The sequence below is a fragment of the Silene latifolia genome, chromosome 2 (assembly GCF_048544455.1).
Source record: "Silene latifolia isolate original U9 population chromosome 2, ASM4854445v1, whole genome shotgun sequence".
NCBI classification, from domain to species: domain Eukaryota; kingdom Viridiplantae; phylum Streptophyta; class Magnoliopsida; order Caryophyllales; family Caryophyllaceae; genus Silene; species Silene latifolia.
Genome location: NC_133527.1, coordinates 165,391,304 through 165,463,392, shown reverse-complemented (window position 1 = coordinate 165,463,392; position 72,089 = coordinate 165,391,304). Strand labels below are relative to the sequence as shown.

The window sequence follows — 72,089 nt, the reverse complement described above, 5'->3', positions numbered from 1 at the left end:
TTCTTCTTCTTCTTCTTCTTCTTCTTCTTCTTCTTCTTCTTCTTCTTCTTCTTCTTCTTCTTCTTCTTCTTCTTCTTCTTCTTCCTCTTCCTCCCCCTCTTCTTCTTCTTCTTCTTCCCCCTCTTCTATCCCATCCCTCTCCTTATCATTCTCTTCTTCTTCCTCTTCTAACTCCTCCTCCGCTTCTATCTCATTTGCATAAATAATTTCATCATGATCAACTGGGACAAAATCTGTTTTTACGATACAACCTCTTCTTGGAAAAAAGATGTATCAACTTCTGATCGTGCCTTTGTTTTAAAAACGGCCCACCATTGCTTTTGTTGTCTATCATTGCTTGTGCTCGGAAGAGATGCAAAATAAACTTGATGAGCTTGTTGTGCAAGTATAAATGGGTCATATTGAGAGTAGGTTCGAGTATGATTCACTTCCACGAGTTTGTAACGATCATGGACTCTCGTTCCAGCTACGGAATTATCCCTCCATTGAATCTTGAATAAGACGGTTTTATAACTCCTATCCCGGCCATTGTAGCACAACTCAAAGATATCCTCTAATATGCCATAATAATCATTGCCATCAAGAGAAGAAATAGTAACGCCGTAGTTGCATTTAGCCTTACTTTTGCCATAGTCAAATGTTTGAAACTTAAACCCATTAATTGAATATCGATTCCACGTCACAACCTTTCGAGAAGGACCCAAAGCCAAGCTTCTTATCACATCATCTTGAATATTTAGCTTACATACATGCTTCCAAACCAGTGGAAATTGATCCTCATGCTTATGCCAAACATCCTCTCTGTTCACATTAGGGTGGTCTTTAATGAAATCTATCACAAATTGAGCTTCATATGGCTCCAAAACCTCACAATTAGATAGCACATAAAGGTGGGCACGGTTATACTCCTTGTCATCCAGAAATCTTGTTCCCCCAACTGATGAACACCCTATTTCATCCTGTATTTGGAAACACTTGGGTATACTTGTGTCTAGTTCATCCGCTTCATCAATATTCAAGTATTTTGCTTTGGTCTCAATATGTTTTTCAAAATAAAGAGAGCAAAAATTGGCAATCTCTTCCGTTAGGTAGGCATTGCATATAGAACCTTCCACACGAGCTTTATTACCAATTTTTTTCTTCACATGATTAAGAAACCTTTCGAAAGGATACATCCACCTATATTGGACGGGTCCACCAACTTTAGCTTCATATGGCAAATGGATAGGTAGATGCTCCATCGAATTGAAAAAGAAGGCGGAAATATCATCTCAAGTTTACACAAAATTTCTGGTATTTGGTCTTCTAAACGACTCATGTCCTCAATCGATATCGTGGAGGAATATAAATCTCTAAAAAATTGACTTATTTCTCAGAATCGCATTCCAAATCTGTTGTCGGGAGTAAATTTTTAAAAGCCACGGGTAATAAGCGCTCCATGAAAACATGACAATCATGACTTTTCAACCCTTTCAACTTCAGTTCCTTCAAATCAACACAACGGCTCAAATCGGATGCATATCCATCGGGAAACTTCAAGTTTCTTATCCAATCGCACAATACCTTTCTTTGAGCTTTGTCAAAAGTAAATATGGCTTTTGGTTTAGCCCCATCCTTACGAATATGAAGTTTAGGACGATCACAAAATTTCTTCAATTCTATTCTTGAATTAATATCATCACGTGTCTTTCCTTTTACATCCATAATCGTATCAATAAGTAACTCAAAGAAGTTCTTCTCTATGTGCATCACATCCAAATTGTGTCTCGATCAACATTGTTTTCCAGTAAGAAGAAGCTCCCAAAAATACTTCTTTTAAACCAACCATTTTTTTTTCTTTTTCAACTCTTTAAACTCTTCTTCATCCCATCGACGATTGTTGGCAAATCACGTCTGACCTCCCATATCTCATCCCCTTAGAGTCGAACCGGAGCATTGTCACGCACCTCCTTACCTTTTAAGAAAGATTTCTTGTTCTCTCTATGAATATGTCCATCCGGTAAGAAACATCTATGACAATCAAACCAACTAATTTTTTTGGAATTAGGAAGATAAAATGCTTTACTCCTATCCATGCAATAAGGACATGCCTTTCGCCCGGTTTGCCCATCCCGATAGCATACCATATGCGGGAAAATCATTTATAGTCCATAACAATGAAGCTCTTAGTTGGAAATTTTGCTTCTTAGACACATCAAATCAAATGTTTCTCACAAACTTCCCACAAATACTTCGGTTCCTCCACCAACGGTTGTAAATAAACATCCGGATGGTTTTTTGGGTTATCGGGGCCAGGGAATAAGTAAAGAGAGGAAAATAAATTGTCTTTTCAGACAAAGCCAAGGAGGTAAGTTGTACGGCGTGGTCATTACGGGCCAACACGAGTAGTTTCTACCAAATCGACCAAAAGGGTCAAACCCATCCGTACACAAGCCAAGTCTCACATTGCGAGGTTCCTCGGCAAAATCGGGATATAACCTATCAAAACGCTTCCACTCCTCCCCGTCACTCGGATGACACATCTTTCCTGGTGTACGAGGATTTTCTTTGTGCCATCTCATTTGGTTGGCAAGATTTTTCGTGGCATACATTCTTTGAAGTCTAGGAGCTAATGGAAAATAAATTAATGTGTTTTTTGATATTGGTTTCTTTCTCTTTCCACTCCTTTTATTACCCTTCTTCCCCTTCAAAACAATATTTCCTTCACTTGTCTCATATCTATCCCTTTGACATTTCTTACATTTGTCAAGCAAAGCATCATCTTTCCAAAAAAGCATATATCCTTTAGGACATGCATCAATCTTTTCATGTGGAAGTTGAAGACCTTTGACCACTTTCTTGGTATTATAGAAATTTCGGGTCATAACATTATTATCGGGTATAACATCCTCAACCAACGTAGCAATACTATCAACGGCTTTAAATGGCATATTATACTCACATTTTAAAGAAACTATCCTGGATGCAACTTGTAACAATGTCATTCTACTCCCCTCATATAAGGTTTTTTCGGAAGCACTTAACATGTCAAAAAGGCTTTTGCTCTTGGGTTTGGTTGTTCTTCATCAATCATTGGTACACGGTCGTCATTAATGAAATCATTAGACTGAAAGGCATCAAGTACCATTTCTCTATATGGGTTCTCATTTTGTTGGATTTGAGGCTCTTCGGGATAATATTTTTCTCCATGGGAGATCCAATTGTAGTAGTTTGGAAAAAAACCATTTGTAACAAGATGCTCTTCTACTTCAATGTCAAATAAATATTTTAAGTTTTTACATTTAGTACAAGGACACCTAAGTTTATGTTGTTCCAAATCATATGAATCTTGACATCTAGCAAATTCAATAAATCCACGAACTCCCTTTACAAATCTAGCGATAGGACGTTTCTTCTTATCTACTCTTTCTTCGTACATCCATACGTTCGATCTCTTCATTTTAATCTATAAGCAATATATAGCAAACTAACCATTTTAAATAATAATATTTAATTTCAACAAAAAAAGCAATGGTTATCTCATCCTCCATTTTATGCTAATTTCAAGATTTCAATTGGGTCCTTATCACTCCAACCTAAACCCATCAATGTACGTTTCAAGTCACTAGCAAACACACATTTGTGAATTATTAATGAGAAAAAAATTCGGAAATTCCCTTAGTTCTCCAAATACACAATGTGGAAAAGATACATATTCCATATGTATTCGTGAGAACATTGGAGAAATTTGCAACCAAATTCTTTTCTCATTAATAAAATCACAACTATGTGTTTACTACCTAAGTGACTTGAAACGTACAAAGACAGTCCCAAAATGGGGACTATTCAAGAATTGCTCCTAATGAGTAATTCTTGAACGGGTACTAGGTCATTATATATTAAACAAGTTGTCAAAATTATAAGGCAAATTTATACAATCCCCTAATCAAATGACATTACTAATTTAGCAAATTTATACATCATGCTCATTCTATTCAAGAAAAATGCTAATTAATTAACAAAAATGCTAATTAAATTATTCTAACTTAATTAATTTGGTTAATTATACAAGTTGTCAAAAATGCTAATTTCTAACCCTAACTCAAATTAATTAACAAAAATGCTAATTAAATCATTCTAACTTAATTTGGTTAATTATAAGGCAAATTTATACAATCCTAACATTATACTACCTTCATAAAACTATACTACCTTCAACAATACTACTTCAATATTACTAAAACTAAGCATCACTAATCAAATCACATTACTAATTTAACAAAAACCCCAATTTCTACCTTCATAAAACTATACTACCTTATACAATCCCTAATCAAATCACATTACTAATTTAACAAAAACCCCAATTTCTAACCCTAACTCAAATTAATTAACAAAAATGCTAATTAAATTACAACTACATACAATAATAAGCATCACTAATGTATAAATTACAACTAGATACTAAATAAGGATCACAACTTAAACAAAATATGAAGGATTGAAGTAATTAAATCGATTTGAGTCGAAAACAAACCTTTATTATAAACAAAGGGTCGGTAGGGATGTAGTGTGCGGATGGCGGCGGCGAGTGGTGGCGTCCGGTGGTCGTTGTAGTTGGTGGTGGCGTCGGAACTCTTGGCGATTTTTTTTTTGTTTTGTTGATAGATAGAATGAATGAGGGACGGGGTGAGAAGAATCATCAAAAAAAAAAAAAAAGCTATTGGCGATCGTTTTTGGTCGCCAAAATGGCGACGGGTAATGGTCGCCAAATTTGGCGACTGATTTCGGTCGCCAAATTGGATAATATTGCGTCGCCCGTGGATTTCATACGGATTTTTGGATAAAAAGGTATAGTCGCCAAATTGGCGACGGATAGTGGTCGCCCGTATCTTTTTTCCTGTCGCCAATTTGGCGACTGTAGTATGTCTGTCGCCTTTTTCGTGTTTTCTTGTAGTGCTTTCTAGGCCGTCGTAATGACGATTTTCAAACCCGGTTTTGTATAACCATTTCAACACGCCTTTTTAGGCCGTCATAATGACGATTTTCAAATCCGGTTTTGTATAACCATTTCAACACGCCTTTCTAGGCCGTCATAATGACGATTTTCAAACCCGGTTTTGTATAACCATTTCAACACGCCTTTCTAGGCCGTCATAATGACGATTTTCAAACCCGGTTTTGTATAACCATTTCAAATCACCTTTTTACGCCGTTATAATCGCCGCGTCTAGACACGGATTTTAACCCGTTTCGCGTTGACAATGGCTCTCTTTCAAAATCCGAGAAAAGCACACACCCTTTTCTCGAGACACTTTCGGGATCCCGAGGACCATACACCGTCCCCGAGACCTTTTCAAACATTTCAAACTCGATTTTCAAATCATACAATTTTGAATTTCAAAACCGTCTTGGGAAGCAACACACTGTTTTCCGAGCCGACTCAAACTCAAACCGTCTTTTGCAAATAAACCTAAGACAACCCCTTTTTCAACTGATCGACTTGCGGAGATTTCTATCTTCGGAAGCCGCCCAATAAAGTGACAAATGAATCTTTTTGAAAATTTCTATTTTCGAAAACTTCAGTCCACCATTCCAATTCCGCCTCGTGTCTATCGAGTCAAAGCAAACGTACTTATGGGTCTTTACTTATGAGTCGTCTCACCATGACACCCGTCCAATGGCGTCACGCCGTCATGATTGGACTCGTGTCAAAGGTTCGGTCAAACACCGTCACATCATAAATCGAGTCAGCACCGAGGGACCACACACGGTCACCCCGTCTTGTTGAGTCGATCTTTGTCTCGTCCTCTGTGTTGTCTGCGTTCAGTCTTGGAACCGTGTCGGATTGAGTTGTAATGTGAGCCGTTTTTCTGCCTCAGAGCCATGGCCCCGTCTTCAACTTCGTCTGTCAACCACAACAACAATGATAACAACAGAGATGTCATAACTGATCAGCTAGCCAGCCTGCTTACCGCTCTTAAGGTCACCCTGGATCGCGTCGAGACCCGTATCGACGCCCTCGAGAACAAGGAAATTGGGGAACATAATACCCCACCTCAACCGGATCTCGCCTTTACGGTCAGACAAACAAGATTGATGAGGTTAACCTCGTCGAACCATCTGCCAAGAAAACTGAACGCCCTCAGAGAGTGTTCACCAACATAGGGTCGACTTATGCAAGCGCCTTGAAAAGGCTCATGGACCAAGGGAAGTTACAACCGATCGGGCCCACCCCGGACCCGGCCGACGCCAAGAAATCCCGATTTTGGAACCCCAACGCCTACTGCCAGTATCATCGAGGGAAAGGGCATGTGATATATGATTTATTTACACCTAATTTCCCTCTTTATTTTATGCAATCCGACTCATATCGAGTCGGTTTCGTGTGCCTTTCCTTGCATTTTGTGCCGAATCCCCGTACTTGTTATTTTGTGTATCCTTTTGCAGGAACCGAGTCGAGTATAGAGAAATTGGGGCAAGAAAGGCATTCCAATGCCTTTACATGAAGAAGAGGTGAAAAATGGTGAATGTTGTGTCCTGCCGGCAGACCGGCAGCCGGTCTGTCCACCGGCAGAACACGTCTCCCAGCCTTGCCAATGGAACTGAAGAAATGACCTGAAGGTTGTGTTCTGCCGGCAGGCCGGCAGCCGGCCCACCAGTAGAACACGACAGGAAGAATTTAATTGAAGTTTAAGACGAAAAAGAAGTTTGACCTCGCTGCCGGTGGGAGCACCGGCAGCCGGCCAACCGGCACAGCACATCACAAGGAAGAAGAAAAAGACCTGAAGACAGTGTTCTGCCGGCAGGCCGGCAGCCGGTCCACCGGCAGAACACACTTGCCAGATATTTGGTTTAATTTGACGGTTCTGCCGGTAGGAGAACCGGCAGCCGGTCCACCGGCAGAACGCAGCAACATGCGAATTGGGCTTTTTTCTTCTTTTCTTCTTAATCTTAGGCAAGCCTATAAATACCCCTCCTTAAACCCTTTGTACACACAACCCTAGATCTGAAATTATTTCCTTTTCCAAGTTTCAAACTTTGTTAATCATTTTGTTAATCATTCCTTAATTAGACAAGTTCTTCAATTAGTTAGTAATTGAAATTGGGTTGTAAGAAGATTGAAGGTTCTTTTTTCTTTATTATTCTATCCTAATTCCTTTTCTTGCTATTGAAGTTGGTATTATTTCTCTCCCTATTTTCATTAGTTTACATTTGCTTTTACTTTAAGTTGGTTGGGTTGTTTATGTTAAATTTGCATCTTTGTTGTTTGTTTGTTGTTGTTTTCACTATTGTTCATCTTTTCATTGTTCATCTTGGTTGTTTACACCCAAAGATTCAATCTTTGAGTTGATTGTGTTAAATATTGTGTCTTTTAGTCTTCTCATCCTTGTTATTAGATTAAATCATCTTTCTTCATAATTATTGTTGGATTGTTGCATATTTAGAAGTAGAATTCATCCTCCCACCATGTTTATGCTTAAAGACTCCATCTTTATTCTTTATCTTGCCTTTAGAGACATGATGAGTGAGTAGTTACCCTTCTAGGGTTTAGGGGGAGTCTAAATTGGATTATTGGGCATGATAGGTTGATAGTTTTGAGTCTTTGGTGTAGAATTTGTCTTTCTTAAGCATTGCATGCAAGGTGTTTGACAATTTGTGTGAGTGAGAACTTGTGCCTTTTGTCTTGATAGCTTAATTCCTCCATTAAATGAGAGTTTGTTGGTGGTCTTGTTGCATGTTTTAGATTGGGTAGTTGCTCAATGAGAGTTGGTAATTGCCTATAGGATTTTCAAGAGATTGAATCTCGTCCTAGGACAAACCTACACCTTAGACTAGTTTAATCGACTTGTTTGCCCATAGTTCACTTAGATGACCCCGAAAACCCTAGCTTTTAATCAATAGAACACATTTTATCTTAATTACTTGCATTAGTTGTGATTAGTAGTTTAAACCAAGCTCACCTCTTTACAATTTTTTACTAGACTTGATTCTTACTTAGGCTAAGTAGAAACCCCCGCCGTCTTCGTGTTCGACACCCGACTAAATACTACATTTAATTGGGTTCTTATAAATTGTTTTGATAAAGGTAGCGACGACAAATACCTACTATCAAATGGCGCCGTTGCCGGGGATGGCGTTAGGTTATGCTTAGTTTTTGCTTAGAGTCTTTGCTTTAGTCTTATCTCAATTGTTAGTTTGTTTTAGTAGTTGTGTGTTCTTTGTAGAGTGTGTGATTTCTTGCCTTCCCCTAGTGTGTAAAAACACTAGGAGACTAACGATTTGTCAAGTGCATGCCTAGAAGGAACCACCAAGCTCTTCTCTTCAACTCCAACCCCGAAAGACTTTTTAGAATCTTGAGGACAAGGACCCTTGAGAGAGTTAGGAATAGTTCTCCTCAAGTAAACTTTGACCAACCAAGTTCACACATCCCACAAAACATTAACACCACAACCACACTACAACCAAACCTCACAATTGAGCCTCTACTAGAAAACCCTTTTCATAACTTCCCTAATTATAATAGCCCACCTCAAACACCACCACATCAAATACCAAATCCACCACCACAAATGGCTCTTAGAGATCATAACCGGCCTAACCATAATGATTCATGTAACCCTATCAATTTTGGCACCTTGGCCCCAAACAACTTTGAAATGCATCCCGCCCAAGTCGGGTTGATTGAGAAAGATTTGTTCGGGAGGCATATGGAAGAGGATGCCCATGCTCATCTCCAGAAGTTTAAGAGGAAAGTTTCAATGATGAAAAAGAATGGGGTGTCCGAAGACACCTTGAGAATGATGTTGTTTCCGTTTTCATTGACGGGCAAAGCGGACCGATGGTTGAACATTCACCCACCGGATACTTTCACTACTTGGGATGCTTTGGCTAAAGCATTCATGGCCAAATATTACCTATCCTCAAAGACCGCGATGCTCCGTAATGAGATTCATACATTTCAACAAGAAGATGGGGAGTTTTTGGGTGAAGCTTGGGACCATTATCAAGACTTGATAGCAAGTTGCCCCCACCATGGAATACCGGAATGGTACATCACCCAAACATTCTTCCAAACTTTGCTACCAAGGACTAAGGAGATGGTAAATGCCTCCGCGGGGGGAGGATTTGATCACTTGAGTGATGAAGAGGGCATGACATTGATCAAGAAAATGGTAGATTCGGAGGCAAACTATGGCTCTAGAGGAAACATGCTAAGAAGGAATGGGAAGTTTCCTAAGAAAAACTCCTCCAACTCCGAGACAAATGCCAAGCTCGACTTACTCACAAAACAATTTGAGAAGTTTCAAAGAAATCAAGTGCACCAAGCCGTAACCTCACATGGGGCACCCATGGAGGAAGTGGCTCAAGTCTCAAGTTGTGAACTTTGTGGAGGAAGCGGTCACACATATGACTTGTGTGCCAACAATTACAATGGTGTCTACGATGAAAATGTGCAAGAGGTTAACGCTTTTCAAAGCTTTAACAACAATTCAAGACCAACAAGACCACCTTTCAACAACCCGAACGTCTACAATCCAAATACCAATTTCTACCACCCCGGTTTAAGGAACCACCCCAACTTTAGCTACAAAAGTACCAATGTTCAAAACCCACAACACCTTCAACCACAAGCCCCAAACAATCCACCCGGTTTTGCTCAACAAAGGGGAATATTCCCCAACCCAAGACCTAATCCCGGGAATCAAAACCAATGGCCAAACAACAATCAAAACCAAAATTATGGGAATCAAGCACAAGGATACCAAGATTTTGGTGGAAATCAAGGCAACCAAGGGTTTTACCAAGGGAATCAAGTGAACCAAGCAAACCAAGGATTTGGGCAAGGGTATGTTCAAGGGTTTCAAGAACAAGGGCAAGGATCAAACTTCAACAACAACGGTCCTAGGGCTAACTTCCAAGGGGGGCAAAACAACAACCAAGGTCCCAATGCTCGGTATGACTATGTGTTCCCTTTACCCATAGCCAACCAACCTTATCAAGAACCCCAAGGTGAGCTCTCTCAAGTTGAGCTTTTGAAGATGATAAAAAACATGCAACTTCAACATAGTCAAGAGATGGCAAATTTTGCTAAGGCAACTCAACAAGAACAAGCAAACTTGAGGGCTACCTTCCTTAAGTACATGAGGGAAATGGAATATAGGATGGCTTCTCATGCTATGTCTAACCCTCAACGGCCGCCCGGTGGTTTGTTGGCCCAAGGACAAAGCTCCAAGGATGCCTCAAATAGCCACCATGCTCATGCGGTAGTGCTAAGGAGTGGTGTAGAGCTTGAGGACCCCTACAAGGACCTTGTGGTAGAAATGGATGAAGATCCCAAGGGGAATGAAGTGGAAGTGAACGGTGAAGATGAAAGCTCACCCATTGAACCGTTGGAAAGAGCTAGTGAAGACAAGAAAGGAAAGAAAGCTTGTGAAGATTTGTCTAGAAGGGTAATTCAAGAGGACAAAGATGTTGATGGGTATGTGGAAGACCTCCCTTATGAGGAGGAAGCTATTGAAGAAGTACCTTTGCAACAATCTAAAAAGGTAACAAAGAATTCGACTCCTCCAAAGGTATCTTCCAATTCCCAACTTATTCCTAAAATTCCTTACCCTTCAAGAGCCATAAAGAGTAGGGAAAACTTTAAGTATGCCAAGTTTTGTGACATGCTTGAGAAACTTGAGGTTACCCTACCCTTTACGGAGGTGATAATGAACATGCCAACCTACTCAAAATTTTTAAAAGATATTTTGACAAAGAAAAGAGTCTTGGGTGACCAAGAAATAGTGGCTATGGAAGAGGCATGTAGTGCTCATATCCTTAATAAAATGCCCACTAAGCTTGGTGACCCGGGGAGCTTTTCAATCTCATGTGTAGTTGGTGGTGTGCCCATATCTAGAGCTCTTTGTGATTTGGGAGCAAGTGTAAGTGTTATCCCTTTGAAGGTTGCCAAGAAAATCGGAATTCAAAACCTTGCTCCCACTTCAATGACTCTCCAATTGGCGGATAGGTCCGTCAAACACCCTATGGGGGTGCTTAAGGACGTACCCGTCAAGGTTGGAAAGCTTTTGATTCCCACCGATTTTGTTGTCCTCGATATTCCGGAGGATAGCCACACTCCCATCATCCTTGGTAGGCCATTCTTGGCTACCGGAGGAGTTCTCATTGATGTGAAGCATGGGCGGCTAACCTTCCAAATTGAGGGAAAAAACATCGAATTTAACCTACCGAATTTGATGAAAGGACCAAAGATGGAAAGGTTGAGCACTATTGAGTTGGTAGATGAGGTGGTACATGAAGTAGCCCGTGAAGAAGCGGAGATGGAAGAGGTTTTTCAAATCTCCTTGCATGATGAGGCAATGAAGGAGGACCATGAAGTTGATAAGGAACTATTGAAGAAAGTGGAGGGCTTTCTCCCTCCAAAGGTACAACTCAAACCCTTGCCTCCCTCACTCAAGTATGCTTTCCTTGATGAGGGGGAGGCCTACCCGGTGATTGTTAATTCTAACCTAAGCGAGTCCCAAGAAAAGAAGCTTTTGGAAATCTTGAAAACTCATAGAGGGGCACTTGGGTATAGCATTGATGACATCAAGGGCCTAAGTCCGAGTTTGTGCATGCATAGAATAGTTTTGGAAGAGGGGAGTCAACCCAAGGTTGACGGTCTTAGGCGGATTAACCCAAAGATGGCCGAGGTGGTGAAAAATGAAGTGTTGAAACTTCTAGAGGCCGGTATTATATACCAAATTACCGATAGCAAATGGGTTAGTCCGGTCCACGTGGTACCAAAGAAAGGGGGGGTACAAATGGTTGAACAAGAGGATGGCACCACCCTACCTACTAGACCCGTAATCGGGTGGCGCATGTGTATTGACTACCGCAAGCTCAATGCCGCCACCCTAAAAGACCACTTACCGATTCCCTTCATTGACCAAATGCTAGAAAGACTCGCGGGCCATGCATACTATTGCTTCTTAGACGGTTATTCCGGGTTCTTCCAAATTCCCATCCACCCGGATGACCAAGAGAAGACGACCTGCACTTGTCCAATAGGAGTCTATGCCTACCGTAGGATGCCATTCGGGCTTTGCAATGCGCCCGGCACCTTTCAAAGGTGCATGATGGCAATCTTTTCTGATTTCCTAGAAAAAAGCATGGAAGTTTTCATGGACGACTTTAGTGTCCATGGAGACTCGTTTGAACATGGTCTTAAGAACTTAACTAGTGTGTTGAAGCGGTGTGAGGAGCTCAACCTCGTCCTTAATTGGGAAAAATGCCATTTCATGGTAGAGGAAGGGGTTGTACTCGGTCACGTCGTTTCATGTAGGGGTATTGAGGTTGATGGGGCTAAATTTGCCGTCATAGAGAACTTGTCACCCCCTTCCAATGTAAAGGGAGTGAGAAGTTTTCTAGGACACGCCGGGTTCTATAGGCGTTTTATCAAGGATTTTTAAAAAATAGCAAAGCTATTGACCTCCTTACTCCTCAAAGATGCCCCCTTTGTGTTTAATGAATCTTGTCTTGAGGCTTTTCATAGGTTGAAGAACGCATTGGTGACGGCTCCAATAATCCGGGCCCCGGATTGGAGCCTTCCTTTTGAGATAATGTGTGATGCTTCGGACTTCGCGGTTGGTGCGGTACTTGGGCAAGTTGTGGATAAGAAGCATCATGTGATTTATTATACAAGCAAGACTCTTGACCAAACACAATGTGGGTATGCTACAACCGAAAAGGAGATGTTGGCGATTGTTCATGCCGTTGAGAAATTTCGATAATACCTTGTTGGGTCTAAGGTGGTGGTTTACTCCGATCACACCGCCTTGAGACAATTAATGGTGAAGAAAGATGCAAAGCCCCGACTCTTGAGATGGGTCCTACTTCTCCAAGAATTTGATTTAAAGATTAAGGATAAGGCCGATTCGGAAAATGTTGTAGCCGACCACCTATCAAGATTGACCGTTGAAGATCATGGGATACAAGACAAGAGTGGACCCATCAATGAGTGGTTACGGGATGATGGACTCATGTAAGTTACCGTCAAAACCCCTTGGTTTGCGGATCTTGCAAACTACATTGTAAGTGGTTTCTTGCCGGATGAAATGGAACAAAGGGAAAGGCGGAAGTTGAGGAATAACGCCAAGAGATACTTTTGGAATGACCCACACTTGTTCCGCAAGTGTGGGGATGGAATGTTCCAGAGATGTGTTTCAAGAGAGGAGGGCTTGGAGATTGTCGACCGGGTTCACAATTCCGCCTATGGAGGACACTTGGCCACCTCTAGAACAATTGCCAAGATCCTCCAAGGTGGATTCTATTGGCCCTCCATGTTTAAAGACATCCACTACTTTGTTAAATCTTGTGATGCTTGCCAAAGGGTTGGGAACATTGGAAAGAGGAGTGAAAAGGCCCGCAATGAGTTGCCATAACCCCGTCATTCGGGTGTGGCATCGATTTATGGGATGCACTGTTCTAGCGGTGGATGAGCCGTGGGTTTTCCGGACCAATGAACTTGAAATTTTGGGGTCCTACTTGTTTACAAAACCCACCCCCTTCAGAATTAATGTGGCTCACCACCTTGCCACTCATTTGTCTAAGATTGCTAGTTCCCCGGGGTAAAAAGTCCCGGTACATGTGGGTGGCATCATCACCCGTATTGCCCGTAATTTGGACCATTCGGTAGACCTTTCTATCATGAATTGGATACCCGAGGACACTTATTTAACAAAGCATTACTTGGGGACCAAGCTTGGTTGGCTTAAGGAAAACCCCATTGACGAAAAGGAGTATTGGCAAATCAATTACAAGAATTCTATCCCACTCCCCAATGTCACGGCAATAAAAATTGAAAAAGACAAGGATTTCTACCTCCTTGATATTGAAGAAGAACCACCCACCGACCAACCTCCTCCTAATATTCCACGTGTATATACAAGAGACCGTAGAATGGACACTCCTTCCTCCCTATAATACACCGCGCCTCAAACCCACCAACCCCCACCTTGGCAATTCCAACAAGAAGAGGCGTCCTCCTCGAGCCAACCTTCCTATCCTCCCTTACCACCTTCTCTCACCGAGTGGATGGAGAGGATGGATATTGCCACGGCCAAGGCCGCTAGCGAGAGGGATATCTTGGGGCGGAAATTGAACCGCATTTACTATGATCAAGCCACCGGTACGTACCCGGTCTACGACGACTTTTGTAGACGGGATTACGTGCCCTTTGATGCCCCTCACCCTTCCTACTTTTCATGGCCCGATGGGAATTACCCGAGAGCGGATGGGACGATGGTCCACGGAGGTCTTAACCTCCAACCGGACTACTTTTCCGCCCCTATCTTTCCACCGGAGGGGCATAACGCCCATTGGGTAGGGGGCATTCGGCCCTACTTTGCTAGTGATGTTGGTACTTCGGGGTCCGGTGGGGCCTTTATGGGAGATGCTTCTACGGGAGGTGATGGCGGTGTGATGAACATGAGTGGAGACTTCGCGGGAGGTCTCATGGGCGGCGGTAGTGGAGGTGATTTCACCTTCAACCCCGAGGACTTGGTTCAAGGCTCCGAGTTTACTACCGGAGAAAATGATGATGATGATGATGAGATGGACTCCTAGTCCCGAGGGCCGAGTTGGTGGCCCAATTTCCTCCCTTTTCAATCCAAAATGACAAGTATGACCTCTCACTTAATCCAAATCCTCTCATTCATGTTTAATTTTTCGCATGCATTTAGTTAGAAAGTCACTTAGTTGCATTCATATAGGATTGCATTAGATTTTAAATTTGTAATATATTGTCACATTTAGTTATTGCATTCATATAGTATAGCTTGCATTGTATTTCAATATTGCATATAGGTTAGATCATGCATTGCATGCTTATTTGAAAAAAAATAATAATAATAAAAAAAAACCACTAAAAATTTGAAAAATCAAAAAAAAAAAATCACCAAAAACACGCATTTCATTTTCGAATTTCCTCCACACATTTATTTCCATCGGAAATATGTAAATAAATAAGTGTGGGGAGGATATTCCACCTATTTAAAAATTCAAAAACATGTTATTTCTTTTCAAATATTTAAAAACCCAAAAACAAGTTCTTTTATTTCTCCAACTTGCCCTCCCATGTAAATGAATAAGTGTGGGGAGGGCCTAAAAAAAAACTCAAAAAATATGTTATTTCTATTTTTAAAAATTTCAAAAATACAAAAATATGTTCCTTTCTTTTACCCATTCTCTCCCTAGACTTGTTCCCTTGGAGACTTACTCGGGGACGAGTAATGTTTAAGTGTGGGGAGGGAAATATCCACTTTGTGAATATTTGTTTATATTTGTATATACCTTTAAATTTGATAAAAATTCAAAAAATGCCTAAAAATTGAAAAATTTCAAAAATTACAAAAACATTGCATTGCATATATATGTTGTTTGTTGGCTAACCTTTGTCATAGACATCGACCATTCGAGGCAAAAAGGAGCTAGAAGACGCTTGGTAAACTCGTTCTAATCTCTTGCTCCTTTACCGTTCTTTCTTTTTATCTCTTGAGTATATGAAGGAGAATGGGATTTTGTGCCTTGGATGTTCCCTTGGGGAACTTGTGGATTGTTGGTGTTGATGTGTTGCTAGGATTAGTCAAAATTGTTGCATGTTTACCTTATGTTCATTTCCATTTCTCGCATGCATTTGTTTCACATGTATATATATGTTGTGTTCCCTTCTTGTTGCATTGAGTTTGTATATAAAGTTTTGAACAAAATTTGGTCTAGGAAGGGAGTATGATGCCCTTTATGATGATATTGTCTAGGTCGTGTCTTTCCCCTCTTAGTGGCTTGCACCTTGTGACCTCCTTGTTAGGGTATTTGCTTGCAAATACCCGGGAAATGAGGCTAGACCGGAGAGTTTTGACCACCATGTGAGACCAAGACCGTAGACTAGGCCTAGATTTCGACATAGCTACTCAAATGTGAGGATAAAGCCTCCTTGGGATCGGTACATTCATACCCGGTCTCCCATAGGTGTGAGTAGGCTCCTTGCGTGGCATGTCACATCACGACGCACAAGCATGGCGTCCTTTCCTTTTAGACCATGAGATGTTCATTTATATGCATATTTTGAAACAACATGTTGCATTTCAATTTTTGAGCCTCACATTGCCAAATAAGCCTAATTTTTCGACCCTTTAGACTAGGACCGATTTTGTTTACCCCTTTTGAGCCTTGACCTTTCATTTGATACCTACGATACTAACTACAACCCAAAAACAACCGACCTTGATCAAGAGAGTTGTCTATGAGTTTTGGTAGTATGAAGAAGGGGATTTGAATCTTGGTTTAGTGGATGTGCACAATCCACTTGAGTCGGAATAATGGTTTCGTTTGGTTTGATTTGAATAAAGAGGTTTTGAAAAAGAAAAGAAAAAAAAATGTAATGAAAAAGAAAAAAAAAAAAAATTTACACTTATACTTTGTTTGATGAGAAAAAGCCAAGCAACACTCCTTTCATCAATGGAGTAGAAAAAGACGTTGCAAGAATAAAGGGCCACTTGATGTTTTTCCTAAGTGAGTCGGGTTTACACAATTTTTGCTTGATTTTGGCAAGCCAAATTCTTGTTAGGGTGTAGACGTTACCCATTGGTTGCAATAAGGTGATAATTTTCGTGTTTTTCCAAAGTGAGTCGGGTTTGCACAATGTTTACATAAATTCGGGAAACCAATTTTTGTTAGGGTGTAGACGTTACTCATTTGTTGTAATAAAGTGGAAGAAATGGAATTTTGGCAACTTCTTGATGTGTACCTCCACATTTTTCCCAAAATGGTGCTTGCACCAATCCCGTTTCGTCCCGTCACCTAGCCCCGTTACAACCCTTGTTTCTTTTATGCATATTTTCCTTTTTTGCATCTCATCAATGGTCTTGTAGGAGAGGATTCCATGTTAGATTGCGGGCATGTCTCACAAGTCGAGTAGTTGAGTGATTTTGGTTACTTTTTGCACAAAAATCACCCGTTCTAAAAAGAAAATGAGAGACTAGTGAAAACCGTGAGGAAGTCGGTAGTCTTGGTCCCCTTAGTCATGGGTCAATTTGGTTGAATCTTGAGTGTGTCATGTGATTCTCGAAGGTTAGGCTTTGCTTCCCCCTTTCCCGCCTTTGAATTTGTTTCTTAGGCATTCAGTTGTCATATTGAGGTTGTTTGAGCCACCACTAGGGCATTGACACCCGCCAAGACTTTGAGACGGTATCTTCCGACCAAAACCTTTAAATGTTTAAAGTAAAACGGCCGCTTAGATGAGGAAAGCGGTTTGATATTTTTTGTGATGCATCTTATATGTTGATTCATGCTTAATTGTTGATTGCATCAAAAATTTTGTAGTAAGACCCAACTTGCCTTGCAATAGGGCACTTTTCCCTCATGAGTGTCAAATTGTGAGTTGAAGGGGCGTTGAGTGCGCTAATACTCGATCGGCTTAGGTGGTAGCTTAGTTGAGTGATGCTTGTATTGTGCACCCACTCTCCATATCTATTATAGTAAGGACCTGTACATTGATTTTAGACTTACTCGAGGGCGAGTAAGGTTTAAGTGTGGGGAGGTTTGATATATGATTTATTTACACCTAATTTCCCTCTTTCTTTTATGCAATCCGACTCATATCGAGTCAGTTTCGTGTGCCTTTTCTTGCATTTTGTGCCCAATCTCCGTACTTGTTATTTTGTGTATCCTTTTGCAGGAACCGAGTCGAGTATAGAGAAATTGGGGCAAGAAAGGCATTCCAATGCCTTTACATGAAGAAGAGGTGAAAAATGGTGAATGTTGTGTCCTGCCGGCAGACCGGCAGCCGGTCTGTCCACCGGCAGAACACGTCTCCCAGCCTTGCCAAAGGAACTGAAGAAATGACCTGAAGGTTGTGTTCTGCCGGCAGGCCGGCAGCCGGCCCACCGGTAGAACACAACAGGAAGAATTTAATTGAAGTTTAAGAGGAAAAAGAAGTTTGACCTCGCTGCCGGTGGGAGCACCGGCAGCCGGCCAACCGGCACAGCACATCACAAGGAAGAAGAAAAAGACCTGAAGACAGTGTTCTGCCGGCAGGCCGGCAGCCGGTCCACCGGCAGAACACACTTGCCAGATATTTGGTTTAATTTGACGGTTCTGCCGGTAGGAGAACCGGCAGCCGGTCCACCGGCAGAACGCAGCAACATGCGAATTGGGCTTTTCTCTTCTTTTCTTCTTAATCTTGGGCAAGCCTATAAATACCCCTCCTTAAACCCTTTGTACACACAACCCTAGATCTGAAATTATTTCCTTTTCCAAGTTTCAAACTTTGTTAATCATTTTGTTAATCATTCCTTAATTAGACAAGTTCTTCAATTAGTTAGTAATTGAAATTGGGTTGTAAGAAGATTGAAGGTTCTTTTTTCTTTATTATTCTATCCTAATTCCTTTTCTTGCTATTGAAGTTGGTATTATTTCTCTCCCTATTTTCATTAGTTTACATTTGCTTTTCCTTTAAGTTGGTTGGGTTGTTTATGTTAAATTTGCATCTTTGTTGTTTGTTTGTTGTTGTTTTCACTATTGTTCATCTTTTCATTGTTCATCTTGGTTGTTTACACCCAAAGATTCAATCTTTGAGTTGATTGTGTTAAATATTGTGTCTTTTAGTCTTCTCATCCTTGTTATTAGATTAAATCATCTTTCTTCATAATTATTGTTGGATTGTTGCATGTTTAGAAGTAGAATTCATCCTCCCACCATGTTTATGCTTAAAGACTCCATCTTTATTGTTTATCTTGCCTTTAGAGACATGATGAGTGAGTAGTTACCCTTCTAGGGTTTAGGGGGAGTCTAAATTGGATTATTGGGCATGATAGGTTGATAGTTTTGAGTCTTTGGTGTAGAATTTGTCTTTCTTAAGCATTGCATGCAAGGTGTTTGACAATTTGTGTGAGTGAGAACTTGTGCCTTTTGTCTTGATAGCTTAATTCCTCCATTAAATGAGAGTTTGTTGGTGGTCTTGTTGCATGTTTTAGATTGGGTAGTTGCTAAATGAGAGTTGGTAATTGCCTATAGGATTTTCAAGAGATTGAATCTCGTCCTAGGACAAACCTACACCTTAGACTAGTTTAATCGACTTGTTTGCCCATAGTTCACTTAAATGACCCCGAAAACCCTAGCTTTTAATCAATAGAACACATTTTATCTTAATTACTTGCATTAGTTGTGATTAGTAGTTTAAACCAAGCTCACCTCTTTATAATTTTTTACTAGACTTGATTCTTACTTAGGCTAAGTAGAAACCCCCGCCGTCTTCGTGTTCGACACCCGACTAAATACTACATTTAATTGGGTTCTTATAAATTGTTTTGATAAAGGTAGCGACGACAAATACCTACTATCAGCATGATACCGAAAATTGCTTCAAACTCAAGCACCTCATTCAAGACATGATTGAGAAGGGAGATTTGCCTATACCCCCACCAACTAAGCCGAACAACAAGACGAATCCCCTGGGAATTCACGCCATCTCTGACGATGAGCCGACCCTAGACTGCTCTCATCTCATCTCGCCAATTGACGACGAGGTGAATGTTATGGAAAAGGATCATTTAGACGGAGTGTTCGTGTTCAGTGCTGCCACCATGCTCACTATGTTTCAGCAAGTTGAAGAGGCCATAGCCAGCCTCTCTGAGAGAATCACCCGACTCGACGACGCCTACCGTCGACTCATCTTCAATCCCCCAACACCGCGTCCGAGGGAGAATTCCCCAAGCATTCAAAACTACCCGCCCCAGGATGGATTGATCCCGCAACCATTCTGGCATAGACCTCACGAAAATCACCCTCAAAATAATTACCCTCAAAATAATTACCCTTAAAATAACTACCCCCATAAAAATCGCCCTCATAAAAATATTCCCCACAGGAACTACCCACCGAGGAATACCCCTCCAAGGTATCCTCGAGACCCTGAAATTAACGGCATATGGCGGGTTAATGTTGAGGATGGCTATGTCATCCCGGGGAAGGAAAAGCGGACGAAAGAAATCGGACATCTCACCCGGTCCGGGCGTCCCTATCAGACTCCGAGCAACCCAGCGGCCGTTCCAACAACGAATGACCAAATCGTCCCGGAAGCGGACACTCAACCAAAGGCTCCCGAGAACTCAATCCTGAGACAGCTCCAGAAAGCAAAGGCCGAAATCTCAATTTGGCAATTGATCGCAACGTCTTTTGAGCACCGACAGCCTTCACCGCAGCCTTGGGAAAACTAACCGTGCCCTCCACCTCTTCCCCAGAAGAAATAGTGGCACACATGACGAGAGACGCCCCTGATCTGAGTAACCCGGTCGTCTTCTCCGACGAGGATATCCCCCTATTCGGAGCCAATCATAACCTGGCCCTGTACATCACCGTACAATGCCTCCAGAAGAATATACCAATGGTTCTCGCGGATGACGGTTCTGCTGTGAATGTCATTCCTCTCAAAACTGTCCACAGGCTAGATATCAAGGAATATGACTTAATCCCAACAAATCAAGGAGTACGCGCCTATGACGGCACTCATCGCAAGGTCGCTGGGCTAGTCACTTTAACCGTCGCAACCGGGCCAGTGGAAAGACAAACCAGTTTTCAAGTGGTCGACATCGACGCGTCCTTCAACATGCTCCTGGGACGTCCCTGGATTCACGCCGTCAAGGCGGTCACATCAACGCTCCACCAAAAGATCAGGGTCCCCTTCAACGGGAAAACGATCATGATCCCCGCTTCCCCAATCAAAGCAGTTATGAGAAGAGGGGTAGCCTTCCAAGCCATTGAGGAGGACGACAATGAAATGTGGGGTTTCCAAGCCGTGAACGCCATAACTGATGAATCGACGATCTCTGAGTGTGACCCGTTCACCAACCTCGCGATCAACCGTATCATGATGCGTCAGGGTTATTTCCCGGGTTTACCGCTCAATCCACTAAAGGACCCATTGCCTCCCTTAAAACAAGCTAAGGTCCCAACATTCCCTTTGGGCTGGGATACGAACCTACTGACAAAGATATCCAGGAGATGAACCTCCTAATCCGAAAACGCAAGAAGCACGGGGTTATCCTCCGTCCCTACCACCTGACTCTCAACGGATACTTTGTCCCCGAGGGAGAGTCCGAGCTCTACCACGGCTTTCCGGAGCCAATCTATGACTCTGTGTCCAGGGCTAGATACCCGGGAGTGGAAGTCTTCCAGGACTGCTACTTTATCTCCGACAACATCGAAGCTGCATCAACTGAGTCCAAACCGTCACCATGCCTTGACGGACAAGCTGTCACACTCCTATTCGGGGAAGATAACGTCAAACACCTCGACTATAAGGACATCATCAACATCGCCCTGAAAGACAATCAATTTGACCCAACCGCCTTGATCTCCGATACTGACCCGGAGAAAGCCACCCAGGGCTGGAGGAAAACCATCAAGTGGACCGATCGCCAAGGCCGCATTCTCAAGATAACAACTGGAGAAGGCCCTATGTTCAAGTAGGGAAGTGAGGAAGAGTCTGAGTCTGAGTCGGAGTCAGAGTCTGTCATAGCTCCTAACACTCCGGATGTCCCAGTCAAGGTCCCCTTCTCACTGTTTTATCACAAAGTCGTGGCTGATTAAGAGGCTGAGTCTACTAGGGTCACCCCTATTCCCATGAAAGGTGACAACCTGGAGCCTATTCCAGGGGCCACTTCCTCTATCGTGTCGCCTCTGACTGACCACGAGATGTCTGTCCTTTCCGAGCTTTTCGCTCGTGTCAACTTAATGAACGCTAAGTTTGCTTATGACTCGTCTCAATTTAACTGCAATGCAATTATGAATGACTATGAGGAATTTGACTTGAGTGACTACCCACCTCACTTAGCCAAAGAACTTGACAAACGGGAAACCAGAACCCCCATCATTGAGGAAACCGAGCCTATTAACGTAGGAACCGACAATACACCTCAAGAACTTAGGATAGGGACAACCCTGGACCCCTCGGAAAGACAACAATTTATTGACCTCCTCCACGAATACAAGGACGTGTTCGCCTGGTCTTACAGAGATATGCCTGGGATTGACAGAGAAATTGCAGAGCACCGGATACCCATTAAACCCGGAGCTAAACTCAGCAGAAATGAAGCTACGCCGGATGCGTCCTGAGTGGGCCCTAAAAATCAAAGAAGAAGTGGACAAACAGTTTAAGGCTGGGTTCATCAAAGTGTCTGAATACTCGGATTGGGTGGCCAACATTGTGCATGTGCCAAAGAAAGACGGAAGAATTCGGGTTTGCGTCGACTTCAGGGATCTGAACAAGGCAAGTCCAAAAGACGACTTCCCTTTGCAACATGTTGACATTCTGGTAGACAACACCGCCGAGCATGCTCTCTTATCATTCATGGACGGGTATGCTGGGTACAACCAGATTAAGATGGCTGAGGAAGACATGCACAAGACTGCTTTCACTACACAGTGGGGTACATATTGCTACACGGTCATGCCTTTCGGCCTCATCAACGCCGGAGCAACCTATCAAAGAACCGCTACCACTCTCCTACATGATATGATGCACAAGGAGGTAAAGGTATATGTCGATGACATGATCGTCAAATCAAAAGAACGGTACGGCCACATCAATGCCCTCCGGAAATTCTTCGCTCGTCTGCGGAAATATAACATAAGACTAAATCCTCAGAAGTGTGCATTCGGGATCACCTCCGGAAAACTCTTGGGACATGTCGTTAGCAAAAGAGGCATTGAGATTGATCCAACCAAAATCAAAGCCCTACAACAAATGCCTCGGCCTAGGAACGAGAAGGAGATTCGGGGATTTCTCGGACAGGTACAGTACATCAGCCGGTTCATTGCCAAGCTCACTATGATCTGTGAACCAATATTCAAGAAGCTTCGTGCCTCCGATCACACCGATTGGGACGACGACTGTCAGAAAGCGTTCGACAGGATAAAGAAGATCCTATCCAAACCTCCTGTCCTCATGCCACCTCAACCGGGGATTCCTCTATCCCTATACCTGACTGTTACCAACACAGGCCATGGGAGCAATGCTAGCACAAACAGTTGGCAGCGAAGAGCGAGCCATCTACTACATCAGCAAAAAGTTCATTGAATACGAGACGAGGTATAACCAACTGGAAAAGACATGCCTTGCCCTAGTATGGTCAACAAAGAAGCTGCGGCATTACCTGCTCAGCTACTCGGTCCACATCTACTCCAAGATGGACCCGGTTAAATACATCTTCGAAAAACCCGTACTAAACGAAAGGCTGTCTAGATGGACACTCATGCTGTCCGAATTTGACCTCAAGTTTGTACCCCTCAAGGTTATCAAGAGAGGAGCGGTTGCCGATTTCCTAGCAGAAAATCCCGTCAACAAGGATCCAACGACCGACACATGGTCACTTCCTGACGAAGACATCCTTTGTGCCGACTCCGACGCTTGGGACCTATACTCCGATGGTGTATCTAATCTGAGAGGCTTCGGGGTAGGAATCCTTCTAATATCACCAGAGGGAGAACATGTTCCAATCTCGGTCAAGCTGGACTTCGCCGTCACCAACAATGCCGCTAAATATGAAGCATGTCTCATCGGCCTACAAGCAGCCATCACACTGGGCATCAAGAGATTGAGGGTCCATGGCGATTCCTCACTCATCATCAATCAGGTATCCGGATCATGGAAAATCCGATCTGACAGCTTAGCTCCCTACCGAGCAAAGATCAATCAAGAGACCGAATTCTTCGACCAAGTCGACTACTTCCACTTGCCACGAGAGGAAAATCAATTTGTTGATTCCCTGGCAAAACTTGCCGCGCTCGTCAACATACCTGACGACATGACATCGATGCCCCTATGTGTCGAAAGATTGAGCGAGCTAGCTCACATTTGTGCCATTATCAACGACGAGGAAAGTCATGATGAACCTTGGTACCAAGCCATCCTCAATTACAAAACCAAAAACGAATTCCCTCCCAACTCTGATCAAAGAGGACAAAGAGCCATCCGTTTACTTGCATCACAATTCGTGATAAACCAAAATCAACTCTACAAAAGAACACCCCAAGGAATTCTCCTCCTTTGCATTGATCATCACAAAGCCAAGAAAGTCATGGGAGAGGTCCATGACGGAGAATGTGGCCCTCACATGAGTGCAATGATGCTTACACGGAAAATCATGCGGCTAGGTTACTACTGGACAACCATGGAAGCCGATTGTCGTAACTACGTCAAACATTGCCACAGTTGCCAAATCTTCGCCAACATACAACTAGGGGTGCTAACGAGCCGAGCCGAGCCCGAGCTTGGCCTTGCTCGGCTTGTGCTCAAGAACCAAAACTCGAGTTCGAGCCGATCTCGAGCTTACCCGAGCTTGAAAAAAATGTGCTCGTTATAAAGCTTGCGAGCTTTAACGCAAACTCGAGCCAAACTCGAGCCCAAATCGAGCCTATATAAAACTGTTTATTTTTTTTATTTTTTTTCTTTCGATATTTTCAATAATAAGACTCAAGGGTTATATGTAAAAATATTTGGCAAATCAGCGAGACATTTAATATGTGTGATACAAAAATATAATTATGATAAAATATTTTTATAAAATATCAGTAATATCTTATGTAATCACACAAATTCGAGCTGCTCGCGAGCTTTTCGAGTCGAGCCAGCCTTTGTTCGGCTTGACTCGTTTAGCTCTCGAGCCGAGTCCGAGCCCGAGCCGAGCTCGCACGAGCCGGCTTTGACCGAGCTTTGACCGAGCCGATCTCGAATAGCTCGCGAGCTGTCTCGTCTCATTAACATCCCTACATACAACACATACCACCATCTCTTTTATACACCATGACATCACCCTGGCCATTCTCAACCTGGGGCATCGACATCATCGAAAAAGTCAACCCGATAGGCACCAAGGGGCATTGTTTCGTCCTCGTCGCCATTGACTACTTCACCAAATGGGTGGAAGCACAGTCATACGCAGTTTTGACTGCCAAACAAGTGGCCAAGTTCATTCAAAACAACATCATCTGCCGATATGGGGTACCCCATGAGATCATCAGCGATCAAGGCTCTCACTTCCGGGCGGAAACTCAAGCCTTGCTGGACAAATACAAAATCAAACGACATCGTTCATCCCCCTACCGTACCCAAACCAACGGAGCGGTGGAGCCAGCGAACAAAACTCTTGTCACCATTATCAAGAAAATACAAGACAACTACCGCGATTGGCCGAGCAAACTCCCATTCGCACTCTGGGGATACCGAACCTCCATTCGAACACCGACAGGCGCCACACCCTTCTACCTAGCATACGGTATGGAGGCGGTTCAACCGGTAGAGTTAGAGGTCCCTTCTCTACGCATCCTACTGGAGAGTCAAGTCCCTGAGGAAGAATGGACCCGTCGAAGGTACGAACAACTCACTCTTCTAGACGAACGGCGACTCAACGCCTTGCACAACGTCCAGCTATACCAACGACGTATACAACGGGCATTCAACAAGAAGGTTAAACCCAGAAACATCCAGGAGGGCGACTTGGTCCTCAAGTCAGTTCGAGCACCATTACCCGTCGATCCGAGGGGAAAGTTCAAACCCAACTGGGCCGGACCATACCTGGTCAAGAAAATACTTTCGGGGGACGCAGTGAGACTGAGTGACCTAGACGGGGAGGACTTTACAAACCCGACCAACCTAGACCAACTCAAGAAATACTACCCTTGAGCCCTATCAACCAACAACCTAGCCTAGTTTTGCAACTAGCAACGACCTCAACCCTTTTCAAGTCAACTTCCTCAATATGTTCTGATTTGAAATTGCATGTTTTATCGAGTCTAAGCTGCGGCACCTTGCCCGTTTCAAATGTCCTTTGATCCGTCAAAGGCAACGTCCATTTGCACTACAAAAAAACAAACCCCCTGAACTACGAGCATGGTTTGATTTCACCTCTTCAGGTGGATACGTAGGCAGTCCCTCTTATGCCTGAGGGATACAACCACAAAACCCAATTCAAATTCACAAAACATTTCGAACTACGATCATGGTTTGATTTCACCTCTTCAGGTGGATACGTAGGCAGTCCTTTCTTACACAAGAAGGATACAACCATTCCCACAATCAAAAACAAACATCACCCACATCAACTTCCAAAAAAGAGAAAGGGAAAACCATTCCCTTTCCCAACCAAATGCAAAAATGAACCTTTCCCCCTTTCCACAAAATACCACTTTCCCAAGTGCAAACGTTTAGGACGATTAAAATCGAATTGCCTTCACAAAATGGATGGAAGAAACAAGCGTTCACAACTTTCAACACGAGCAATCCTCTTATTTAATTAATAATGGGAGGGATTACAATTTCAACAATAAATAAAGCTCCACGAGTCTACAACTTGTCAAGGCTAAGGTGTCCACTAACACACCTCACATAGTAAAACTAGCACAAAACACACAACAACTAGCTAGTACAACATAATAAAAACTCACAACAATAATACAACATAATAATAAAGTGGGTAATGGAGGTCTTCACTCTTCCATTCTACCCTTGCCTTTTCCTTCGGGGTACATCTTCCCCTTGTTCTTCTTGTTGGCCCGCCTAGCATGGACTTCTTCCTCGGAACGGATCCTAAACAGATCTAAGGCGGCGACGGCCTCCGGTCTAGCACAAGACCCCATATTCGACCCAAGGCGAGCCAATGCACGGCCCACCATATTCTTGGGACCGGAACTCCTCCTCTTCGGTGGTCTCATCACATCGGGAGTTGCTCCATCAACATACTCCTCAAAGAAGGCACGGTTGGCCTTGCCAACCTCTCGATACTTCAAATCGACAACCTCGTCCTTACGAAATTTGGATCTCTCTTCCAAGGACGGAGCACGTGACCACTTGACATAAGCGGGAGTCACCCATGTCGTGGCAACGGGGTTTGGTACCTCCCAAAGCGGCCGAGTAGCCCACCACCTTTCAAAGAATTCCACAAGCTCGGAGTTCCGGAAAACATTCTCTTGGACAAGAGTATCTTGAGCGGGCACCTTTTGTTGACGCCCCATTTGCCTCATGAGCCTTTCGGGATAAATGAAGGAAACAGCCTTCAAGCCCACCACCATCAAAGAACGAGGACTAGCACCCGAAGCGGGCAACCCCGTGAAGGACCTCAAGTGCCACCACGGCACCACCCAACGGATATGAGGACCACCCTCCTCCGTCAATCTCGCGGCCCAATAGGCCTCGGTGGAAGCAAAACTATCCGGGTACAACTTCTTCCTCATGGTAAGATGACGGAAGGAATAAGAAGAAGGATTAACCGGAGGCTCTACATACCTTAGCCTCTCCAATAGCCATACTTGGAGGATCCTTGGCGATCCGAAAGAGGGAGCTTCCCCACAAGAGCCTTCCTTGTCCAAAGCTTGGATAATCTCTCCAAGCACCAACCATGATGGATCTCTACCATGCTCCATTTGCTCAATCACATGGATAAGGGTCATGCTACCATGTCATCTTGGCCCCTCCTTCTTCAAGACATCAACAAAGAGGTACACATGGACAAGGCAAAATGCAAGAGCCCTTCTCCTAGCCACCTCCGATACATTAGCATCTAACCGATTCGAGAAGATGTTGATAAGAGCCAACATATCCACACCATGTGGAGCAAGAAGAAAGTTGACTTGACTTGTTGACAAGCCCAACATGGAACGGAATTTCTCCTTGTAGCACAACCGAGTCGGAGGAAGCACCGGAGCACAACCCGGCCACCCACCAATGGCTCCAACTTCTTCGGCAAGAGGACAAATTTCACCTTTCGGGAAAACGAAAACATGATGTTTCGAATCCCAAAACCGAGAACACGCTTCAAGAAACGAAGGTTGCACCTTGACTTGACGAAGCACCAACAATTGACCAACTCCCATGCAATCGAGTTAATACTTCTCGGGAGGCGACAAATCCCGGCACCATTGTCGCAATGCATTCTCGAAAGCATCCATGAAATATTTTGTGGAAGAAGAAGAGGTTTTGTAGAGATGCTTTTGTGTTTCGGATGATGAAACAATGAAGCGCAAACGTGCCTATTTATACAAAATGATCAGCGCATTTTTCAGAAAAAGAGGAGAGCCGGCTTCCATCGCCAAGACGCTCGCGCCTCTTTGAGGCTTCTCCAGGATTCCCGCTGTTGACTTGTATCTTTTCCTGACACCTCAAACCTCCCGCCAGGAACCTCGCGCCTCTTCGGGATGATCCGGGAAATTTTGTGTTTCTTCACACTCACATTTCCTTGTTTTCGCGTTTTACGAAATCCGACACGGTTTCCATGACGCAGCTTTAAACAAACGGATTTTTCTTTCTTTTTTAGGGGGGAAGGGCTATTCGCCCCGATCCGCGATGGATCGTTTCCATGTCAGTCGAAATTCCGAAAATTTTTCGCTTTTTCGCAAATCAAAAATCAAAATCGAAAATTGATAACACGACATCAATTTTCCTCAAAAATTCAAGCGCTCACAAATTCGAGTCTTGACCTCAAAAGCCAAATATACTCGCAAAAATCCTTTCCTAAAAATTCTTTCCTGACGGTTTGAGTTTTTATATTTTTTCGAGTCAATTTTCAAAATTTCAATGCAATTTAATTCACGACACGAGTTAATTGCTCAAACTTTCAACAATTCCTTTTGAATTCCGAACGTGGCGATTTTGTCACGGAATTTTCAAAATTCGTTTCAAAATTTCAATCTTAACTTCAAGTCATCTTGGTTAATTTTTATTTTCAAATGCTTTACGTGTTCTCAATCAATTGCTTCTACGTGTTTACGTTTTTGCGTATGTGCTATCTGTTGCCTATTTTCTATACTAACGATGCAGGAACTGGTGCAAAGCAAAAGGAGAATCAACAGCCGACAAGCGCTCCTCCGAAACACAACACAAAAAGCCAAAAATCACAAAACAAACCACAATCCAAAAACACATATATACAAACCGCCTCACGCAAAATGTAAATATGTACAAACAAGAGTCCAAGACACGGACAAACTACAAAAACTACTCGACGTCTCCCATCGAACCAGTCCTGGTCTCACTAGGAGTCGCCGCCAACGCAGACACCACCACCAGCTCAGACTCCCTCTCCGGGGAACTCTCCAGTGTCTCACGCTCCATCTCGACGTGAAGCTCCTCCGCTGCAGCCAACTGAGCCTTCAGAGAGGCAATCTCCGCGTCTCGATTCCACAGCTCGTCCTCGTGACGCCTCAAGTCCTGGTCCCGACGGATGATCCCCAGCTCCTGGCCCGCAATCGTCGACCTGGCTGCCTCCAACTCAGCACGGACCCGAGCAAGCTCCGCCGGATCCGCTGTACCCTGCAAAACACAATAACAGATCCTCAAGATCTAAAAACGTGAAACACAACACCAAATACACGAAATACAACACACAAAACGTACCTGAGAAAGCCGAGTCTCCCTCGTAGCGCTTCACCAAAGAACGCCCTCCAAATGTTAGCCATCCGCCACAAGTTACGTGACTAACGATCGTCACCTACAAAACAAAAATGTCCTTCAATACAATGTAATGCAAAGTATAATTGGAGAAAGTGTTCAAGTCGGAACTCACCCTCGTAACAGTCAACCTCCACTCCATGCCGCATCGGCCACCTCGGCCACCGCGGGCTCCGTAAGCGCAAATCGAAGCTCCTCGCCATCCGGCCCCCGAAAAGTGGTCTCCGTCGGAAAGTCAGGGAGTCCTCATCGTGGTCAACTCCCTGCCGTTTGGATCCACATCAAAAATAACAAACCCTCCTATCAAGGGAGGCAATGAAAACAAAGAAAAGAGGAAAATATACCTCGATCGGGTACCAAGCAAGCCTCGACAACCAGAAGGTGTCGTAGTCGGCGTCCCGCAACAACAGCTCCTCACCTCCCCGACCGTGAAGGTGCTCCTCAACCTCATCAGGAGTCGACTCCTGGAACAACACCCCAGGCGGGTCAACCGGCACGACGAAAGTCTCGGTAAGGCACTGGCGAACTAAACGCTCACCCAGGTACCAAACCGGCTCAATCGTCGTCTCCAAGTATAGGTGCAGGGAGCTGCGAGGTTGCAAACGCTCTGTGACGGCAGCCGGCACACCCGTGTAGTGCTCCCAAGGCCGCCCAACAAACTGCATTCGAAATCAAGCTACTCAGCTAACTGTGGGCTTCATAACCTACCTAGTCATCCTATCTCTATCTACCTCTATGAAGGAGAAGGGGAAGAGAGCAAGAACTTACATCAGCAATTCGAAGCTTGTTCACGCGACGCCTGCAGTCCTCGTAGGTCGACTTAGTCGACTTCTTCCGACCCACCGTCCAACCCCTCACAGCAGGGTAAGCCGAGGGAACACCGTCTGTAGTCCCCGGTCGCAGAGGAGTGAAGTAAGCATACAACCAAGCCTGTAATCAAACACAAATCAGCCAATTTTTCAAAATATTGCCAAAATCTAAATCAAAATCAAGCTCAAAAAAACTACCACAAAAAACACTCGTACCTCAAAGATGAGGCCGGGGCCAACCAAAGCAGGAGCACTACCCGCTCCCACTGTCTCCGGACGCACCGCCGCGTGCAAGTACCGGGTGAAACTCGCCAAAGCCGGCGTAACCCAGTCAAACTGACCCAAAGTGTCAAGGTCGGCGAGGAGAGGAAGCACCTTGGTCGACAAGCGCTCGCCCTTGTCGCCAAAGTACGTGGCACCCAAGAAGTACCACAACCACAGCCGCGCCTCCTTCGCGTCGGCCACTGCCTCCGCCTCCGGGCTCACTAACGGTGTCGGAGCAACACCCGCCACCCTCTCAGCAAAGTAGTCCTTCATGTATGAACTCGCAATCAGGTACGGAGTGACGTCGGAAGGCTCTGGCAAAGCAGTACCGATCAAACCAGTGACCGCAGAAGAGGACACTCTCTCCGGAGTCGCGGTAAACTCAATGGGCAGCTCACCACAAGGAAGGCCGGATACCATGGCAAAGTCCTCTAGGGTCACGCCGACCTCCCCAAACTCCATGTGGAACGACGACGTCGTGTCCCAATACCGATCCAACATGGCGCGGATCAAACACAGGTTCGACCTAATCGAGGACCTGTGAATGTCCAGCCAAGCGGCCACCAACGGCCCAAAAGCCGACCTCTCTATCAACGCCTTCGACCCAGCTCGGAGAACGTCGTAGAGGCCCATGCAGGTAGAAAAGCCCGAGAAAGTCCTCATGGTGCCGATCTCCTGAAATCAAAAACAGACAACGTCAGAATGCCTATTTAGTCTCGACACTTCAAAAAATAAATGACAAATTTCAACCAGAGAATGCGACTCACCATGCCCTCGTGAGCATGGTAGGAAAGATGCCGGTCCAGTCGAAACAACAACTGGCTACCGTCAAAACCCTCAGCCCACTCTGGCGCCGCCCGTAAAAGCAACCCCCGCGGGGCCGTAACTCGCCGGGCTCTCTAGGTCGCGACGTCAGCGTCGTCCTCAGCTGTCTCCGCTCTCCGCCTCTTGTGACCCCGAGACTCAACGTGGTGGATATGGCCCAACTCAACAACCCTGTTGACGTCCCGCAACGTCGGCCTAGTCGCCCAAGGACGTCGCTCCCTCGAAGAAACCCTCCTCCCGGAGGTACTCGCCTCAGCCCCAGTCTGATCTCTACCGGCACTAACAGCCCCAACAACGGGCTCCGCACGCTCCTCGACGGCCCCTGAGGCCCCAAAGGCGATCTGCTCGGGAGGTCTCTCCTCCTCGCAACGTCCTCCACAACCACGGCGGGCGTGCTAACCGGAGTACTAACCGGGCCCGACCCGAACAACTCCTCAAGAGTCGCAGCCATGAACTCGGCCTGCTCCGAACACTCTCCTACAAACAAAAAACGTCAGCCGAAATTTCGGCATTACGACGGCATGAGATGGATAAACCCAAAAACAAAACTCAACCTGCAATACAAAAAACAAAGGGCAATCCCGCCCCCAAACCACTCACAAAAAACAACACAAAAGCGACTCGCCCCTCTTTTCAAGCAAAAGACGAGTCAAAACCATAAAAACGGCATTTCAAGACTCATACAAGGTCTGCCACCAACCCAAAATACATTCCCGACACAATGGGATTTTTCTACGGTTCAAAAAGGCAATTCATACGCTAATTTGAGTCCTAAACCGGTCAAAAATCAAAAAACGACCGCAAAAAGGCAAGCGTGATTTTATCACTCCCCAAGGTGACCTAAAATACCAATAAGGTCCATTTCAAGGCAAACTGACTCAATTCAAGCCCAAACAGACGCTTATTTTGTCAGACTTAAGACCGTCGAAAAAGGCAAAAATCCACTTTTGCCCACAAACATCCAACGAAGGTCCTTAGATGGCAAATAAAGGTTTTCCCAACTACAATGCAACCTAGTGGGACCCACTACCCATGCAAATAAACTTGGCATTGTGAAATGAAACGGTATCTCGCCTCAATCACGTTTTTCGAGCACAGGGAGCGGGAACGGGGACCAAAATGCAAACTAAAAGCACCCCTATACTCCTAAATAGGTTTCTAACCTAATGCAAATATCAATTTCACTCGAAATTGGCTCAATCAAAAACGCCCAATTCGATTTTTAGGGCAAAATTTCGCCCTAATTCAATCAAGCTAAAATCGACAAATTTGAAAGGATTCAAGGGGAAATATTTACCTTGAGATGACATTTGTTGATAATGGCACAGACGAAAGCAAGCTAGAAGGTCCTTTAATGGCGATTTTGCGAGATTTTGATGTTGAAGATGAATAATCATCGCAGCTCAACCTCGCGTCTTTTTAACAGAAAATAGGGAAGCCGGCTTCTATCGCCAGATGGCTCGCGCCTAAACCAGGCCTCCCCTTTTCTTTTTCAGCAAAATTTGGGCTTTGGCCCAATTTCCCATGACAAATTCCAGAATTTTCGTTGACGATATTGAATGTCGTCATTTCCTCGAAAACAAACAAAACCAAATGGTGAAAATTCAAATTCGCTATTTTCAAAAACTTCAAGCAAACAGCGATCGAAACCGCCAACTTCAAAATAATAGCGAAAATTCAAAATCACTATTTTCCTCCAACTTCAAAATAACAGCGAAAATTCAAAAACCGCTATTTCTTTCAAATGTCAACGGCGGCACATAAACCGTCACTTCAATCAATGGTGAAGATTCCAAATTCACTATTTCCATCAAATGTCAATGGCGGCACATAAACCGTCACTTCAAACACTATAGCAAACTCAAATTTGCTATTTTCCTTCAAAATTAGAACAAACGGCGATCAAAACCGCCACTGCAAATTCAAACCGAATGGTGAAAATTCCAAATTCACTATTCCTTCAAATACCAGCAGGGGGCTTCCTCGCGGAACCCACTCATTCCAAAAATAGTGATAGTGAGAACCCATACTCACTATTTCCCCAGCGACATCATGAGTTCGCTATTCTCAAAACAAGCCCAATCGACGCGGTTACTCCCATGGTCCATTAACCGACCTTACCATGGCTGGCGAGCCTTTGTCCGCACCCTTCCAAGGACAGATCCCGAAGATGCCTCGGGTACATTTCCTTGTCCCGGCTGGCGAGCCTTACAACGCATCGCGGCTGGCGAGCCCTCCTCACATACGCACCACGGCTGGCGAGCCTTTGTCCGCACCCTTTCAAGGACAGATCCCGAAGATGCCTCGGGCACATTTCCTTGTCCCGACTGGCGAGCCTTACAACGCATCGCGGCTGGCGAGCCCTCCTCACATACGCACCATGGCTGGCGAGCCTTTGCCTGCACCCTTTCAAGGACAGATCCCGAAGATGCCTCGGGTACATTTCCTTGTCTCGGCTGGCGAGCCTTACAATGCATCGCGGCTGGCGAGCCCTCCTCACATACGCACCATAGCTGGCGAGCCTTTATCCGCAACCATGCAAGGACATACCCGAAGATGCCTCAGGTATGACTCCTTCTTATGGCTGGCGAGCCTTTGTACGTAGTCTAACGGACTTTAAACGGCCCGCACGGACAGTCGACAGACTCTAAAATGTTCCCGACGACAGGTCCTTGACTCACCCTCGAGTCGCCTTGGCGTCGCCCTTCCCGACGGCAGGTCCTTGGCCCGAATCCTTTCGAGCCGCCTTGACGTCGCTTGGGTCTTCAGGTTGTAATCTTCGATTGACCTGGGGACTCTACTTTGACTTTCGCCCTGTCCAAGCCTCAGTCAAAGTGGGGGCTCAGAGATACCCGATGATCTGCTAAGACTCCAACAAACACCCGATGATTATCGGACTACAACATGTTTTGGGATCGCAGCGTTTGATCGACAGTTTGTGTACAACTTTACGTCGGAAAACTTAAAACGATTTCGAAAACAAAACATTTCAAAACATTTCAAAAATACCTGGAGTGTTTAATGCACGCCGACGGGGTCGCGATGACACTAACTAGAGTCAAAACCGACACCGGACCAAAAACCGACTCGAAAATTCAAATCCCGACTCCAACAACGAGTCAAACCGAGTCAAACACAAAAACCAAAATATCCCAAACCTTCTATGCTAAGTTTTCCCGGATTCATGTTGGTCAAGTACCAAAAATGTGACTACAAAACCTAGGATAGAACAAATCATGATTGCGTTTGTTGTGAAAGCGACAACACAGCTCGAAGACCCGCGACGTGGCTCGCGCCTCTTTGAGCAGCCCAAGTGGCCACGTCGCTCAAAACTCACACAACCACTCATTCTCCTATAAATACCCCTCAAATGCCAACCATTTGAGACTTACGCGAGTGTCCGCCCCCTCTTTTCTCCCTTAAAATTCTCGACTCGACTTCTTAAGTCACAATCCGACGCGTATTTACGACCTACCGATCGTAAACACGAGCCTTACACATTGTTTGGTACCGTCATCGTGCATTAAACCACTTGACCGACCACTTTGACCACTACACCATCACTAAAACTAAAAACACTCTTTTTACTTACCAAAACGGTTTTAAACCGAGTTTTTTCCGATCAAACGAGTTATTACACTTACGTCGGTCACTCGCCATAACCAAACATGTAAGTATGAGGGTGTAAAAATCCTCTTTTATTATGTTTTCATTTGTTTCGTGACTTTAACATGCTAAAACATGCATAACATGAACCAAAACTTGGGATAAACGAGCCAAAACAGATTTTAGGTCTGAGGCAGAAGCCCTTTAGGTCGCCAAATGGCTCGCGCCTAAATGGGGTACTCAGACCAGAGATCAACCGTGTTTGTTCTCGTCATTTCCCTTAATCCATTTTTCATATTTGTAATCGGTTTTTACCATTTCAAGTATTTTCGAAACCTTTTTGTTTCATTTCACATGTTTTAACCATAAAGCATTTTTCACCCTTGGTTCTTCATACCATGACGGTTAAATCCATGTTTCGGTGATAATATTTGGTTAATGACATTTAAAAGGTATTTTAAAGCCTTTTATTTCATTTCTTTACATTTTCAAACAAACATATTAGTCACCAACACAAAATCATCCTTGGTTCTACATACCATGCCGGATTTTAACCCGGGTACGATGACGAGTACCGACTAATTACATTCAAAATGGACTTAAAACAATTAGTCCATAATCATTTTCAAAACTATTCATGTCAAGTTTGTCAAACCGAACCCGACACCGAATATTATCAAAATAATGATGATTATTCGAGTCTAGTTCTTCAAATCAACAAATGCGGTCTAAACGACCCTTTCAAAATCAAACCGGGTTCAAATACCCATTTTTAACACGTTTATAACGTTTTCTAAACAGTCAGAACACGGCATACAACCGTTGGCTAACTCGCGCCTCAAGCAGGCCTTTTCTTTCTCATTTTCAAAACCAGAGGGAGGCCCCTTACACCGTCGGTTGGCTCGCGCCTCTTATAGCCATCTGGTACAGGGCCTGTTCCCTTCCAGCATTAGTCTAGGACGATCCCGACTCCGGTTAACCCGGATATAGGACGGATCAGATGACTATTCGACTATTCAAAACCATATTTGCAAAATGCCTTACTAAGACAAATGGATCATGTTATGCACCCTAAACCTAATACGGTAAATGGATGTTTAATTTCCGTCTTGCATGCAAATCAACCATTAATCCAACTCGACATCTTATACTTGATATTTGGATTAAATCAACCGACTTAAAAAGCTCTCACATGTTAGGTTTAAATTATTGGATGCGCATTCATGCATTTAAACCGTTTTATCAACTTTTGCATTCAACCAACCAAGATCGATCAGTAGAGGCCGCTAAACGCGGGCGGGATTAGGTGTCTGATTAAAGGGCTTCCCAATACGTACCTTCACCTCTTACTCAGAAACTTTGGATAGTGGACGACCTTATCCAGGGCGTACGAGAGTCATTCTAGAGATAGGATGCTAAAGAGGGACGATTTCCTTATCTTTAGTACCTATGTCAAACACTGCTTTGTGCTTCGATTCGACCGAGGTATAAAGTGGAATTCGAACGGGTTCCAGGCATCCCACAAATGCTTGGTGGCGACTTCGAACATCTCTAATCGTTTCGAGACCCTTACCGAGACGAAACCGACCGATCTAAAACGATCCGGTCGAAGGCATTTTTACGCCGCCGAGCGTGGCTTTCAAGAGACCGATATACGTCCACAGATTGGCTAGGCGTGTAGGTGGCCATGTCCACAGAAAGCAATCAAACATAATCTATAAACTTAAAAGACCTACGAAATCGCCAACTATCATACATCTCTTTAGCTAAATTGTCTCTCCATTCCGTCGAAGACTCAGACGTATCAATTGCAGCTATACGATCTTCATTATCACCCATAAACTGTCTACCATATTCTGTATCTAATAAAGCTTCCATTGGATCGAAACTCATTTCTCGACGGATCAAATTATGAATAAGACAACAAGCACTTATAATGTCAGTATGAGTATCCGGGTTATAAAAACTATAGTTTCTAAGTATTGCCCAACGCATTTTCAGCAAACCAAAACACCTTTCAATGACATTTTGTGCTGATGAGTGTTTCATATTATAGAATTCCATGTGGTTAACTGGTTGCCGACCATCTTTCCATTCATTGAGATGATATCTTGTCCCTCGATAAGGAGCAAGAAAGCCTTCACCGTTTGTAAAACCAGCATCAACTAGGTAATAACTACCTATCAAGTTGAAAGTTCACAAGTTTAAATAATTTTATTTACTTCCAGCATATTTTTTAACTGAAAAACAGTGGGAGACATTCCTCACCATGAGAAACTATAAGAGGATGTCGTCTATTAACAGCATCTTGGAGGACTCTACCATCGGCCGCTGAACCTTCCCAGCCGGGCAAAACATAGGTAAATTGCATATCCTTAGTACAAGCCGCTAAAACATTTGTAGCTATTTCTCCTTTTCTTGTACGGTATTTAGGTTTGTCAGTTATAGGAACAATTAACTTTATGTGTGTGCCATCTAAAGCTCCAAGGCAGTTCTACACACCATTGAAAATTCAAAAGAAAGTGAATTAACTTTACCTTAAACCATTTCCACCTTGAATCACCGCAATCCTCTTCAATAGGTTGTGGAGTCTTTATCAAATACTTATACAAGCGTAAAATAGCTCTTAAAATTTGACGAAAGTTCCGACTCACAGTTTCTTTTGACCTTTTCAAACGATGCACAAGCATTCGTTGTTTCTGGTCATGTGCTAATATATTTAAAAATATAGCCACCCTTTCTTCTAAAAACATGTTTTTTGACTCTTTCAAAAGATCATGAGTTCGAATTAACCCACACAACACATCGAATGTAAACTTGTCCATTCTAAGTTGATGTAAGCAACTTAGATCAAAATGTAGAAACTCCTGAATATTTTTTAATCTTTGACTCATGGTTCGTTTAGCTGTATGAGAAGTTTTCTTGCGAGGTATTTTCATAGTTTCTAATATTGTTATCATGCAATAACAAAAGGATATCAAGATCATAGTTCTCATTCTAATAAACCAAATAAGACCAACTACGGTTTTTTGCTTCCGTGACAATAACCTACGCGCCATAACTGCATACAAGGTCATAAAAAAACATGTAAACTAATCAATAGAGACAAGTAGACAATCAACCCAAAAGACAACACATATGAAACCAATCATCATACTACTCAATCAAATAATGACAAACCCAACTCAGTAGCATTGAACATAAACAACATCGCAAGCTATGGCAACAAAGCTACTCATTTTGGTCGTATACTCATATCGCTTTAGTATAAAATGTAAGACAACAACTGCAAACATATTTGCAAGAACACTTCATTCAGAACCCAGTGAAACTCACAGTAGGCCAAAAAGTCTGTACATCAGTCCATATAACCAAAAAGTCTGTATCAGTCCATGTAACAAAAAATGAAAATAATTCCATAAAGATATCAAAACATAACCCAAGATTATAGAGCTACCATATGATTGCTATCAAACATAATCTATCAAAATTCACTAAAGTTTGTATCCGTTCAAGCAATTATTAAATTTACTAATGTTTGGAAACCATATTTGAAAACAGACGGTGTTCAATGAGATTGCTTACAAACCCAAATCATATTTCTGGGTATAGAGCTACCATATCCAAACTCAAATTCAAATAAAAATTATTATCAAATCCATAGTAATTTCATAAACTACCGACTACCATAACCCAAATCATATTTGAATAAATTAGCATAAACCCTAATGATAATAATCATCAATTTTAAAACGATAATTATCATATTTCATCCACAAATTGATAACAATCGTCACAAAAATGGGGTTCAGCAATAAGAATGGTGCAATAGTTCTGACTTAAATTATGATGAATTGAAAATTTAATTAACTATTACCTATGACTTAATCTGAATTGAAATTGAATCCAATCTGACAATTGAGTTTTCTTGATTAAGTCTCAACGGTAAGATTTCCAAATGATCAGAAATGTTTTCGATCATAATTGCATTTCTTTTGGAAGTTTTACGTCCTTTTGTTTTCTTCGAAACCTTTTGTTTGACCCTAAAATGCATATCCATTAATCAACTTTGGTAGTATACGTTTTTACTCGCCTTGAAACCATTTAATTTTTTTTTTAATGACAAGGGAAGTATGGAACCCATCAGCATACACTGGATAGACTCATGAACATATCTGATAACAAACTTTTTTTTTTTTGACAGTGATGTGATAACAAACTTTTGTGACTGAATGGTATACTAAAATAATACTCCGTAATGCCTGTGATGAAAACTTATGTTAACAAACTCGTGACGCACGGAGGTTCTACTTCTAATCTTTGCTATATCTATTAGTATATGTCCTACTCTCGTCGACCCAATTCCTAAGCGAACAAGATAAATTGTCGATTTGAAATCATTTCCATCTACTCATGCATACTGAAAAACACAATGAAGCTCCTCGGTCTGAACTAATTTTTAAGCATGATACTGTATTACCCAATTTATCGCTCAATAAACATGGCGTGGAAAAAGATGTATATATATAAATCAAAAATAGTATGTTTTTCTTTGTGCGCAACCTGGCTCCTCATGGGCAAGTACAAACTATCAATCTCCCGGGTGGTGATTACAACTTCACAACAGCTAACTAGTTCGGGAATGTATTTCATCTGCAAGGACATACAGATACAAATAAATAAAATGAAGTCAATTAGAATGAAATTCATCAAACCAAAATTGGCAAATGTAGTATTACCGTTAAAACAAGTTTCTCCATCTATCAGTCACTAAAGAACAGATCTTCACTCCTGATCATAAAAGAGAAAAATGAAGCAGTTAAGCTTTCTAGTTTTGTTTTGGGCAACACCTGTCATACTATGAATGTCAAACGATTACAGGTTTCCCTAAACAGTAACTGTGAACGTGGTTACTGCCTGCAATGCACAGACTCGCATATGGAGTAGCTAATGAGTTATGCAGCCTCAGAATTCATAGCCAAGACCACTCAAGCCAAAAATATTACCTAAACATAAAATTGTCAGGCTTCAAGCTTTGTATTCGTTCACGCGAATCCATTTTGTAGCTGACCACTTATTCCCCTTAATTACAGGGCAACCACCTGTGACAGGAAAAGTACTTAGTAGTTAGTTACAAGACAATCAGAATTCAGGATATTATTTTAAGCAGAGTAAGACTATCTCCTATTCTCCAACAGAGGTAAGACTATATCATTCTCTCCAACAAAGGCGTACAGAACTCAATCAATGTAAAGAATTCAAACCACTAACCATGCAAACTTGAAGGATCAAGAGAAGCATCAGGATTCATGCTCCAGAAAAGTAAGGCGTCACCCATTTTTGGTTTGACTGAAAGCCCTTCTTTAGCACATTCAGACAGCTCATTCCAATAAGGTACAGCACTTTTGTTTCCTTTTGCATCAGGAAAAACCGTCTCACCCCCAAAATCAACCTCAGAACTGTAACACAGATTAGCCATGTATGTATCAGAAGGAAATATTACATCATAGATAAAGAAACTTCAGTACAATAGTTTAATACAAATAAAGATTTCATGGTAACTTGAATATGCCATGGAGCGGAATACCACTTGAAAAATAAAGGGGGGATATGCTGAAAAGAGATAGAAACAGCACTTCGAGAGAAAGATAACTTACAGGTACATGAGAACTGTGGCTATACGTTGGCCCCCATTGACAGTATTGAATTCATCTAAGAAGTAATCAAAGTGTGGTTCATACTTTTGTCCAACTTCATAATGAAGAACTTGAAGACCTTCACCATGCTCTATAAAAAGGTGTACCACGTAAAGAAGGTTAGTAATCCAACAACCAATTGCTAATTGAACCTAGAGCTAAGATAAAAGCTAATCAAAGAAGCTGAATCATCTATGCATCGCCCAACTATTCAGAAAGACTTTCAGGGTACTACAAATTACAGCACAGCTCCTCCAAAATTGGTGCAAGATGTGTCATACATGCACCAACGTTACTTTGACACTTCACTTAGCCATTGCGACACAAGACAGGTGTCCAACACGGAAAAATTAAAACAGAGCAATGAACTGACTGACATCCTCAAATTGAGTTTTAACGGTGTCATATAAGAGCAAGAAGCGAAATATATAAACATAACGATAATAACAAAAAACACTTTGAAAAAGAACAAAACTAAGAGAGAGCCCGGGGGGAGGCAAGGACCCACTTAAACAAACAGGAAATTTAAGTTTCCTGTCTTTTTTGTGCATGGAGCATGAAGTCTAAGACTTATTATTCTTTGGTCTGCATTATGATGGAATAAAGCAAAATGTCTCACTAAACAGTAAACAGATGTGCTATTTTTTATTGTGAAGAGACTGCGTACATCCCAAGAGGCAGGATCACTTTAACTAGTCGAACACTTTAACTTTGTTACAGTCTTTTCTCATTGTCCCAAGAGGCCAAGTAGTTACAGGTCTTAGTCTAATCTCTCTCAAGAGTCCAGACACAAAAGATCGTGAATCAGATAGAAGTCTCATAGAGCTTGAGTAGCTGGTAAAAAGAATATACTTCATCATTTAGATAACTTAGAAACAGTCCTAAACTTTAAAAACAAGTCAATGTTCAAGACATGTCGGATGATAAACCGCCCTTAATCATGCTCAATAAAAGTAATAAGCAAGAATAGTATACAGAAAAGTTATTTGGCCTTAAGACTGCTAAGATAGTCTAGACCACATATCTAGAGGTAAAAATTGATAGCTTTTGAGGATAGTCTAGTACTCTAGACCACATACCTACAGGTAAGAAAGTGAAATCCGCAATTCTTTTCTCAATATTCCTGATGATTTTATCCCGTCCTCTAGGAAGGAAAGTTCCTGAACTAGTGCGTACCCTAGAAGCAAAGCAAACGAAAGATTTTAGGAGTTAAGGAGAAAACCTAAGGAAGGTTAGCGATAGGTAAGGGAATCAATTTTGCGTGTTAAAAAAAATTGTAAGATAGTCAATGATTGGCAGAATAGGGATTGTGAAAAAAAGAGAGACAGAATGCACAACTAGATACATACCGGCTATCTCTACTCTTGCCAGTTTTCTCGTCAACAACAGTTGACTTTTCCATATGAGGCTTAGCGAGATCAATGAGGTACTGACATTCATCTCTGGACTGCCAAAATCAAAGCATTTGTCAGTTATCAATATCTTCGAATTAGCACAGAGCCTTCAAAATAACTTGACATAGTATCTCACTGAACTTAAATTAAACTTGCATCCCTTCTTCACAATAACCAAGGGCAATGACACAAGCAAAAGAATGCACAGACAAACAGATGATTGCATTCCGACACCAATACCCAAACTTGTCTTCACAATGCCACAATGGCTTTAGTGTAGACAAAAGAAGATGTATGATGGCACAACGAAGCTTAATGCTAGAAGATTACTCCTTTATGACAAGCCACAATTAGAAAGTTATAAATTTTCCTATACCGGAAAAACTAACCAAAAAGAGGCTTTTTCAAGGCTCGTACATAGATACATTCAAGACAGGATCTCAGATTTGGCTGTTTCCTTTTATAATGACAGTTGCAACGAAAATCCCGTTCAGAGGTTTTTCCTGACTTAATTCGTGTCAACAAACAATTCGAAATACCTCAGAAAAAAAGGGTGCAATAAATAGCACAGAGCAATATACAACAAGTCGACAACAACATTGCCGAAGTGTCTCAAGGGCTCACACAAATTGCGGGGTGAGAGACCTACAGCTCTATTAACAATTTAGAAAGGTTATTTCCAAACGATCCAAAATGAAAATAGCACCCAGAATTACATCCTATGACGACTAGTTGAAGATCAAAAGAAGCGTAACGAGTGAGACATTTTGATTTATTCCATCGTAATCCAGACGTAAGAGATACGGAGTAATATCTAAATCGTGTGGCACGAACAATTGGGAGGAGATAATGAAAATTAGCAAAATGCAAAGCAAAGTCAGCTGAGAAATCAAAGAATCAATATGAAAATGAAAACAATTACCAGAAAATTGTGATAAACAACAGCTCTAGGCTCCCAAGACAAGACCTCAACCCACTGATCACTTCTCTCGTTACTGTCCTCAGCTCTGCCACCCATTAATCAAACCCACAATTACAACATATATTAAATATACACAAATACTCGGATAAGACGGCCTTTTACAAGTAATTGAGATCCGTTGTACACGATATTAATGTAAAACCGCCTTACACGAGACTAATGAGTTCAAAAAGACAAGGTAAACGAACTTGTGATGAGTGGTACGAACGATGGAGGTGAGATCATGGACACTGTGAGAGGAGTTACTGCCAGTGCTTGGAATTGACACGATTCCGAAAACGAGGAGGATCAATGCGATGAAGGAAAAAGTCAAGAGTAATGTGAACACCAGCGTTGACGACGACATTGATCCGGATTTCCGAGGTGGGCCCCGCCCCAGCTTACCTTTCGCCATTAATGGCGGATTTGGAGGTGATAAAGATCTGATTTAATGTATGTAAGGATAGTGTCAATGGAGAGATGTGTGGAGATGTTGGTGGATTGTGTTGAAGTTTCTGTAAAAGAGGAGAGAGTGAGGGAAGAAGAGAGAAAGGGGAGTTTTCTTTTTCAACGTTTTTATTGTAGTTTTGGTATGTAGTTTTGTTGGGTAGATCATGTGCGATTTTGGCCCTATAAGGAATACAAAGCTTTATATAACCCCTAAATTTCTTTTTAAGTTTTAGACCGGTTAAAAAAGAATCCCAATTTGTAAACATCCACGATGTTTTAGTAAAAATCAATAGGTTCTTATTTCAAAAGATGAGAACCTTTCTCCACACCTCACTAATACTTCCATTTTCTCTCTAATTGAAAAAACCCAAAATACTCAACACACCCAAACCTTCCACCATCAATACCTTCTCCACACCTCACTAATACTTCCATTTCCTCTCTAATTGAAAAAACTCAAAATACTCAACACCCAAACCTTCCACCATCAATGTCCGTGTGTTGCAACGGGGTAATTAACTTATTTATAATGAAAAAAAAAGGTTTAATGTTTATATTCTATATCTTTTTTTTTTTTTTTGGTGAAAATGTGAATCTCATTCAAATATATCACACCATACACTTATCATAATCCATCATACACCTAAGCTACTACACTAATACATTTTGTAACCAAGCCTTACATTTGACACTCCCCTTAATAAATTCACCTTTGTTCACTCTAATTTTAATCAGTTGCTGCACTCCTCTCACAACCTGTCGAGGTTGAGTAATAAGATGTTCCAAACGACATTTGTTCCTACAATTCCAGATCATCAGAAATTAGGCTAGATATTGCGACCATTACCACTGTTTCTTCATCAAAGATCGACACCTCCATCGAAGAACCCAAGCCATAACATCTCCTTGCCAATGTACTTGTAGCCAATTTTGCAATAGAAGTAGACACTGCATACTGAAAATGCAGTCAAAAAACAAGTGTTTGTAAGTTTCCATCTGCACTCCACACAGATAACACACTCCAAGATAAAGATGCAAACTTTTTCAATCTATCTTGTGTCAAGAACCGTTGTTGAGCATAAATCCAAGTCTTCGAAATTATGCTTAGGCGAGGCATACCCTGTTCCATACCATAGGTACCAGTCCTTCCCGGAATGAGGACCAAGTAGCCATTGATACCCCTGTTTGAATAGTATAATTCCCACCCAAGATTCCAAAAAAAAACCAGGTTTGAATATCTTTCACTTTGCGAGATCTGTCTCCATGTCCAAATAGAATTTTGAGTTGGTTTATACATCCACCATTCATTCTCGCTTTATATAAATGTGATGTACCCATTGGACCAGAGATCCCTTCTTGCTATGGATCCACCACGCATATTTACCTATCAAAGCAAAGATTCCAAAGATGACAATTAATGATACCTAACCCACCATACTCCTTAGGTAAGCAGCAAGTCTCCCAAGCAACAGGAGGAGAGTGCTTATATTCAAGATGCCCCGCCCATAAATAGTTCCTGCAAATGCATTCTACCTTATGGAGGACACCCTTTGGGAGCAAAAAGATCCTTGCCCAATAAGCATGCATCTGTGTTAGGACGACCTTTACAAGAACCAACCTCCCTGCATAGCTAAGATGTTTAGCTCCCCAACCTCTAATTCGAGCTACAATTTTGTCCACCACCCCGGTACAATACAATCGCTACACTCGGTCTTTTAGAAGAAATTGGAACACCAAGATATCTAAATGGGAACTGTCCCATCTCGAAAACCGTGAAAGCGACTAATCGTGCGGCTAAGTTATCATCAATCCCATTCGGATACATGTCGACTTAGCCTTGTTCATGCACGGGCCGAAGCTTGAGAGAAAGTCATGAAAGCTCTCGGTAAAAAATAGTAATAGAACCCTTGTCTGCTCTACAGAACAATAGCAGATCATCTGCAAAAGCAAGATGACTGAGCTTCATTCCCCTACATAGGGAGTGATATCTGAAGTCAGGTTTCTCAGTAACAACCCTGAGAATCCTGGAGAAATACTCTAAGCACAAGGTGAAAAGCAAGGGAGACATAGGATCCCCTTGTCTCAAACCCCGTTGTCCCTTGAAATATCCAAATTGTGATCCATTCAGAGAAATGGTGAAGGATGTTGTGCTAATACACACCATAATCCACTGTATCATCTGATCAGGGAACTCAAGAGCAATCAGCATATCCTTAACAAAGGCCCATTCAATGGAATCATAGGCCTTTTTTAGATCAATTTTAAGCAAAGCCCTAGGTGTGCATGATTTCCTCCCATAGAGCCTTACCAAATCCTGACAAATAAGGATATTGTCAACAATCTCTCTATCCTTAATGAATGCACTCTGATTCATACTAACAATATCCATCAATACTCCAGATAGCCTTTGACAAATGATTTTAGATATACATTTGTAAATGACATTGCAACAAGCAATAGGTCGAAATTCATGGACTGAGTTGGGGCAATCCACCTTTGGAATAAGTGTAAGCACGTAGCATTCACTTGCCGCAACAATCTACCGATTAAAAAAATTCTTTGACAGCCTGAATCACATCACCTCCAATGATATCATATGCATCTCTGAAAAAGCCAGCAGAATAACCGTCAGGGCCAGGAGCCTTCTCTACTGGAATAGAGAAGAGTGCTGCCCTGATCTCATCTTCAGTTACCTGCTGAACCATCCCTCGAGCATGCTCAGCAGTCACTACACCGCTTTGTGTTTAACAACAGCAGACGATCGAGACAACCTCGGTAGAGCTACCTAACGACTCTGATAGTATTCAACAAAAGCATGTTCAATGGTAGCTATCTCGGACACATCACCCCATGCATATCTTTAATCTTGAATTTTATTCGGCACGTCTTGCTTTAATGGTACTATGAAAGTACCTCGTGTTGTCATCTGCAAAATTAACCCATTGAACTTTGGCTTTTTGTGCTAGGAATAAAATCCTGGCATCATCAAGCTCTTTGTACGAAGTCGCGCCACTCTTTCTTCGCTTGAAGTCGCACATTCCTAGGGTCATTGTGCAAACTTGTTTCGGATGCTTTCCAACAGTAATTTTGCAACCATGGCAGAATTCTCAATATCCCCATAACTCCCATTATTCAGTTTCTTCAATGGATGCTTCAGATACTTGAGCTTTTTGATCAATTGGAACATGTAACAACCATAAACAGTTTGCTTCCAAGTCTCCATGACAATGGTCTTAAACGAGTATGCTTCCCCACATATTAAAGTACTTAAAAGGACCTTTCCTTCTCTCAATATCTCCCCCTAGCTCAATCAAGCAAGGGCTATGATCATAGAGCCCTTCAGGAAGGAAAGTAACATTCCCATTAGGGCCATTCAAGATCCACTCATCATTGGCTAGGACCCTATCAATCCTACTATAGACCCTAGCATCACCCTCTTGTTTATTGTTCCAAGTAAAATAGGCACCTGTAGAGACCAAGTCATACAACCCACACACATCCACACACATTAAAAACCCTCTAGTCTCAAAGATCGGTCACCCGAGACCCAATCCGTTCATTCACATACAAAACATTGTTGAAATCCCCATTACAAGCCAAGGTCCCCGAACAAAGCTTTCATATCAATCGAGATTCCCAAAGAGCACCTCTATCGCATCGTATTACACCCATACACCAAAGAGCAAGTCCATCCAAACCCGGTCCCAAATTAGTCACCTGAGCATGAATGACTTGCAAATCCTTCCTAATACAAGAAACCAGAACCTGTGAAGAGTCCCACAGTAACCAAATTCTACCATTATCTTTAACCTCACTATTATCTATAATTTGCCAAGGACTGCTAAACCTAGCTTGAATTCTATCCTTATTCTTTATTTTGACCCTTGTTTCAACCAAACCAAACAGGCTAACTTTATTAATATGCAAGAATCTCCTAATATCACCTTGCTTATTCCACTTATTTAGGCCTCTAACATTCCAAAATCCTATATTAATCATTTTGAATAATTGGTGGTCTCCCCTTCCCCATACTATTTAACAAACTCTGTCTCAAAGACTGTTGAATTACTTCAAGAACAGTAGGTCCTCCTTGACTGCTGCCCCTCCCAAGTCTAGACATTCGATGAACCAGACTAGCTGGTGAAGCCATCTCTTTGCCTCTGAATGGGATGGGGGTAACCACCACAGGAATGGTACACTGTGATAAAGCCACCGGATCCTGCACAGACTCCACTCTTTGCACGGGAACAACCTGCACAGGAGCAGTAGCTGGCTTCACAGGCACCTGAACCTTAGGCTTCCAGACTTTCTGAACAGGTTTCTTACGAACCTCAGCAGCATGCTTCCTACACATAGCAGCATCATGCCCTATTCCTGAACATTGAGAACAAACCAGAGGTTTCCATTCATAGAAGACCTCCTGTACCTGCACTATATCCTTATCATCAATGAATTCAATCTTATCAGGCAGAATTTGCCCCAATTTCACTTCCACCATGAACCTAGCGTACTCCAAATACTCCTTCTTCTCAGTAGCACGATCAGGTCTAATAGATGTACCTATCATGCTTACTATCTTAGGTAAGGCTTTTCCCCAAAATTTAAGATCCAAATTATACAATCGTACCCATATACGCACCAAATCAGGTTTATCCTTCACACATTTCACATCAGGTTGCCAATCTTTAACAATAAATGGTTTATTATCAAAGAATAGCTGTTCAGACTGAAGCACTGAGTCCTTATCCTCTTGTTTATTAAATCGAACAATACAAACACCATTTGCTTGATACGCAACTTTATCAATTGATAAATCCTTCCAAATTCGTCGAACATATCCATCCATGACATGATTAGGAGGATTAGCTCCCAAAACAAAACAGAAGACAGACGAAGCCCAAAACTCAAGCTCACCTTGGACATCCTCTGTTTCGATTTTGACGCGAGGTTGCTCCAATGGCGTTCCTGGTTTCGCGCCAACGGTCTGCCACTCCGGTTCAGTCGTAACAGGAATTTCCGGTACCGCATTCACTTCCTTACTTAAATTGAATGATCGTAACTCCGCTGACTTAGAACTCTCCGCTGCTGTAACTTGCGCAGCAATCTCTCTTAATTCTGTAATATGTATCGTATTACTATTATTTTTGTGTTTATTAGTTGATGAACTAGTATTTTTGTGTTTTTGTGGAGTATTATTAGTATTTACAGTCCTTCGATTTCTCGCCATTGCTGAAAAAATGGAAGAAATGTAAGCTTTCTCTCTCTACTCGCTTTCTCTCTCTAAAACCGTTTTCTTTCGTCTTTGTTTGTTCTTTATATTCTATATCTAATGATTTGTTTACATATTATTAAAGTATCTCATTAAAAAAAAAAAAAAAAAACTAAAAGATTAATATATTATAATCATATAATCACCTCAGCTTATACTAATCTTTCGATGTGGGACAATTCTACTATTTATAAGTAACTAGTATTGGTGCCTGACACGTCTGTCGCGTACCTGTCAAAAATAAAACCTAACGGTCTCAACTAAAAATGTAGTAGAGGCAGTCGAGTATCGAATCCTCAGGGAGGTAATGTAACTACAGCTATCAATTTCTAATCCTATGGTAACAATTGGGTTTGATTAAATTTTTGGTTCTAACTACGGAGTTGAAAGAAGAGAAATAAGGCGAGAGCAATAAAGCAAGAAATGAATTAACTATCAATAAGAGGGAGACATGTCGGGAATTCGGTTCACTACGGTAGTACAACAACTTAGCAGTAAATGACTCAGACGAACTAATGCGAGACGGATATTAGAAGGTCCTTTCGGTCCACTTCCCACCCTAAAATACCACTAACTTAACTTTCGTCCTCATTAGGGTAGTCTCATCGTTTATAGCAGGCCTATTTAATCCAATCTTTCGATCCAGGGTTAATTGTAGCCAGATTAATGGGTGACATAGAAGCGTGCACTCAACTAGGTCGAGAATTACAGTTATATTGCTATAGTGACAGAGTCTCTTATGTCAATTCGTCTAATTCATTCACTATGTCGTCATTATTCTACCGCAGATCCCCTAATCCCAACATGAAAGGGTTTAGCTACTCATATTATTAATGAAACTAGCAGCAAACAAGATTCCAGCAGAAGACATGACGAAATAATAATAGAATTTGGTAACGGAAATTAGGGCAGAAAAGATCAATAACATAACAAGAATTAAAACAACAAAAAGGTTAATTATTATTAAGAGTAGAAAGAAGATTACAATCTAAGCGATTCCGGCGTAAAGAACTCGAAATCCGATGAAGCAATCCGAAAACGAAAGTAACAGTAGAGGGTTTAAGCAACGTAGCTGGTAACAGTGTCTAATGTGAATGATAGTAAAAAGGATAATGAAAAAGAATGACTAATAACCTAGTAAAGCATAGGTTAAATAGCCAAAACCCCTAAGTGTTTATGCGGAAAATATAAAACACGGACTGATTAAGCCCACGAAGTCAAAATCCTCTCGATCGAGTAGGTAAAACCACTCGATCGACCAACAGCTCAGCAAGAACTCCTCGATCGACCTTCAGGGAACTCGATCGAGGACTTGGTCATGTGTGGATCACTCGATCGAGTCTTGGGGAGCTTGGGAACCAGTCGATCGAGCACCAATCAGCTCGATAGACCACTTGGTTCTTCAATTCAGCTCACGTCTTCACCCAAATGCTTCGTAATGCGTGCAACGACACTTCTAAGTGCAACATCTCACTCCGGGACAATCTCGTCTCCTCTAATTGCATGCAAAAAGGACAGAAAAGAGCATGGTTCCGCTACTTTCGCGATCATTCCTACAAAAGGGACAAAATACACCAAAGTAGCCAATTCGGGGCAAAAATACTATAAAAACAAAGATATAAATGCATAGAAATACGTCTTTGAAATAGGCCAAAAAGACTATACATTAGGCACGTATCAAATCTCCCCAAACCAAACCTTTACTCGCCCTCGAGTAAACTCAAAACTAAACTAATGGAACGGAAATGATAACTCAGAGCTAGCTTAACTTGTCTACTTGAACCACTTTAATGCAACAGAAATCAACAGTTGAAACTAGGCAGTCAATACGCAAACGAATTATAAGCTGTTCAAAAATAAAGCTGACCTATCGACCTTGCAAGACCAACAAAATCGGACTCTCACGTGGTCACTCTTCTCTCATGAAGCAAAGGGCGAATGTTATATGTAAAAGAGAGAAGAAAAGACAGTCACTCACCTAACTGCGACCTACATAGCATGCATGCAACAAAAATGAAAGACAATTCAAGTACTAATGCACACACTCCAACCAATAATGTCCGTCACAGCCGAGGGTTGCAAGTAATATGGGAATAGTGAGGTTCAGGTGAGAAAAGGCAAAACAAGTTATGGAAATGTGGAGGTAAAAGCGTCAAGCTAGTTCCTAACAGGACCATAATAAACCATCCGGATCTCAAACTGACTGAAAGACTAACGCACACTACTACAAATTTAGGCAACTACAACGCCCCTTTAACAACGATTATTCACGAAAATCACAATAGACGTTGTAGAATGTATGGCGCGAATTTTACTAAAATAAATTACAACGGGTATGGTTATAAAAACCGTTGTTATTAGTTTTAACAACGGGTCACCCATGCACAACCGTTGTTAATAATTTGGCGCAAAATTGGCGCAAATTTAGTGAAAAGTAATCACAACGGTTATTTTTGAAACCCGTTGTTACAACTTATTTAACAACGGGTGTTTTTTATAACCGTTGTCAAAACATATTTCACAACGGTTGTTGTTTAATAACCGTTGTCAATACTTCCCATACTATAAACCACACAAACACAAGTCTGCTGCAACCACAAAACACAAACCTTAATACACAAACACAAACCCAAAGAAAGCCAAACACAAACACAAAACACACACTTTCTCATCGTCTCTTTCTCTCTTTCTCATCGCGCTTTATCTTCTCGCCACATCACTTGTTGATTTCATCCTCTCTTTACGTACGTTACGTAATTATCGGGTTTGTTAATTATTTCATTTCCATCTTCATTTCCATGTATGTGTTTCTAATTATTTCATTTCCATCTTATTTGGCGTCCTTCAAGACGGATCGAGCATGTTTTAGCGATTAGTTGAGATAATGCAATGTATTTATACTAATGTGTGGGTTGAGTTGTTTTTTAATTAATATATATGTTAGGAAGTTGTGCCATATATGTTAGGAAGTTGTGCCATAATCGATCTTGATGATGACTGATAGATCTATGGAGTTGAAAAAATGGAAGCAAATCAAACAAGCATAACTCAACACTTTCAAAATGATCATTTCATTTAATTTTAAACCAAATACATTACAATTATCGAAATCAAAAGATGTATAATAAGTCGGAACAACCCCGGTTAAGCGTAAAAAGCGCTTCTCAACCTGCCACCAATTACGCCACTCTGGTATACCGCTAACTTCCGGGGTCATTGGCTTCATATTTTGCAATAACAGATTGAATATATGCAAGGACACGACTTGCATGTGGAGATAAGGTTGGAAGAGTACAACTCAACATATCTCTGGCTGCAGACCAAGTTGCGAGTAACAGTAGACTAGGGTATGAAGATGATGATGATGATGAGGCTTTGTTGACAAGCCGGACTGCTTCACGCCTCTTAATCCAATAATTCCGTTGATGTTCAAGGGATGCTTTGATTAATGGGTGTTGATCGGCGGGAAGCCCGGCGAGAACCTTACCATCATCTTCAATCGTTTGTGTAAGCCATTCTTCGTTGTTGATAAAATTAGGGTTCATTGCCATGTTGTTTCAATTAATGAATGTTAGTAAAGGATGCTTTAATATATGTTGGTAAAGGATGCTTTAATATATGTTAGGTAAAGGATGCTTTAATATTTATAGCTAGTAATATTTAATTTAATTTTTTTTTTATTTTTTAAGAACAAACAACAACGGTTATTTAAGAACAACCCGTTGTCGTTATATATAACAACGGTTTTGTATATTAAAACCCGTTGTTATAACTTTCCCCCCAAAATTGAGTCACACTTTACACAACGGGTTTTTATATTTAAAACCGTTGTTAATAGTTTTAACAACGGTTTCCGTAAGAAAACTAACCGTTGTTAAAACCTTCTACAACGGACGTTTTAACAACGACCGCTTTTTTATTTAACAACGGTTTTTGACCGTTGTTATAGCCTGTATCTGTAGTAGTGGCAGGTGCCCTTCATGGCACAAAACTCACTAGACTGAAAGCACAATCTCCTCAAAAAAATATAGAATAAGAGTGGAGGAGCTAGACGGTCACAAAGTTCCCTTTTTTAAACGCCGTCTGAGATAACTAACTGAAACAACCAACCCTCTTGTCGATTGTACGTCTTCAAACATCTTCTCAACTCTGACAAGAGGGTCCAACTTTTTCACAACTTTTCTTTCTTTTGTTTTTTTCGTGAATCTCATCTTTTTTTTTTCAATTCCTTTTCTTTTTTCTTTCACGTTTTTCTTTTTTTTTTTTTTCAATACTTTTTTTCTTTTTCTTTTTTTTTTCTTCTTCCTCCTTCCTTAATTCAAACACCAACTCCAAACGGGAATTACGGACCAAACTGCAACGACAACATACCACAAAAGGACAGACTAACTAGCTTGACTAGGCAGGCTTAGTTTGGAATGTAGCTAATGGGTCAAAAAGGCAAGTTTTGGTCAATGTGGAGCTAAATGGGTGAAGAATGTAAAGAAAGGGGAGTTGCAAGACCCTCCCTGCATGTGACACCAACCGCAGACCCGAATATGTGCATTTGACAGGAAATTGAATGTCATAAATGTGCAAATGAGATGAACATGCTATGCAAGGAGTACTACTCAAAATTCCTAATGAACCGGTCATGAATGTCACCAGTTATGGGCTCTAAAAACTCAGAATTTTTAAGTAGTTTGCCAATTTATCAGGTCAAGTCTAAACAGTCAGCTATTATTTGAACAGAAATTCGTAGACTATGCGTATGACAAATCTAAAAACCATCAATAAAGCGCAAGGCTCAAGTGAATAGACAAGTTAAGTGCAATTTCATCACGGAAATCTACCGTTCCGACTCAACCTATATGCAAAAATAAACGTGAATATTTTTTTTTGAATTTTTAACATTTTCTAATTTTTATGGATTTTTGATTTTTGATTTTTTTTTTTTTTTTTTTTTTGAAAATAAACAACAAATGCAAACTGAAAAATTAAACGTGAATGCAAAACAAATGCAGATGCAGACTCAAAAAGAATGCAATACCCTCCCCAAACCAAAACGGACAACGCCCTCGTTGTCCTCCAGCATACACCAGCATAAAAAAGGGAAATGGGAGTATACAACCAATAAAATAAAAAATAAAGGAGACGAATTAAAAAGAGTAAGACGACATACAAAACACGAACTTCCCCAAACCAGCCAGAAAACTGGGGAAGTGAGTAGACCAGTAGCTACTCGTCGTCGGCACCGCTATCTCTCAGGTACTCCGACTCAACAAAACCGTCTCCCCCAACCAGCAACAAACAAGGGGGAGACTCAGTCATCTTCATCCTGATCCTCCGGACCGGGTACGAACGGAGGGTCACTCTCCTCCTTTCTGGCAGCTCGCTGTGCCGCCTGCTCTGCCCGTAACCGCACCTCCCGTGCTACCTCTGTCTCCTCCGGTTCCGACTCTGAGTCAGAAGGTAGTGGAGGGTACCCGTCCGCTGGGTATCGGTAGAAGGAAGGATGCGGCCACCCCTCTGGAATCGGTCGCCGGGCTCGGATGTGGAACTCGTAGATCGGGAATACAGCCAAAGCCATATCCCGTCTCATCTCAGTCATGTACCTGCACAGATCCGAAAGCGCGGCATCACGACGCCCTTGGTCCATGACCTCGGGCGGCTCTAAGACAGGAGGGCAGACAAAATTGGCCGGGAAAACCGAACCAGAAGGAGGGTCAAGTGGAGGTGGAGTATGAGTCTGAGTGGGTGTGGGTGTAGGCTGAGGCGTGGGTGTCGGTCCAGCCTGGGCCTGAGTCTGAGCCTGGGAGCTAGAAGATGCTCCGGCCTCCCGCTTCCTCTTCTTCGTAGAGGAAGGAGGGGTGAAGGTAAGGTGGTAGGTAGGTGGAGGTGGCCTCGCTCCCTCAACAGCAGATGAGAGCGGTAAAAGTGGGGGAAGGGTAGAGCACGGCAAGGTAACAGACGTGGAACCACAGATCTTCCACGTCCTCGCACTCCCCTTCGCCTTTGGGAACCAGGTCAATGTTACCATGGCCTCCAGGTCAAGGAGGGCCATCTGATCAGGTGCAGTGAGTCCGGGCTCACTGGGGTAAAGGTGGCGGGCAATCCTAGTCACCAGCCCGCCGCAGACAACTGCGGTCTTGACCCGAGTCCCAATTCCGTTCCAATGCTGAGCTACCAGATAGGCGATGTTTAGAACAAACGAGGTACCGTAGTCAATGTTGAGGTACCCCGCGAGAATTGCTAGCTCAGTGTTGGTCAAGTTATTGGGCTCAGGGCGCCCAAAAATGGTCTCTCCTAACAGACGCAAGTAGTAACGGGGCGCAGGTAAGTGAACATGAGCTCCCTTCCGTGAGTGGAATGGGGTGTGAGAAAGAGCAGCCCAAAGTGGCTGAAGGAGCTCTCGAGGTGGGGCAGTGGGACCGTCACTAACTAGTCCCAAAACCTGCCCAAACTTGGCCAAGGTCCAGTGATGCGACTCATTGCGGAGTCGGAAGTGAATGCGAACTGGAGTGGTCAGCCTGGTAGGAGTCGGTGTCAAAAGAGTAGGAGCTAAAAAACTCGTAAGTAGAGGTACGAATGGTAGCCTCCTGCATGGTAATCAGACCCGACATACCCGTCCCGTTCAACAAACTACAGACCTCCTCATAGATGCCTAAGGTCTCTAGGTCAGCTCGCGCAAGGAAACGGGTGGGGGAGAGAGGGCAACGAAGTAAAGTGACTAACCGTTTCCGGTGAGCCTCTGAAGTGAAACGTACCGTGGGCATCTTCGGTAGAGGTGTGAGTGCGCTCTCCCCCGTAGCAACAGCCGCAGAAGGGCTGGAAGTGACGGCTAACTGGCTAGCCTGCTGGTGTGGCCTCGGTGGAAGCATACTAGGCTGCTGGAAACGGGGCCTGAATCCGCAGTCCAGCAGAGAGAAAGGCCTGATAGGAGTGCTGGTAACGGCAGGAACTATAGTGGTTACCATGGCAGAAGTGGTGACAGCAGGGACCACTAACTCGTTCCCGGACGAGCTGGACGAGCTGGAGGACGTACTGGTAGAGGGCAAGGAACTCGCGTCCATCCTGCATAGTATCAAAGGGCACGAATAAGAGAAGATGCTGCTAACCGTGGTTAAAACAACCGCTAACCAACATGTGACAGCAAAAAGGATGGCCCTATTGGTCGAAACAATCGACGTACAGCATACAAAACCAACAATTCCTCAAAAATTTCAAAGAGCGGCATGTGAGTGGTGATAATATGATAAAACAGTGACTGCAAAAGGGCTAATACAGCATGAAAACCGAAAATGGGGGCATGTATGACTCCTTGCAGGCGAAAATCCCAACTCACAAGACAAGATTGCCAATGATTCAAAGCATGTAATGGCGATAGGGGACGGGAAAGCAGTTAACAGCGGTTAACAACAGCAGTAAGTAGGCATGGACTGAAGTTAAGGCAACATAGAGGCCGTCTAACAGTCGAAACACTCGACTTACAGGAACCCTAATCGCAGAATTTGCGCAAAATTCGAATTAAACATGTAGACATAGCGAGGAATTGCGAAAAGATCATCAACAAGCAAATTAAGGGCATATGAACACAATCAAATCGAAACAATTCGACTAGACATGGAATTTTCGAGCCCTAATTCAAAATCACCTCAACAATTCGAATTAAATCAAGAGAAATTGCAAAGAGTGTGATAGAAACACTTACTTGATGATGATTATCCTAAAACAAGCAATTAAACTTCAAAAACAAGCAAGCAAGACGGATTTTTAATCGAAAACCCGCGGAACCCTAATCCCTCTTAAAAACCGTGAAAACGGACACAAATAAGGGGAAAACAAGGGGCTATTGAAGAATTAAGTGCTAGTGATAGAATGTTGGTGGTGGATTTGATAATTTTGGGCAAAAATTTGGGGATTTGGGGGAAAAATCAATCGCACTTAAGGAAGAGGTTAGACGGAAGTTAGGGATAAATGAAATAGAATTAGAAAAGTAAAGAGTTTTAAGAAGGAAAACTCCCGTTTACTGTTCACTTCACTCGATCGAGTGATTTTAAGTCACTCGATCGAGGGCTTTTTCATGTCCCTCTGCTCGATCGAGTAACAGTCCCCTCGATCGACCTGTTCCACTTTAGCCTTCCTCGATCGAGTAGCCAGCAGACTCGATCGAACCAATTTCCATTCGATCGAGTACAAAAGTACTCGATCGAGGACTTCCTCGTGTAGATTTCTTTGAATTTCCGTCTTTACTTCCTCGAAATGCGTGCATTTCCCCAAACCTGCGTAAAACATATCCAAACACATCCCAAAATACCAAAAATACAGAAACACAGTCTACAGTCTTAGTCTACGCTAAAAATTGTCTAAACTAATTGTCCTAATTAAAACGTAATAAATAAATTCAAACGAAATTCAAACGAATATCTATTACAATTTGTTACACGGGGCATTTCCCCGTTTAATTCCCATTAACCTTCAGTAGCCCCTTCGTGGGCTTCTGACTGGAGACGTCACTTCAGCGATACTGACTGTCCTCTTTGACTTCCATGAGCTTGAATTACTGTTTGCAAGAGGAGGTGGAACATAGTTCCAGTCTATGTAGGTGCGAACTGTCTTCGTTCTCGCCCCTCTGTCATCTTCCTTAGCATCCTTTGCTCCAGTTTGATTGATAATGGTTGTACCACGTCCTTTGACGACTCCTTTCTTGCCTTCATTTGTACCTGCAGTAAGGAAAACAGACGATTTTTCCTCCTTTTTGCTCTCAGTATGAGACGGAGGGTTAGCAATAATAGCAATATTCTCTAAGTTTTCATCGGAGGTGTCAATCATAGGGTCAACAGAAGAAAGGGCATTGCAAGGCTGAGCTTGCATGGGAGCCCTCCGGAACTTGGACTGATGGAAAGTCAACTCCTCGTCCCCTACTTGGAAGGTCAAAGTCTTCCCCCCGACGTCTATTACTGCACGGGCAGTGGACAAAAATGGTCTCCCTAAAATGATAGGGGTGTGCACATCTTCGGGGATATCTAGGACGACAAAGTCAACGGGAATAAAGAACTTCCCGATCCTAACAGTGCGTCTTCGCTACACCCTAGTGGCCGTGATAAACTACGGTCGGCCATCCGGATACCATCATGTTGGTGCAACTCAGTTTTGTCACACCAAGTCTCTTAGCTAGAGACAAAGGTAAAACACTTACGCTAGCGCCTAAATCGCATAGCGCATTATCAATCAACTGCATTCCTATGTGACAAGGGATCGAAAAACTACCCGGGTCTGATTGCTTAAGAGGTAGCTTATTTTGAGACAGGGCTGACCCCATCTCAGTCAAAGCTACGGTCTCATTATCATTAATGGTCCTCTTACGTGCTAAAATCTCTTTCATAAATCGTAAATAAGAGGGTACCTTGGTCAGCAATTCAGTGAACGGCACGGAAACTTCCAAACTCTTCAACAGCTCAACGAATTTGCCAAACTGTTGATTAATCTTGGTATTCTGCAGCCGCCTCGGGAAGGGAACAGTAATTGGAATCTCGAGTCCCTTATTTCTCGCCTCCAAAGTGTCTTCCGGAGCAAGTTCGGTGTCCTTTGGGCGCTTCTTACCTCTCGAACGAGGCCTTTCTGGTAATTCCTCGCTTAAATGAGCACTAGCAGGTTCTCGAATAAGCTTCCCGTCAACAATAGCAGTCGATCGAGCAACTTCCCCACTCGATCGACCATCTTCTTCAGCAACTTCAGTCGATCGAGCAACATCCCCTCTCGATCGACCTTCTTGACTCGATTCACTCGATCGAGCAGAGACTCCACTCGATCGACCAGATTCTTCACCATTTCCACTCGAATCAAGCTGTTTGACACGACTTGATCGATCGAGTAATCGCTTCGCGTCGTGAGCCCCTTTTTCTTAACAGACACTGCTCATTCATCATCGATTCTGACTACTTCCAGGTCTGATTTCTTCATTTCTGGTCCCTCATAAGAGAGACCGCTTCTCAACTCTATCAAATGTACCGTCTCATTTGGGTTCTTGTCATTTTGAGTCGGTAGATGACCGGGCTTCCTTGAAGATTGATTTTCAGCCAGTTGGGCAACTTGAGTCTCAAGTGCCTTGAATGCCGTGTCCTTTTGTTGTAATTGCTTTGCAATGGACTGCATCATGGTCTTTAGCTCACCTATCTCACTCACCCCACTAGATGACGAAGCACCTTGGTTAGGAGGGTTGAAGGACGGAGGCTTCTGATAGCCTTGTTGCTTCTGCTGTGGCGGAATATAAGGCTGCTGCTGCTGATTTGGAGGAGCGGTGGGGTTGAGTACGTTGTTCTGATTACTCCACCTCAAATTGGGGTGGATATTCGGCTCGTAATGAGTGTTGTTTTGCCTGTAGTGTTGAAAGGCAGCACATTGCTCATAAGGACTAGGACAATAATCAGCGACATGTCCATCTACCCCGCACCTTGTACAGACAAAAGGACCGTCTGTCATAGCATTAACCTGGTACATCCCTGGCTTGAGAGCTCCCCCTAGTTCATACTTGTCGAACCTAGCAGTAAGGGCTTCTAATGCGGCTACTGAAGATGATTCAGCAGCTCTCCTTTGGTTTCCTCTTGAATTCCCGTATTCAGCCCTATGAGTGGCTAAATCATCTATGATTTTCCATCCCTTCGTCGGCCCCAAGTTGTCAGAAAATCGACCGTTGGCTGCTGCATCTAGTATAGCCCTCTGATCATCATATAAACCATTGTAAAAATGGTTGCACAGACTCCATTTTTCGAAACCGTGGTGCGGTATGGTTCGCACTAGTTTCTTAAATCGAAGCCATGCCTCGTGGAAGTTCTCGTCGGGCCCTTGTTTGAAACTGGTTATCTGAGCTCTGATGGCTATGGTTCTCGAAGCAGAGAAGTACTTCTTATAAAACGCCAATGCTAGCGAATTCCAATCTGTTATGCCGTGAGCAGCTCGGTCCAAATCCCTATACCACTCCCTTGCGACATCGCGAGTGAGAAAATGAACATAGTTTCTTTGATCGATCACCACACCAGTGGGAGGAGGTATGGAGCAGCAGTAGTCGATGAAGGTCTCCATATGCTGAGCTGCATCTTCCTTCGCAGCTCCCCCGAACTGATTTTTCTCTACCATGCTAATGTAAGAAGGCTTCGGTTCGAACTTCCTAGCATCGCCTGGTAATTCGAACCCTTTATAAAGATTGTCAGCTGTGGGTTCGGAGTGACTAGCAATGGTTGCTTCCTCGGCCATTTCGGGAAATTCTGGGAAAGTGATAGACTCAAGTGATGAATTGGAAACTGGAGAAGACGGTGGATTGTCTTCGAAAAGCTCGTTCTCGTAAAAACTGCCGTGAGAACTAGGCTCTTCTGCCTGATGTTCTTGAAATAGTAGTCTCCTTTTTACGTGCAGAGACCTCTCAATCTCGGGATCAAAAGGTAGTAGTGGACCACCTTGCGACCTGCGCATAAGACGAAACTACAGACAAGATATGAGAATAGTCTAAGGAACGATGTTCCTTAAACTAAAAGAAGAATTAAAAACAAACAGCTAGTAATTTAAACAATTGCCTCCCCGGCAACGGCGCCAAAATTTGACACGTCTGTCGCGTACCTGTCAAAAATAAAACCTAACGGTCTCAACTAAAAATGTAGTAGAGGCAGTCGAGTATCGAATCCTCAGGGAGGTAATGTAACTACAGCTATCAATTTCTAATCCTATGGTAACAATTGGGTTTGATTAAATTTTTGGTTCTAACTACGGAGTTGAAAGAAGAGAAATAAGGCGAGAGCAATAAAGCAAGAAATGAATTAACTATCAATAAGAGGGAGACATGTCGGGAATTCGGTTCACTACGGTAGTACAACAACTTAGCAGTAAATGACTCAGACGAACTAATGCGAGACGGATATTAGAAGGTCCTTTCGGTCCACTTCCCACCCTAAAATACCACTAACTTAACTTTCGTCCTCATTAGGGTAGTCTACTGTTTATAGCAGGCCTATTTAATCCAATCTTTCGATCCAGGGTTAATTGTAGCCAGATTAATGGGTGACATAGAAGCGTGCACTCAACTAGGTCGAGAATTACAGTTATATTGCTATAGTGACAGAGTCTCTTATGTCAATTCGTCTAATTCATTCACTATGTCGTCATTATTCTACCGCAGATCCCCTAATCCCAACATGAAAGGGTTTAGCTACTCATATTATTAATGAAACTAGCAGCAAACAAGATTCCAAAAAGACATGACGAAATAATAATAGAATTTGGTAACGGAAATTAGGCGCGAAAAGATCAATAACATAACAAGAATTAAAACAACAAAAAGGTTAATTATTATTAAGAGTAGAAAGAAGATTACAATCTAAGCGATTCCGGCGTAAAGAACTCGAAATCCGATGAAGCAATCCGAAAACGAAAGTAACAGTAGAGGGTTTAAGCAACGTAGCTGGTAACAGTGTCTAATGTGAATGATAGTAAAAAGGATAGTGAAAAAGAATGACTAATAACCTAGTAAAGCATAGGTTAAATAGCCAAAACCCCTAAGTGTTTATGCGGAAAATATAAAACACGGACTGATTAAGCCCACGAAGTCAAAATCCTCTCGATCGAGTAGGTAAAACCACTCGATCGACCAACAGCTCAGCAGAAACTCCTCGATCGACCTTCAGGGAACTCGATCGAGGACTTGGTCATGTGTGGATCACTCGATCGAGTAAGCAGTAGCTCGATCGAGTCTTGGGGAGCTTGGGAACCAGTCGATCGAGCACCAATCAGCTCGATAGACCACTTGGTTCTTCAATTCAGCTCACGTCTTCACCCAAATGCTTCGTAATGCGTGCAACGACACTTCTAAGTGCAACATCTCACTCCGGGACAATCTCGTCTCCTCTAATTGCATGCAAAAAGGACAGAAAAGAGCATGGTTCCGCTACTTTCGCGATCATTCCTACAAAAGGGACAAAATACACCAAAGTAGCCAATTCGGGGCAAAATACTATAAAAACAGTATATAAATGCATAGAAATACGTGCTGAAATAGGCCAAAAAGACTATACATTAGGCACGTATCAGTGCCCAGCTTCGCCCGGGTTACCTCTACTTACAATTTTTTTTTTCATTAAATAAAATTACTAAAGTTGCATAACCCATAAATTTGTCACTAATATATTTTTATATGACATATCCTAAAATTACGATGGAATAAATTTGAGACAAATTCACTACTCCGATGTTAATATTTTACTCTTATTAATGAAACAATAGTAATAACATTTCAATACTTGCCCGTAATTATTGTTACTTTCACTACTTCAGCCGTAATTATTGTTATTGTCACTATTGCCGCATTAATATTGATAATTTCACTAATCCCGCCATACTTATTGTTACTTTTACTATTCCCGCATTAATATTGATTATTTCAATACTCCCGTTGTTGTTTCTACCACTTTCACTAATTTCGCTGATAATATTGTTACTTTTTCTATTTAAATGCTTGATTACTATCATATAACTATATCCAATGTTACTACAATTCTTTTCTTTACTGACGAAATTACTTTTACTACTTAGGCATGCAATTTTAATAGGATTATATATTTATATAAATATATTACATATATGCATTAAATCAAATCGAAAGAATTATGCAATATTATATATTATGGAATCTAACTTGAATTATTTAGAACCTACTTACATTATATTTTTGTGTGTTAAATAGTTGACATCTTTATGCATCTAATAAACTATAAAGTTTAATAAAATTGCATAAATTTTAAATTTAATATATATAATTTTATGATGATAATAATTAATACCATAAGTGTGCATGTTTATACTAATTAAGTATTTTATTTTAAGGAAATTTACCATTTTCTAGTCTTCTATAAATATTTAGGAAAATTATCAAGCATCTTCTTTCTTTTAGTCTCTTTGAAATTGACCATCTTAATTAGTTATTTTATTTTAAGGAAATTGACCATCTTAATTAATTATTTAATTTTAAGGAAATTGACCATATTTTAGTCTCTTACAAATGTTTAGGAAAATTACCAAGTTTCTATAGAATTTAATTGTAACCCAAACTATATAATATTTGCATTGAGACCCCTTAATTGGGTCCATCACACGGTGATATCGTGCTAGTGATTTAAAACTATATAGTATAATTAATTTGTATAACTTTCTTTAATTACATTGAAATCCATTGATTTCTGGATTTAATATATAGTTTAGTATTGATTGATTGATATATTCACCAAACTTGGATTATTTTTCTGATGTGGGACAATTCTACTATTTATACGTAGTATATATTCATCAAATTTGTATTGTTTTTCAACGTGGGACAAATAACATACTCAGAATTACACCTTCTTTTTTGCACTTAGTTCGACATCCAACCAGATCACGAATACCGAATACGGACAATTGCTGCTCATTATATCTAATAATTATATTTAAATTTAATAATATGATCAAGTATTCTCCATTAATATTTGTACGTTGTTTTTATTTAATTTTTTTTTATCATAATTGAGATACGGAAATTTCCCGCGGTACTCCTTAATTTTGTCAGATTTTCCATGTTACCCCTACTTTTAAGAATCTGCCTATACTACCCTTGAGATTCCATTTTTTTTGTCCATGGTACCCCCTAATATAAAAGGCTGTTAAATGGACGTTAAGTTTGATGGTGTGACAATAAAATAACAATTAAAAAATAATACCCCTTTATTGTTTTATTGGTACGGTATTTCTCTCTTTTAAATGAAAATTTAATTAACTATATCATTATAATATTGAAAATTTCTCATGGTAACCTTGAACTTTGATAGATTACACATGGTGTAATACTACGGTTTTCTATGTCTATGGGTATTCTATCGAGTAGGGCTTACTCTGTTGAGTACATAACTTTTGATGCAAAACAGTAGTCTGCCTGTAGGGTACTCGATCGAGTAAGTTGGGGACTCGATCGAGTAAGGGGCACTCGATCGAGTAAGTCACTTACTCGATCGAGTAAGTGTGTTTTACGAGTTTGTTTAGACGGGTTTTGTTAATAACGCGAGATTAATATAAAAGCTCCGTCATTATGTTCTTAAACACTTTTCAACATTCTAAGACCTTTCAAGAGAGATTGGAAGTTACGTTGTTCGCATCCCTCGCGTTATTGGCAAATCCCTAAGGCTAGGTTCGTCGGATCATCTCGTTCGTTATACCATTGTGGTCGTCGTGTCAAGGGTAAGTTCCTTGTATAATTTTTATAGCGTTTGGTTGAGTTTCATTAAAACCCTAATTGGGTAATGTTGGGGGTTTTTGGGTATTTTGTGATGCGTAGTTGGTAATTGTATGTGTGCATGTTATAGGAGGAAGATTCGTAGAGGAGAGATTCTGGTTAGCTGCTAGATCGTCTGTGGTGATTGTTATTCTAGGTAGGGTTTCCCTACTCAGTATTGGTTACATGACATTGGTGATAATTGATTGTTGTTGTTAATGTATATCATATCGGTACTGGTTTTGGAGTTTGTTGATTGTATTGTTGGTTGTATAACTGTCTGTGGTTTGCGAGGTGCGTCCTTGACTGAGTGGAGTCACTTGCGGTAGTGGCTTCACGCCCTTGATTCACCTTCTGTGGAACCCGCCACAGAAGGGATGTGCACAATAAATAACATAGGTTTATCGCTCGGTTGAGATGAGCGGGGCTTAGGTGGGAACGACTGTGGTCCCCCACTGGCGGTGTGGAATACTTGTTGCAATGAGTATTCTGGCAGGACTACACACTTTAGTGTGTAGTCAGGTGTGTGGTGATGTGACAAAGTTGGGGATTTATTTGGTGTGTAATATTGTTTTATTGCAGCTGTGTGTTTGGTGTAATCAGTACTGACCCCGTTTAATTGTTTTAAAAACTGTGGTGATCCATTCGGGGATGGTGAGCAGTTATTGAGCATGTATGAGTTGATGCGCATGGGATAGCTGGGTTGAGTCATCACGAGCTGTTTTAGAAGTCTTCCGCTGTGTCGAACATTCTTTTAGTTGTTTAGTTGGTTAACATTTTGGACAACAGTTGTATTTCTTTTTATCAGTTTCAGATTTGGTTTGTATCGCTTTAAACTTTATTATTAAAGTACGTTTCGTTATTGTCTATTTGATTATCATTATCTCGGGTAACCGAGATGGTAGCACTCTCATACCTTAAGGTGGTCCTAGTAAGGCACTTGAAGTATGGGGGTTTTACAAAGTGGTATCAGAGCGACAATTTTGGAACCTGTAACTAATGAACCTAATGAACATAGAGAGTCAAACTAAAATGAACCCGGGTAGGAGTTTTTAGGAGCTAATGCAAATACTTGGGAGACGTTCTAAAGTCGCGATCTCGCCCTACAACTTTGAACCGATCACTATGGTGTGTGTGTCGGGTTCGCTATGTGTTTACCTTGTGTGTTGTATATCAATATAGAAATGTATGGTATGAATTGGTGGATGTATGCATGTGGGGAATATGAGGTGTTGAGGTGAATGATGATGATAGTGTATGTATGCATGTTGCCTAGATAATGAAGTTGTATGATGAATGTTTTATAATGTGGCATTTTAGAAATATGTGGAGTAGGATTGATGTTGTGGTGTATATATACATATAGTGTATGTTTGTCGTTTGTCGTTTTATATATATATATATATATATATATATATATATATATATATATATATATATATATATATATATATATAGAGGAAGGATCAACTAAGGTCCATAGATAAAATAAGTCCATAAGTCCTATTGTGAGCCATTGGATGGAGGGAGATGGATGGCCAAGATCAACCTCCAAAAGTGTGTTTATGTACTAATATCACTCATTCTCTCCTCATTCACTAATCCTTCTAATTAATCACTAATTCACTATAACTTCTTTTCCTCTCATCCATTTCTCTCATATATCACACAACTCATCTTCTCTCTAAAACCCCAAAAAATAAAAACCAAAAAATCCAAATAAATAAAAAACCCAAAACCCAAATAAATAAATAAAACCCAAAAATCCAATTAAATCAAAAAACCCAAAAAATCCAATTAAATCAAAAAACCCAAATAAATCATTCATTCTTCTCTTCCTCATTCACCACCACCCACCACTATCCCACCCGACACCAACTCACCGCCCACCACCGCCGCCACCGCACGGCCCCCATCTTTTTTTTTTTTTTTTTTTTTTTTTTTTTTTTTTTTTTTTTTTTTTTTTTTTTTTTTTTTTTTTTTTCGTTTGGTCTTTATTTTCATGTTTTGAGTTGTTTTTTCAATTCATTTTTTGTTGTTGTCTTTTATTTTCTTTTATTTTGTTACTTCTCCTTTTTTATTCATTTTCTCAAATCTCTTCTTGTTATACTTTTTTTTAAGATTTCGGGTTTTAAAACTTGTTATTTGGTTTATTTTAGATTTCGGGTTTGGTTGGGTTGTTGGTTTTTTGGTTTTATTATTGTTATTTGGTTTTTTGTTTTTGTTATTATGAGTTTTTTTGGTTTTTGTTATTATTTTTTTTTTTTCATATTTTTCATATTTATTGTTTGATTTTTTTACTATTTACGACTAAAGTTATACATTTTATGACCAAAGTTATACAAAAAAAGACTAAAGTTATACAAAAATTGGACTAAAGTTACACAAAAAATTGGACTAAAGTTATACAAAAATGAACCAGAGTTATACAAAAATGAACCAAAGTTATACAAAAATGAACCTAAGTTATACAAGAATGGACCAAAGTTATACAAAAATGGACTAGAGTTATACATCAAAGGCCTAGAGTTATTTTTTTTTTTACTAGAGTTATACATCAAAGGCCTACAGTTATACATTGTATGTCTAGAGTTATACAGATTGTGACTAGAGTTTTACATCTTTTGACTAGAATTATAAATACATGACTAGAGTTATACATTAAATCCCTAGAGTTATACATTATATGCCTAGAGTTATACATCATATGCATAGAGTTATACATTATATGACTAAAGTTATACAAAAATGGACTAAAGTTGTATAACTTTAGTCATATAATGTATAACTCTATGCATATGATGTATAACTCTAGGCATATAATGTATAACTCTAGGCATTTAATGTATAACTCTAGTCACAATATTTATAATTCTAGTCAAAAGATGTAAAACTCTAGTCACAATCTGTATAACTCTAGACATACAATGTATAACTCTAGGCCTTTGATGTATAACTCTAGTCAAAAAAAAAAATAACTCTAGGCCTTTGATGTATAACTCTAGTCCATTTTTGTATAACTTTGGTCCATTCTTGTATAACTTTAGTTCATTTTTGTACAACTTTGATATATTTTTGTATAACTTTAGTCCATAGTTGTATAACTTTAGTCCATAATTGTATAAATTTAGTCCATTTTTGTATAACTCTAGTCCTTCATATGTATAACTTTAGTCCATATTTGTAAAACTTTAGTCCAAAATTGTATAACTTTAGTCATATAATGTATAACTCTATGCATATGATGTATAACTCTAGGCATATAATGTATAACTCTAGGCATTTAATGTATAACTCTAGTCACAATATTTATAATTCTAGTCAAAAGATGTAAAACTCTAGTCACAATCTGTATAACTCTAGACATACAATGTATAACTCTAGGCCTTTGATGTATAACTCTAGTCAAAAAAAAAAACTTTAGTCCATTTTTGTATAACTTTAGTCCATTTTTGTATAACTCTAGTCCATTTTTGTATAACTTTAGTCCATAGTTGTATAACTTTAGTCCATTTTTGTATAACTCTAGTCCTTCATATGTATAACTTTAGTCCATATTTGTAAAACTTTAGTCCAAAATTGTATAACTTTAGTCATATAATGTATAACTCTATGCATATGATGTATAACTCTAGGCATATAATGTATAACTCTAGGCATTTAATGTATAACTCTAGTCACAATATTTATAATTCTAGTCAAAAGATGTAAAACTCTAGTCACAATCTGTATAACTCTAGACATACAATGTATAACTCTAGGCATTTGATGTATAACTCTAGTCAAAAAAAAAATAACAACAAAAAAACAAAAAAAATAATATGAAAAATCTAAAACAAATCTAAAAATCTAAAAACTAGATCTAAATAAATAACAACATAATAAGTAAATAACAAAAAAAAAAAAAAAACCAACAACCCAACCCAACCCAACCCGAAATCTGAAATAAACCAAATAACAATAAAAAAAAACCAAATTTAAATATCGTGTGTATAACTCTAATGCACGCAGTGTATAACTTTAATAGACAAGATGTATAACTTTAGTCCCAAAAATCAAATAACAATAACAACCAAATAAAAAAATAACAACCAAATAAAACCAAATATGTAACACTAACAAAAAAATATCAACAATAATAAATAACATTAAAATACCAAATCAGAAAAAAAATAAAAAAAATAGATCTAAAAAAAACACCACACAAAATTAATACCAAATAACAATAAAAAAAACAAAAAAAAAACCAAATGAACAATAAAACCAGTGAAGTAAATCTAAAAAACAAAAAAAGACCCAAAAACCAACAACAACAAACAAAAAAACCAATCAAAAGACCAAAAAACACCAAACGAAAAAAGACACAAAAAAAAAAAAACCAAATAAAACAACACCACCCATCGAAATCCAAAGCAAGGACAACAAATTAAAATAAACAAAGAAACCAAAGCAAAGGAGGTGCGGTTCAGAGGTGCGTGCGGTGTTGGTGAGGAGGTGTCGGGCGGTGTTGGTGAGCGGTGGTTGTGCGGTTGTGGGGAGGCCGAGGAAGGAGAAGGGGTTGTTGTTGGGGTTGTTCACTGCAGGCGGTTGGCGGCGAGAGGAGGGGAGGGTTGTCGTGGGGAGGCGGGTCGGATCGAAAGGAAAAAAAAGGTAGTGGTGGGTGGTGGGTCGTGGTGATGGAGAAAGGAAGGAGGGAGGGAGGCGCTATGGTGAGTGGTGGTGGAAGGAGGAGGAAGGACGGAGGAAGGAGGAGGGGCGGCTGAAGGCTGGGTTGTCGGGGTGGTTTGGGTGGTGTTATTTTGATTTTGGTTTTTGGTTTTTGAAAGGAAAGGTGGGATTTGTTTGGGTTTTTTTTTGGGTTTTTTTTTGTTGGGAGTGAATGAATCAGGAGAGGGAGTGAATTATTGAAATGGGTGAATGAATGAATGGATGAGAGGAGGTTATGAGAATGAGGAGGATTAAGAAGGGAGATTAATTGAGTTAGGAAGCTAATTAGGGGAGATCAATTTGTGGCCTTTCATTGATATGTAATCTCATCCCTCCATCCCTTCCATCCAAGGGTTCTTATAAGGACTTAGGGCCTTATATGGTATCAAGGCCTTATAAGAACCCTTCTCTATATATATATATATATATATAGAGAGAGAGAGAGAGAGAGAGAGAGAGAGTGGTTCTTCTAAGGTCCTTACATCCATTGAGTCCCTAAGTCCTTATAAGGGCCTTTGGATGGAAGGGATGGAGGGATGAGATTACATCTCAATGGAGGGCTACAAATCTCCCTCCCTAATCTTCTTCCCTAATTGTGTATAACTCTACCTAATTGTGTACAACTCTTCCACCATTCTAATCTCCCAACTCACTTCCTCATTATTCATTCATTCACACTTCTCTCATACACTCATTCTCTCTCATCTTTCTCTCATTCTCTCAAAAAACAAAAAAAACCCAAATCAACAAAAAAAAACCAACAAAAAAAAACCAAAAAAAAAAGAAACAACAACAATTTCATCAACAACCATTCACCACCACCATAACAAACCACCTTTCAACAACCATTCACCACCACCATAACAAACCACCTTTCCACAACCATTCACCACCACCGGACCCACAACAACCGCACCATCGACCATCGACCTCGACCCCTGCCGCACCATCGACCTCTCGCCCCACCACCCACACGAAAACCTCCCTCCCTTCACAGACCCGCCACCACCCAACACCACTCTCCTCGCCACCCTCCTCTCCTACTGCCCTATACCACTCCACCACTCTCCTCGCCGCCCTCCTCTCCCACTGCCAACCGCCACGGTGGTTTCAAGGGTGGCCATTTCCCGCGACATCAACAACCACAACCAACCCGACATCCCTCTTTCTCTCCCATTTCCCGCCACCTACAACCACCCTCACGGCCACCAAGAACCACCACTCGACTCCTCTCACCACCCTCGACCTAGATCTGTCCATACCCATACCCAAACCAACCCGCAACCCCTTCAAAAATGAAGCCCTAAACCGGGTCACAAAAGTCCTCATATTCGTTCAAATTTCAGATTTGTGTGTTTTTTTTTTTTTTTTTTTTAAAAAAAAAAAATTTCGGTTGGTTTTTTGTTTTATTATTGTTATTTGGTTTTTATTATTGTTATTTGGTTTTTATTATTGGTATTTGGTTATTTGTTATTATTGTTATTATTGTTATTTGGTTTTTATTATTGTTATTCAAGTTTTTTGTTTATTGTTTTTTGTTTATTGTTCTTTGTTTTTTGTTTTATTTGTATTTTTGTTTTTTTGTTTTATTTACGGTTTTTGTTAGATTTACGGGTTTTTTGTTAGATTTATGCATATAATTTGTTATTCTCATGAGTCATTCACCAACATTTTATTTTTGTATATAATTTGTTAATTTAATTGGGTTATACGACTAAAGTTATACAATTTACGACTTAAAACACCAAAGTTATATATTGTTATTGAAGTATTTTTGGACTAAAGTTATACATCTTGTCTATTAAAGTTATACACTGCGTGCATTAGAGTTATACACACGATATTTAAATTTGGTTTTTTTTTATTGTTATTTGGTTTATTTCAGATTTCGGGTTTGGTTGGGTTGTTGGTTTTTTGGTTTTATTATTGTTATTTGGTTTTTTGTTTTTGTTATTATGAGTTTTTTTGGTTTTTGTTATTATTTTTTTTTTCATATTTTTCATATTTATTGTTTGATTTTTTTACTATTTACGACTAAAGTTATACATTTTATGACTAAAGTTATACATTTTATGACTAAAGTTATACATTTTATGACCAAAGTTATACAAAAAAAGACTAAAGTTATACAAAAATTGGACTAAAGTTATACGAAAAATTGGACTAAAATTATACAAAAATGAACCAAAGTTATACAAAAATGAACCAAAGTTATACAAAAATGGACCAAAGTTATACAAGTATGGACTAAAGTTATACAAGTATGGACTAAAGTTATACAAAAAAAAGGACTGAAGTTATACAAAAATTGGACTAGAGTTATACAAAAATGCACCAGAGTTATACAAAAAATTGGACTAAAGTTATACAAAAAATGAACCAAAGTTATACAAAAAATTGGACTAAAGTTATACAAAAATGAACCAAAGTTATACAAAAATGGACCAGAGTTATACAAAAATGCACTAGAGTTATACAAAAAATTGGACTAAAGTTATACAAAAAATGAACCAAAGTTATACAAAAATGAACCAAAGTTATACAAAAATGGACCAGAGTTATACAAAAATGCACCAGAGTTATACACAAATGCACCAGAGTTATACAAAAGTTAGTCCATTTTTGTATAACTTTGGTTCATTTTTGTATAACTTTGGTTCATTTTTGTATAACTTTGGTTCATTTTTGTATAACTTTGGTTCATTTTTTGTATAACTTTAGTCCAATTTTTTGTATAACTTTAGTCTTTTTTTGTATAACTTTGGTTCATTTTTGTATAACTTTGGTTCATTTTTGTATAACTTTAGTCCATTTTTGTATAACTTTGGTGCATTTTTGTATAACTCTGGTGCATTTTTGTATAACTTTGGTTCATTTTTGTATAACTTTGGTTCATTTTTGTATAACTTTGGTTCATTTTTGGTATAACTTTAGTCCAATTTTTTGTATAACTTTAGTCCAATTTTGGTATAACTTTAGTCTTTTTTTGTATAACTTTGGTCTATTTTTGTATAACTTTGGTTCATTTTTGTATAACTTTACTCCATTTTTGTCTTAGATGAAAAAAAAGTATCTCACAAAAAAAAACGAGATTTAAAACACGAAATCTTAAAAAAAAACGTATAACAAGAAGAGATTTAAGAAAATGAATAAAAAATGATAACTAACAAAATAAAAGACAACTAAAATAAAATAAAAGACAAAAAAAATAATAAATGGAAAAAACAACTAAAAACATACAAATTAATACAAAACGAAAAAAAAAAAAACCGAGGCGAAAAAAAAAAAAAAAAAAAAAAAAAAGGTGGCGGCGGTGCGGTGGCGGCGGTGTGGTGGCGGCGGTGGTGGGTGGTGAGTTGGTGTCGGGTGGGATAGTGGTGGG

At 41.0% G+C, this 72,089-nt stretch overlaps 1 protein-coding gene and 1 non-coding gene across 2 annotated transcripts; both read right to left on the bottom strand.

The window, feature by feature from the left end:
• Positions 1–8,915: 8,915 nt before the first annotated feature.
• On the bottom strand, positions 8,916–9,022 carry LOC141644893 (small nucleolar RNA R71). The gene has a single exon (XR_012544495.1). It is a non-coding gene; the product is annotated as a small nucleolar RNA R71 (small nucleolar RNA).
• A 30,376-nt stretch (positions 9,023–39,398) lies between these two features.
• On the bottom strand, positions 39,399–43,636 carry LOC141643276 (putative prolyl 4-hydroxylase 10). Its single transcript, XM_074452357.1, has 9 exons — positions 43,226–43,636; positions 42,978–43,062; positions 42,011–42,108; positions 41,741–41,838; positions 40,623–40,752; positions 40,237–40,424; positions 39,972–40,067; positions 39,705–39,756; positions 39,399–39,618 (listed from the first exon to the last, which is right to left on the bottom strand). Exons 1-7 carry the CDS (start codon positions 43,429–43,431, stop codon positions 39,994–39,996), a joined length of 879 nt encoding a protein of 292 aa, XP_074308458.1. The 5' UTR covers positions 43,432–43,636; the 3' UTR covers positions 39,399–39,618; positions 39,705–39,756; positions 39,972–39,993.
• Positions 43,637–72,089: the final 28,453 nt, after the last annotated feature.

Bases quoted from the DNA above. Each gene is read 5' to 3' on its own strand.
- LOC141643276 (XM_074452357.1), bottom strand. From the start codon at position 43,431: ATGGCGAAAGGTAAGCTGGGGCGGGGCCCACCTCGGAAATCCGGATCA. The intron at 41,839-42,010 runs GTATGTATCTAG...CTTTGCTTCTAG, and splicing joins GGCAAGAGTAGAGATAGCCG to GGTACGCACTAGTTCAGGAA. The intron at 40,753-41,740 runs GTATGTGGTCTA...ACCTTTTTATAG, and splicing joins TTTCACTTTCTTACCTGTAG to AGCATGGTGAAGGTCTTCAA.